Source organism: Pinus tabuliformis, chromosome 9 (genome assembly GCF_031772625.1).
Source record: "Pinus tabuliformis cultivar Carrire ecotype Pingquan chromosome 9, CPIR1, whole genome shotgun sequence".
NCBI classification, from domain to species: domain Eukaryota; kingdom Viridiplantae; phylum Streptophyta; class Pinopsida; order Pinales; family Pinaceae; genus Pinus; species Pinus tabuliformis.
In genome coordinates, this window is record NC_142307.1 from 1,872,010,203 (window position 1) to 1,872,082,291 (window position 72,089).

A 72,089-nucleotide genomic window follows, 5' to 3' on the forward strand; every position below is an offset into this window, starting at 1 on the left:
GTGGATGAAAAATTTTGGGTTCAAGGAATTGATACGACAATCTTCATTATCAACAAAAGTCTTCTCATAAATAATTGCAACAAGACCCCATATGAATTATGGAAAGGAAAACTGGCTAATTTAAAATATTTCAGAATCTTCAGAAGAAAATGTTATATCAAAAGAGAATATCAAAATTTGGGTAAGTTTGAATCACGTGTTGATGAAGGTATCTTTGTTGGTTACTGATGCAAAAGAAGCACTTATAAATGCTATAATCCAAGACGAAAATAGATAGTGGAGAGCATAAATGTTACATTTGACGAAGATGGTGTTTTAATAAATACTGATGAGGATCTAGAATCTTTGAAACTTGAGACAGATACTGAAAAAGGTACAGAGAAAATTCTACAACAAGAAGCAATTGTCAACCAGGAAGAAGTAAATAATGATCAACAACATATACATGAACAACAATAAGAAGCTCCTCCAAAGAGAACAAAAGAATGGATTCAAGAAAACCATCCATCAAATCAAATCATTGGTGACATAAATGAAGGAATTGGAACAAGAAAATGTCGACATCTTTGTTCATAACAAAAAGCTCACATTGCTTTTCTAACAACCTTTGAGCCTAGTAGTTTTGAGGAAGCCAGCCAGAAGGAACATTGGGTAGCAGCTATGAATGAAGAATTGGATCAAATCGAGAAGAATAACACCTAGGAATTAGTTTGATGACCAAAATATAGAAATTTCATTGGGACTAAATGGGTGTTCAGGAACAAATTGAATGAAGATGGATAGGTGACTAGAAACAAAGCAAGATTGTTTAGATTATCTTCCGGATCCATCGCATAAGGATTCTTTCCCATCGACGTTTCGAACCAACAATGATGGTTCATCTTCAGGATGTGAACCATTGTTGCTGGTTCAAAATGTCGATGGAAAAGAATCCTTATATGATGGATCCGAAAGATAATCTAAACAATGATGAAACTCACAGAAACCTCAAAGATAAGAAAGCAAGATTGGTTTGCAAAGGATATGCACAAGGGGAAGGAATTGATTTTGACGAAACATTTGCACCAATTGCCATAATGGAAGCCATATGAATGTTTCTCACCTGTGCATGTTCAATAAAAACAAAAGTCTACCAAATGGATGTTAAGTCATCATTTCTGAATGGCAATTAGAAGAAGAAGTTTACATCGAACAACTTGAAGGTTTTCTACTATCAGAAAAAGAAGACTATTTTTTCAGGTTAAAGAAGGTTCTATATGGTCTCAAGTAGGCTCCCAGAGCATGGTATGCTCATCTTGATGGATACCTACATCAAGAAGGGTTGAAGAAAGGTACTATTGATAGCAATCTTTACGTAGAAATAGATAAAGATAATTAACAATCGTTGAGGTATATGTGGATGATATAATCTTTGGTAGCAATGATGATCGAATAAGTAAGAACTTTGCTATAGAGATGCAAAGTCAGTTCAGGAGGTCTTTACATAGTGAGTTGACATACTTCTTATGGCTTCAAAGATCTCAGAAAGAGAAAGGATTATTTATATGTCAGGCCAAGTACATCAAGGAAATGCTCAAGAAATTCAAAATGGAATATTGCAAACCTATCCTTACTCCAACGGTAATAGGTTGCAAATTGAGCATAGACAACTCATCTAAAGATGTGGATCAGAGGTTTTAAAAATCTATGATTGGTAGTCTTCTATATTTAACAACCTCCTGACCAATTGTTATGCAAGCAGTTTGAGTAGCAAGATTCCAAGCAGCAGCAAAAGAATCACATATTATTGTCGTCAAAATAATTCTTCAACATCTAAAGGGCTCAAAATAATAAGAGTACTAGTGGAGCAACATTCTATCTAGGTGGTTGTCTTGTATCATGGTTGAGCAAAAATAAAACCTCAATCTCTTTATCTATAGCGGAAGTAGAATACATTGTAGTGACAACTTGTTTTACTCAAGTCCTTTGGATGAAACAAACTTTGCAAGATCTTCAAGTACAATTTAGTGAGCCTATTCCCATCTTTTGTGATAACAACAGTGCCATCAAAATCTCTAAGAATCCTGTCATGCATTCAAAAACAAAGCACATTCCGATCAAATATCTTTTTTTTAGAGAAAAATTCGTTGAAAAGAATATCAAACTTGAATATGTTGGTACAAAAGAACAAATTGTTGATATCTTCACTAAACCTTTACCTCGTGAAGCATTTGAATATCTTCACCAGATGCTTGGGATTCTCCCAAGTTCTCATTATATTTTCCTTATTCAAAAAATAAAGGGGTAGTGGAAGTGTGTACAGGTCCACAGGATAATTTTGTGTCAGGGGAGTTACCCTTTTCCATTGATGTCAAAGGGGGAGAGAAGGTAGTAGGAAGAGGTTCCCTGATCGCAGGGGGAGTACTTGTGTTGCCATCAATGCCAAAGGGGGAGATTTTTGATCTAAATATGATTTGAGGCTGTCATTGATGTCAACCCAAGTAGCCCCAAGGATGACCCTGAACTTCCATGGCACATTAGGCATCATCATTCATGGCTTCTTTTCTCATAACCATTATAGGAATTGTCTACTCAAAAATATCTTTCTATCAGTATATAGCTCTCCTCGTAATTCCTCGTGGTTTGTAAGTTATTCAATATTGAAGTTAGTAACCCCAATTAGTGGGATAAAACCCCATGGGGTTGTGGCATAGAATTTATCATTGATTTTGGTCATTGAATGGTCAATAATTAATAATTTTTTAAGCTCCTAAAATCCCTCCAACATTCTCTATAGAATCCCCTCTCAACTCTATAAAAAGAAATCTCATATATCCTTCAATAGTAGTGATTGTGGAATTTTCGCTATAACTTTATTTCTACGAAGTTGTAGATGTCAAATTAAAACCCATTTGAGCTGAAATACTAATGAATGTCATGACCAAATTTCTGATCTTGGTTCACTATATTTTTAGATATATGATCTGTGGACGTTAGGGTGTTTGCGGGCTCCCGAATTTCATCTCAAAGAGGTGACCTTGGGAAAATTGTCATAACTCTCTCTCTGAGAAGCGATTGGAATTATGTAAAAAGTGGCAGATATTGAATAGACTATAGGTTTTGGTGTATAAATTTCAGAGCTGAAGGAGGAAACAATGACACATGGCACTCCGTACAAGTTCTCTCTACTGAACTAGTCCATAATCAGGTCATTGTGAGATATTGGGCATAACGTTTCCTTGAAGAATCCAAATCGGTTCAGACCTGTGGCACTGGAAAGAAGACTCAGAGGGATACTACAAGATCTAAGATCACATATTGGATATATGAAATTAGAGAGATACATCAGATTCAAGATCGTGCTCCTAGAAGGCAATAAAACAACTAGATCAAGTGTTGTCAAGGGGTGCAAAGGACCATACTTTCTAGGGCATCAAAGAGAAAGTTGCAGCAAAATGATGCAACAGAGGTAAGCTCGAGGTAAGTATCTTCTATATATGCATGTTCATTTCTTAATTGCATTAGGTTCTTTGTATTCTAATTTGTTTTTTTTTTAGCACTGACATATGCTCTACAAGATGAGGTAAGTTTTGCTATTTTCATGTCATGGGTATTTCGTTGAAGACTTTTTTCCAGTATTATATATTCATCAAGAGAAGACTCAATGCATAATATAATGTTATAAAGAGTGAGAAATGGTAGCATGACAAGAGAAGCAGTCAAGGTGTAGAACAAAAGCAAGAAGTTCACCACATGAAGTCTTCAAGTGGGAAGAACTGCATACAGGCAATGTAAAAGAATCATTGTGCAGAGTCATTGTAAAAGCATCATTGTAAAATTTGTACAAGTGTCTATCTACCAAGAGTTGAGGAGGCAGGGTCGGGAGGTCTGGGATCATCATTAGGTGGTTGTGTCATAGTTGGGGTTATGGTCTAGTGCGTCTTCTTCTTCTACATCATTCTACATCATTGTAAAGTGGATCATTTTCCATAGTATGGGAGTCCATTCCTATTTTATTCTTCTATAGGGTGGTAGGGTGGTGCTAGGCTGGTGCATGAAGTCACCAATAGGTTCAAGCCTATGAAAAATTCAGGGTGGTAGGGTGGTGCTAGGGTGAATTGTAGCTCATTGGGTGTTGGGGCATCTGTTCAGTTGACTACTGAAGAATCTCAGGCATTGGAGCATCCATCCAGTGGGAGCTAGAGAAGAATTCTTTTCTAGATTCTAGGAAGTTGGAGCTTTATTTTCAATTGGAGTTGAGGATTAAAGAATTATTAGAAAATCATTAAGATGGTTTTTGTCCTGGAGGGGGTTTCCACCTTAAAAATTGTGTGCATTTGTGTTCCTTTTGTTTACTGCTATAATTGTACAAACACTGATAATAATTGAAGATTAACTAATGCTCTAAAATATTAATAATAATACTAATTGAAAGGAATACTAATTCACCCCCCCACCCTCTCAATATTTTCCAACAGATTAAACCAACAACACATCTGCAACAAGATTCATACAATTGCATACAAAACAGTTCATACACAACTGCGTAAGTTAAACAACATACATTGCTACAATAACTAGAATAGTCCAACTACAATAACAACATATGCATGAAAATGTGCTCGCTTTGCTTTATTAAGAAGTGTAAGTTCCAATCATACAGTACATCCATGTAAACCCTCTAGCTCCAACAGTGGAACGTTACAGCCACATCCACCTGCTCCTCCAAAGAGATGTATGAGCTTTGTGTAGTGGAGAAGCCAAGGCGTGTTACAATATTGTCCAACCTCTCTCCAAGATAGTCTTATCGAAAGCTTGGCTGTTCAAAAGCTTTTACAATGAGTTATGAGGTTATATTTATAACAAAGGGTGGGGTGACCCTTGACATTCCCCTTTGTGACCATTCATCTATCCTCATGACTCTTCATCTACTCTATGACGGTTACATCCAACTATCGACTCTTGACTTACACTTGACATGACGTTACATTACAATGCACATGTTCTCATGTGATACAAAATGGCTTGATCAAGCCATGCAAGACATCACTGGCACTCGATCCATTGTGATGAGACCAGCTCTTTGACATGCTTGTGATGGTGAAGGTGGTGAGCTGATGCCAGGCATAGTTGTCCGTCATGGTGTGCATGCACCCCATGTTGACATCTTGTTGAAGTGAACTCTTTCCTCCATTGCAACTGATGCATTGGTTTGGTTCCTTCATGCAACTCATATGATAGCATGCGGATGATATTCTTAGGTGTGGCTGAAATAAAGAAACACTAATGCATAATGTCCATGTTTATCTTCAAGTGTGTGCTAGTGGTCATCCACATCAACTTGCAAAAGTACATGTTCAGCTCCAGTTGGACTTGTTTCCTATCTTCACCTTGGTGGGTGCGCTGAATGGGTTGGATCACATATGTGCACACAATGACATGCATGGTGTTGAATCCCTTTCATGCGATCAACAACAATGCTCACCATATCTACTCTGTGCGAGCTCCTGGGATGGATCTTTAACTTATACGGGTACAGTTTCATCTGTGAGTGCATGTTGTGCCCACTACTATTCCTCTTCCTGCTGTAACTTATTCTTCTAGATGTGCAACTTCATGTTCTTCCATGAGTTTCTACTTCAGCACATGCAACTACTTCCTTGTTCCATTCTCTATCTTTGCACGATCTTCATGTCGCACCATCAGCTCATAGCCTGAGTCTCCAAAGTTTCTTTCATCATCAATGGATTTGCTTGAGCTCACAACTTTGTTCTACCTCTATATTGTCAACAACCTTCCTCTTGCATTGATTGCATTTGATATGCTACCTTTAGCTCATGTTCATGATGCTGCTCATTGTGATTCTTGATTTCCTCATCTATGAAAAACTTGATGTCTTCGTGGGTAGGCAAGTCCATAGACACTTGATTGGCTGCATCCCCAAGTGTTCTCTGAATGGTGTCTTCAACTCTGCTCTCTTGAAACCATCGTACTTGCACTGCTGAGAGGTAGATGAAAACCTACAATACCTGGAGACATGGAAACGCTCATGGCAAGCAATCTACCAGTCAAAAAACAAAATGAGCTTGAGAACTAACTTGCAACATACTTGTGTGACTGATCATGAAGGTTGCGCAATTTTGGCCAAGAGGTCATGAGACTGTCTACCAAGATTGGGAAAGGCACAGTCTGAGCTATTGGGAGACTGAATAACCACTGGAACTGCGTAATGCACAGTCCAGTCTCATTGCTGACTACTGGAATTGCACAATGCGAAATCTCAGCTGGCAATGGTTGCAAGCTTAGTGATTGCATTGCACAATTTTATGGGACAACAGTCACTCTCTCAGAAATGCACAAAATAGTCCTCATGGATAGTGTCTAGGTAGAAATGTGCATCTATAGAGAGGAAGATAGAGCCTTCCTTCCCCGGATTGCACAATGCTATCTCAGTGAACGCAGAGTCTAGACCAAGATTGTCCCAACTCGCTAACGGGAAAATGAAAGCAAATATGACAGTGAATGCATGACAACACTTAGTGGAAGAAGAAGTGATTGATAGTGCATGCAAACATGGATGAAATATTCATTAAAATAGATCAACATGCATGTGGGTGAAGTGAGTCGCTGAATCAGTGACCGTTCATGCAAAACAGTTTCATGGATGTGACAATAGTGAGATAGCAACAAAAACTAAAATAGTGCTAGGACAAGGTAGTATACATGTAAACAACAGTAAGCATTCAAATAAACCAAGAAAAAAACACTCACGCAAGAAAATACAAAAAAGTGATAGAAATGTAACACAAGGCATGGAAGGCGGGATTTACCCAAAACAACTGAGCTGAATGTGCTAACTTCTCCTAGATGTGATGTGGGATGTCAAAGCTATAAGGATGATGTGAGGAATGTGCTTTGTAGTATGTGTTTGATGCTTTTTGAAAACATCGAAGTTGTGACACGCATTCCACAAATCTAGCGAAAACGACACTTGGTGGGAGGTTTCTAAAATGATCCTTGCATGTAACCTCCAACTACTAAAGATAGATCCTTGAAACGAGGGATGCATTTGATGCTGCCTTGGGAGAAGCAGTCCATGCATGTAATTCTGTTTTTCTCGGTCCTAGAGGGAAACAGTCAACTCAGCTGCACCTGTAAGAGACTGCTCGACAGCTGGAGAAAAATGTTCCTTTCTGGCTAGGAGCTGGGATGGTTTCTTGGGAGTTTTGTGCAATTTCTAGGCACAATAGTAGCCTTGCTAGAGAAAATTGCGTAATTTTCACTGTGAGTGTTAACTGCCAAAATTGCGCAATTCTAGAGCCCAGCAAGCTGTGAGTTACGATTGCTTAATTTCTGGAGGGAAGTCTAGTTTCCCTCCAGAATTGCACAATTTCTTGGGGAAGCTGCTCAGCCTGCAGCTGGACCAAGTATGGGTGATCAGCCTATGAGGGGACTGTATCGAGTTGTGATCGACAGGTTTCCTTTGTGTAAGGAAAACACTCAAGCTTGTGAACTTGATGAATAAGGCAAGCTACTGTGAAAAGTTGGTAGTGAGGCTCTAAAAGGAAGCTAAGGAAAAATTTTGGAGGGTAGCTGTAGCCGCTACAACACTTGGTGACACATTGGTAGAACTCTAGCTCTCTTAATGGACGTTGTTCATGAAAAGCAAATCTAACACCTCTAGAAGTATTGTTCAGTTCTCAGCTCATCTTGGTTTCACACTAGCTTGATTGTAAGATGTAGTATCTGCCAAGCTCCTAGTCGATTGACACACATTCCAAGCCAAAGAAACACAGTTGTTTCAATTAGGGTTGAGGGGTATATAGGTGCACAAGCAACATAGTCGTTAGAGTCTTAGTTTCATCTCTGGTGTTTCTCTGCTGCCAGCAAGCCTGGATAGTACCCCGACAGAGTCACATAGGAACACAAGCATGGCTCTACTGCTAGTGAGCCTGGTCAATACCCCGATGGAGTTACTTGCATCACCTCCCTACACAGGAATCCTTTCTCTTCTTTCGCCTTATTCATTTTTCATTTCATTTTTTTTTTTACTTTTTCATTTTTTTCATTTTTCATTTTTTCAACTATGCATAACACTTATTCATTTCATAGGCAGAAGCAGGATCCCAACTTATTGAGTGCAGAAGGGGTTTCTCTAACAGAGAATTAGTTTATTGTATCTCTGAAGTGCCTGTTAAGGTTTTTCCCCTCACCTTACTCTACTTGACTGAGATGACAAGGGTTAACCCAAAAAATAACTGACTAGAGAAGGTGACACTAGTTAGTGCATGAGCATTGTGTTTTCACCAAGGTTCACTTCAAATTGTACGTATTTTCCTTCGACGTATCACGGACTAAATGTAACAAGCTCTTCATACAAAGGCAAGATGATAGATAACCAAGTAATGATAGTTGTACAAGCCCTCTTGTACTTCACCCAGCTCGTTTCAAGAGCCATACATGGTTTCATGTGAAACTAACCTATGAACAAAATAAGCGAACTAACAAACAAAAAAGTAAAGAAAAAGCAGAAGTGAACGAAAGCAAGGAGAGTAAGCAAACAAGAAAGCAGACAAACAAGCAAACAAAGAATGTAAACAAATTGCATGCAAGAGAAAAACTGAAATCAAACACTACTCCTAATCCTACACTAACAGTGCATGGGCTTAATCACATGAAGTGATATTTCCAATGCAGCCATCAACCCATTGGTTGACCCATGTTGGTGAAGGCTTGGTCTGTGAGAAACCCAGTTGTGTGAACCAGCAAACAAGAAAAATATAACAATGAAGACAACCACACTTCATGTTTCAAAGTGCCCACAGGACATAAGTGAGTGCAAGTTCATGACGAGTAGTCCGTGGACTTATCATGGTGTTGTGTGACACTACGTGCAACATTGATGCATAAGCACACTCTTGACTGTGACATGCAAGAAAATGAAAGAAACAAAGATAACTTGTGTCATGAACAAGTGCTTGCAATGTAATATTCCTCTAATGCATGAGCGATGGGATCATGCAATTCGAGTGGAGGAAGTGTGATCTATGTGTGAGATGGATCTTCAGTGCATACATATGAGTAATGAGGAGCCTTGGGTGATTGAACAGTTTCATGATCAAAAGTGAGACTAACCCCAAGAGAGTGAGGAACTGACATATCCATCAGCTTGGGCTAAAGTTCCTTGATAGTCTTGAGTGTTTCAACTTCATCATCAGATAGATCATCATAGACCGATGGCTTCGAAAGATCAACTGTGATAGAGTTGTGATCGTGATAAAATATGGAAACAAATGGATCACGACCGCCACTATCAGAAACATAAATGATTTCATAGACATCCTCATGATCATATAAATCAAACAGAGGGGTAGATGAAAAGGGAAAAAACTCATCCTATATGTTTTTAGAAAAGACAGAGGAAAGATCAAGTGGATTTTCAACAAATAACTTATCCTCTCTGTTGTCAAATGATGGACCAACATCGAGCGAGTCTTGCGAGTGATCAAGAATGGGTGCATCCATGGATGAAGACACACATACGAAGGCATGGATGGTAGGCTTACCAAATATGTTATGAAAGAATAGAGGGGCTCATACAGAAGGGAGTCATCCTTCGCCGAGTGTTGATGCTCAAATTCCCACTCATACTCTTCATGAATGACAGCACATGTTGGTTGTGAAACACCAAATACATAAGTGGATTGTTCCTCGTTCACAACAAGTGAAGAGTCCAGAATGGATAGACACAATATAGTATCATCTAGAGGAACACCCAAGTGCGAAGATGGAGGTCGTAGTGTAGAATTCATATTGGAACTTGAATGACTCCTAACCAAATCTGCGCGAAAATTAAGTGAAGTGATGTTGGCAGAACGAGAAAAATAAACAAGTGTGTGAGCATGATCCTCAACATCACTCGGCAGTGGTGCAACTATTGAATGAGAGGAAGGAAGATAGTTAAGCGAGACAATGACTATATCCACATGAGATTGTGCAACTCCATTAGTGAAGAATGTTGAGTGAGGCTTGATCTCAAGATTCTTCTTGGGATGGGAAGATTTCTTAAGGCAATACTCGAAACCCTTCTCATCTTCACCTTGGTGTGCGTGCTAAATTTGTTGGATCGCATGCATGCGCACAATGACAGGCATGCTGTTGAATCCCTTGCATGTGATCAACAACACTGCTCACCATGTCTGCTCCGTGCTAGCTACTAGGATGGATCTTTAACTTGTACGAGTGCAGTTTCATCTGTGAGTGCTTGTTGTGCCCACTGTTGTTCCTCTTCCTACTACAACTCATTCATCTATCTGTGCAACTTCATGTTCTTACCTAAGTTTTTGCTTCAACACATGTAACTCCTTCTTTGTTCCATTCTCTATCTTCACGCGATCTTCATGTCACGTCGTCACCTCATAGCCCGAGTCTCCAAAGTTGATTTCATCATCAATGGATCTACTTGAGCTCGCAACTTTTTTCCGCCTCTATATTGTCAACAACCTTCCTCTTGCATTCGTTACATTCATTGCATTATTTGCATTCAGTATGCTGCCTTCAACTGCTATTCATGATGTTGCTCATTGTGATTCTTGATGTCCTCATCTATGAACAACTTGATGTCTTCGTGGGTAGGAAAGTCCATAGACACTCGATCGAATGTATCCCCAAGTGTGCTATGAATGGTTTATTTGACTTTGCTCTCTTGAAACCATGGTTCCTGCACTGTTGAGAGGTAGATGAACACCTACAATACCTAGAGACATGGCAACACTCATGGCAAGTAATCTGTCAGTCGAAAACCAAAATGAACTTGAGAACTGACTTGCAACATACCTGTGTGACAGATCATGAAGGTTGTGCAATTTTAGTTAGGAGGTCGGGAGAGTGTTTTCCAAGACTAAGCAAGGCACAGTTCGAGCTACTAGGAGACTGACTAACTACTGCAACTGCATGACTGCTAAAATTGCGCAATGCATAATCTTAGTTAGCAATGGCTACATGATCAGTGACTTCATTGCAAAATATTTTGCAACAACAATCACTGTCACTCAGAAATTCACAAAAATATCCTTAAGGATAGTGTCTAGGAAGAAATGTGCATTTATGGAGAGGAAGACAAAGCCTTCCCTCCCTGGATTGTGCAATGTTCTCTCAGTGAAGGCAGAGTCCAGACCAAGGTTGGCCTAACTTGCCGACGGGTAACTGAAAGAAAATATGGTAGTGAATACATGACGATGTTAGTGGAAGTAGAAGTGATTGACAGTGCATGCAAACATGGATGAAAGATTCAGTAAAATAGATCAACATGCATGTGGGTGAAGCGAGTCACCGAATCAACGACTATTCATGCAAAACAGTTTCATGCATGCAATAGAAGTGAGATATCAATGAAAACTGATGCAGTGCTAGGACAAGCTAGTATACATGTAAATGACAGCAAGCGTTCAAATAGATCAAGCATACAACACTCACGCAAGTGAATACACAAAAAGCAACAGAAATACAACACAAGGCATGGAAAGTAGGCTTTACCCAAAACAACTGAGTTAAATGTGTTGACTTCTCCTAGATGTGATGTGGGATGTTAGCTTTGTAAGGTTTATGGGAGAAATGTGCTCTATAGTGTCCGGTTGACACGTTTTGATAACATCGAGGTTGTGACGCACATGCCACAAATCTAGGGAAAGTGACACATGCTGGGAGGTTTCTAAAATGATCCTTGCATGTAACCTCCAACTGCTAAACATAGATCCCTGAAACAAGGGATGTCTTTGCATGCTACCTTGGGAGAAGTAGCCCATGCATGCAAGTCTGTTTTGCTCAGTCCCAAAGGGAAATGGTCAACTCAACTGCACCTACAAGAGACTGCTCAACAGCTGGAGAAAAATGTGCATTTCCATCTCGGAGCTGGGCTGGCTACCTAGGAGATTTGCACAATTTCTAGGCAGAGCAGCTGACTGCTTCCAAGATTTGCACAAATTTTGGGCTGAGCAGCCATGCTAGGGAAAATTTCACAATTTTCACTGTGAGTGTTGACTGCCAGAATTGTGCAATTGAAGAGCCCAACGAGCTGCAAGTCAAGATTTTGTAATTTCTAGAGGGAAGGCTGGTTGCCCTTTAGAATTGCACAATTCTTGGGGGACCTACTCAGCTTGTAGCTGGACCAAGTCCAGGTGATCAGCCTGTGAGGGGAATGTATTGAGATGTGATCGATAAGCTGCCTTTGTGCAAGAAAAAAACTGAAGCTTGTGAACTTGATGAAGCAAGGCAAGTTGCTGTGAAAAGTTGGTAGGGAGGCTCCAAAATGAAGTCAAGGGAAAATTTTGGAGGGTGGTTGTAGGCGCTACAACAAAGAGGTTTCCTGGGATATCATCCAACTTGTATCAATTTCTTGGTGTAATTGGTATTATTTAAGCATTAGTCCCTAATGTAGAAGTATGATATCAAGGGGAGAAGTGTTGTAGATGCTCAGGAGAATTTAGCATAGAGGATGAATCAATAGAAATAGTGAAGATAAAGATCAATGGATCACTTGTGGGTGGTATCTGCATTCAACAGCAGTACCATGAGCAATTTTAATTGGTACAAAAGATCCATTGGTAGAGAAATTATTTAGTTGATATCCATAAGGTGTCCAAAATTGGAGGTTTATTAAAAAGGAGGATGTTTAGGGTGATCATATCACATAGTTCTAATTTATAGAGAAGCAACAACTATTAATGCTTGAAGAGATTCTGCAGAGAAGAATGAACAACATAATCTAAACTCTTGGTCATTGAAATTCATTTATTGCATGGTGGAGAAGAATCAGCTTGTATCCCTTTTCCATTAATGTCAAAGGGGGAGATAAATTTATTGGAGAATAGGTTGTGATGGCCCAAGAAAAGGAAAGAAATCCATTGGTGGCTCATGCAAGGAGATGTGTGGAAGCAACATGAGGATTCGCCATCAATGTGGAGAAGTTAAGGGGTGTTTCCATCAATGTCGAAGGGGGAGATTGGGTGACAACTCGCATTATCTGTTTGGCTAGTGATAGTAAGTGTGTTTCCATTGATGTCAACAGTCATGTTGGGAGATAAATTTTGGCAGTTGGCATTGCATGGCAGTTAGAAAGTGTGATGACATTGATGACAACCAGATTAGCATGGATGTAAGTGCTAGCATTATGTTAATAAAGACAACATTGATTTCCAATAGGCTAGTTGTGATGGCATTAGATGATAAAATTGATGTGCTTGGTGTATCAAGCTCAGGGGGAGTTCCAAGGTTGCTGCAGTGCTCTGTAGAGAATCATCACAGTAGCATGCCTATTGGAGAAGCCATAAAATGATGACTATGGTGGTTGGGAGTCCCATTATTTGGAATATATTATTCCTAAATATATCAACTCATATACTCTTGGAGATAACACAATTGATTAGTGCTTAGAAAGAGATTTCCAATGGTATGTGGAAATCTACAAATGGCCTCCTAGATCAGGAGTTATAGTCAGTTGAAGTTGGCAGACATAAAATTTCATTCACTTGGGACTTGGGTAGTTTCTGGACTAAGGTAATGACTTAGGTGAGTGAGGCCTATTCGGAGGTTGAGCCTCATAGAAGATTTAGCAAGAGAACAAAGCTCTGACCCCTGCATCCTGACCTGTGTGGCACTAGCTCCTAGTTGGGCATGTTGATTAGTCGAAATTTGGCCAAGTCAGGAGAGACGCCTAGTCAGGACTAGTCATAGGTCAAATCGTTGCAAGAAAGTTTAGCAAGAGAAAAATCCCAAACTCCCAACCCCCAAACTGTGTGGGACCTAGTACAAAAAAGAAAATGGAAAAATGTGATTAGCTCATAGTGATTTGTCAGCAACAACGTGGCACATCACATCATCATGATGTAGAAATACAGAGGACATGTCATAGGTAGATTCAATATTTTTGGTGGCCTAATGGGCCAAATCCGGGTGACACATGTCACCATACAAAATATGCCACATGGCCCAAATGATTTCAGTATCAGACAAGTTGATGACGTGGCAAAGCCTAGAAGTTCAATCCAAGGGATTATTTTGTGAAGTGTTTCCCATGTATTTTATCTCCAGCATTCAATCGATAAAACAAGCCAAATGAAGTGGAAATATACTTTTTAGTCAAGCCTACAGGCAAGTCAACGTTGAGAAAAAAAGTAGGTATATAAGCAAACAAAGTGGGCTAACTCCCGACCTCCCGAACTACATTGGAAGTTGTTGCCAACATTAATGGTGACTGCGGAGAATGGAGGCACAAGGAAGCAAAGGCTATGATTGGATAGATGCTTTAATGGCGACTGTCGTAGGCAGGAGACAGAGACAAAGAGGAAAAAGATTTACAAACGTAGTAGTTGAATCCAAAAATACCATGCTTGATATTTCTTGCACACTACAAGGAATCAATCGAAAATATGGTTGGGTACATAAGAGCTTATTGATGAGACGACAGCTTGTGGGCACTATGTGGCATAGTTAGCAGATATGATAACTAGGATTTTTGTCATAAGTTGGGTATGCAGGCATGGATGAGTGCACAACTTTGAAGAGAAGTTCTCCAGATTTGGTAGCTATGCCATATTTTTCTACATCCATGGTCGTAGTGGGAATAAGAAAGGTTGGAGAAGCTAAGTAAATTTTCACACTAAGGTTGGTTTCGCTGGATTAATAGCAACTGCAAACATCATTGAGTCAAGGCATAAAGGATCAAGATTGTCCAAGATGATTTAAAGGAGTCTATCATGAGCTGAGATAAGTCATCCCTGATATTTCTCACGAACTGCAAGTAATTGAATGAATATCATAGCATCAAGGACAGGATATATTTTCACATAAAGAACAAGAGCCTTGTTGGAGTGTGCAAATTGACTAAGGATTTATGTCTCAGCATGGGAGCACTCAAGTTCCCATCTACATGTTTAATGCCAAAATAATGTGTGAGACAATGGAGCCCATTATCAGTGGTTAATGAAGTTATAGTGCCTATGTATTAGACTCAACAATAGGAAGGAGTGCCAAGTGAAGGAGTACACTCGGGCAGTGTGAATGGTAGAGTGATGGCTGACAAAGACAACATCGATCATTATGTCTTAGTGAAACAAAACCTAGGATTGTAGTTGAGCAATGTGGGGAAAGCAACATTGTTTCCAATGTGATGTGTGGAGAGCTTTGTGCTTGAGTGTGCTGCTGAGAAGAGGTCAAGTGTGCCTGTGTTGCAAAAATAGGTTGTGTGTGTTTATGTTGTAGATAAAATGGGCTAAGTGAGTCAGTGCTGATGTGTGAGGCTGAGAGACCATGTGGAACAGTAGAGGGACGAATGTGATGTTTTAATATGGACAGAGTTTTGTGTGGGTTGTGTGTTAGTGAATGTTGTTGAGAGAAACAGTGAGTCGTTGCATATTGAGAAGAGTACATAAAACGTTGTGTGGGCCAAGATCATAGGAGAAAAAAGGGTTGAAAAATAGGCAGAGAGGCCACCAATTACGATGAGTAGCAAGTTTTCCTTTTAGTGTGGGTTGGAGCCTGCATACAGGAAGTTGGTGCTTCCATCTCTAGTGGGTGTCCTACAAGGCTTAGGGGTTGGTGCCTCCTGCAAATTGGTGCTTGCATAAATCCAAGGAGCTACAACTTGGTGCTTTAGATGGTGCTTTTGGTAGGTTGATCAGGTGTCTACAAATGGAGGGAGTTGTTGCTTCCTACTAGTGGGTGCTATTAAACACTCAAAGGGAGTTGGTGCTTCTTGTGAGTGGTGGCTCACAAACATATTGATGTAATAGAGTAGGTTCTCTTATTTTACATCAATAACAAAAACAAGATTTTGTGGTTTTTCTCCTAGAAGGGTATCCACATTAAATCTATGTGTCTCATGTGTTTTCTAGTCATGATGTGTACACTTTTATTGGTCTGATATGGTTGTTGTTATGGTTTGTTAATGAATTATCTCATATAATCGATGCCAAGTTTGAATGAGTAAATATAAATTGTCATAAAAGTTTGAATTATTCTTAATTCATATTCACCCACCCTTAGTGTTATCATTGTTTCCAACAATTCATGTAAATAATGTGAAAATGCAAACATTGATTAGGTTGGAGGAGTGGACACAGACTCAGAGGTCTAAGGAGGAGGATTTTCTTTTAAACCCAAGCCATTGCATTTATTTATCACCTATCTCCCTAATTCATTTATGGCCCTGTTGGTGCAAGAATTGAAATGTGTATTAGAAACCTACAATAGAGTACAAAATTCCCATATATTCCATGTCCCTAGGGGATGTGTTTTGGAAGTCAACATGCAAGGAGAAGATGGAAAGAATAATATGGTATGCAAGTTAAGGGAGAGAGGCATATAGACAATGATGGTGGTATGAAAATATAGATAGAGAGAGTGGACACACTTGTAAGCATAGATATAAAACATTATATTAGACCGAGCAAACTCACTAGAGAAAGTGGCAAGAAATATTAGTGTATGCATAAGTATGGAACACATGCTGAGGAAAATGGCGTAAAGTGAAAATTGTGGTGTTGAGAAGGTAGATTCATGGCGGGCTCCAGACTCCTCTTTAATAAGTCGAGACATTGTGTACTCCGCAACTGTTTATGACGTTTAATAGGTGGATACCTTAAGTGTAGGCTATGGATTCTCATTAAGCCTAATAGGAGGATATATGGTGTGCTATGGATTCCTGTGGGGTAGCAGGTGGAGAAAACGTGGTCTTTGGATTACTATAGTTTGAAGTGGGTAGAAACACCAATGTTTTTGGATACTTGCAATGTATAATTGTTGGAGACACTATGTGTTATGTGTTGGAAATATTGAGAGGGGGGTGAATTAGCATTTCTTTTCAATTGTTACTTTTACCAGTTAGATCACTTATATTTATAACACAAAATGAAGAATAAGAATAAATGATTTTATTAATTTCTTCAATAAATCAAGTACAATATATGTAGGGCTCCAACCCTAGGTGAAGACATCAATCTTAAATCTCCCAGGCTCCAACCTGTATTTGCCAAGCACCGACTTAGACTTACAAGGCTCCAACCTTGTCAATGTTGAGGTATTAACCTCAAGGGCTCAAACCCTATAACTAGTTCAGGCTCTGACCTGGTTCCTTGAGGACTCCAATCCTCTAGGGCTCCAACCCTATATTATCCATGGCACCAACATTAACTTTAGGAGCACCAACTCCAAGGACACCAATCCTATATTTTCCAAGAACCAACTTGGACTTTCCATGGCACCAACCTTGTCAATTTTGAGGCACCAACCCTATAGCTTCACTTTGTCAAAGTATGTTTGGTTATACTTCATGACTCCCAATGTTTTCTTCAACAAGCCCTATCAATCTTTAGTTATGTCTTCACTTAGTCTCCATGTCACATCATCAATGACAACCTTGTTCTTCACATGAACGTGTCACCACTGCTCTTCATGTTACTGAAACAAAACTTCTTCAAGGTCACCTCATAATGGCTTCAATGCATCATGGTCTTCAATGATCTCCACAAATCTTCAATATGTTGCTTCACAAAATTCTCCAACCCTACCCTATTATGTTCTCAAGAGAAGACTTCAACAAGCTCTATTTGTCCAATCCTAATAAATCAACACTTCGACCACGGCAACTATAACAACTTTGACCATGGCAACTACGAAAACTTCAACCACGACAACTATGGCAACTTTGACCATGGAAACTATGACAGCTTCAACCATGGTAGCTTCGACCACAACAACTACTGCAACTTCAACCGCAGAAACTATGGCAGCTTCGACCACGACAACTATGGCAGCTTCAACCATAGCAACTACAACCGTTTTGACCACGGAAAATATGGCATCTTCGACCAAGATTTTAGGCCCAAATAGAATTATCCTCTTTTTCTCATCCTAAACAATAGTCTCCTTGTTCTTCTCGGCCTTTTGTCTTCTCTTGTACTTCGTATCTCTGAATTCTTGCCTGAATTGCTGATCAAAATCAAGTGTTTAGATGTATATTTATAGAGATTATGTTTATAATTGAAGGGACACGTTTATTTGAAGTGAGGCCAACTTGTATGATTGAGTGTAGGTTGGCTCACTGCTAGGAATAATTTCCTTAACTTAAAATTTCAATATCTCACAAACTATTGGGAGTTTTGGGGCAAATAAAGGCTCGTTAGAAAGAGGAAAAAACTCTCTTTAATATGGTCTAGGATCCAGTTTCAAAGGATGCCTCCAAGGTGTCCAAAATAATTTTTCTTTGTGATTGTCCTTAAATTTTATGCATAAAATGTTTGGGACATCGTGGCTTCTTCATTCTATGGCTTCTTCATTGTTATCAATGTCATCATAGGATCATAGAGTCACTATGTAGGAGTGCAAAATCCATGTAGCATGACACATGAACAATGTCATGATATACTAGTGGAGTCATAGTGCAACATCATTAGGATAACTCCAAAATAATCTTCCAACCATCAAATGATCTCCAACCATGTTATCAAGACCTCATCAAGTGCCATCATCAATTGTGGTAATTCATCAAGAATATGACATCATCAAATGTAGTCCTCCATATGTAATCAAGGGCTTCTAAATACTTGGCACTTGGCACTTCTTAAGACTTCTTCATTAGTGACATGACATATTAATTGATGACATTCTTATGAAACAACAGTTATGACATTATCATTTGGAACCAGGCATCTCAACAATATTTTCCATCTCAGCTAGTGCCATATTGACATCAATGACAACCTAGATTAACAATCTCCCCCTTTGTCATTAATAGCAATATTCTTTCCCTTTCAATATTTTCTCCCCCTTTGACATCAATGGAAAACGGGGTGCCCAAGTACTCCCCCTGTCAAGCTGCTTCTTTTATTTACGAATAGTAGTTCTTCATAGGTATGTTACTCCCCTTGTCATGGTACTCTTCTTTCTAGAAATGTGGTCCATGATAGATGTGCTTAAATTCCTTCATGTGATGAACCAAATCCCCCTCATTAAAGATTACCTGCTAATGATCAAGTGGAAGAGATCTTCAATAATAATCCATCAGATGAATAAGGATTATATTCTTCAAGGAGTGTTCCTGAGAGATGATCTATCAAAGAATGATTGTCCAATAGCTCATCAAGGATTTCATCAGACTCATTCACGAATGGCTTTTGTAAGAATTCATAATCATCATAAGCTCCCTCTAACTATATGCATGGTCTTCCTTTTGGTAGAGTTTCCCCATCAAATGATTATATTTTTGAAGATCAGGTCAACAACATGTGTTGTTAACTAGAGAGTTCAAGAGATTTTCATATTGTATTTGCTTCATTCTCCATACTTGTGTAAATTCCTTTTCTGGCATAGTTCTATCTTGAGTAGGTTCCCAAGTCAAGTTACAATTATGTGCCATATGTCCAATGTTATGAAACTTGAAGCATTCTATGTTTTTCATGAATAAGAATTCACGACTTCTTGCAAAATTTCTTCTCAGATATTGATGGGGAACATTATAATTATCCTTGTGATATGCCCTGCAATATTTTTCCATGTGCCCAAAGTTTGTACAAGAATAGTAACCAAGAAATATACTTTGGTACCTAGGAGAAGAAGGCTTCCTTGATGTACTTCTGAAGTCTTTTTGTTTTGGGATCCTTCGATGATAACCATTTCTTCTTGCATCCTTGACACCATCTACATTTCTTCTTGGAGGAAGGTTTCTTCCATAGTTGTCTTGACTCTTCTCCTTGCCTTTGCTAGAACTGGAAGCATCAACATTTCTTCCATGCTTCCTCACATCCTTGTTCTTTGAACAATTAGGGTTTGCATCATTCTTTCTTGAGGAGTCACCTGCATAGCCAAGACCTAATTTATCAAGGGTAGACCTTTGATGATTTAAGATGTCATCTAGGATTTGAGAGATTTTCAAGTTCTTATTCAGCAAGTCAACTTTCTTTTTAAGAAAGACAATTTCTCCTTTCAAATTTTAACAATCTTCATCTTTCATAACAAGTTGCTTCTTCATTTCTTCCATCATCTTGATTGCTTCACATGATTAGGCCTTAAGGGAAGTAATTTTTGATTTTAACTTGGTGATGTCATCATCCTTTTATTCTAGTTGGCATATCATGGTGTTTCTCTCCTTTTCTACTTCATCAACTTGTCCTTCTATGAATGTCAAATTTTCCATAACCTTCTCAGCTCCTTGTGCTTGTTTCATTGCTTCTTCTAGTTGAGATCTAAGGGAGGAGACCTCTTCCTTATATTGCCCAATCTCTGCTTCAATTTTGTTCAAGATTTTGTGCCATTATTCAAGGTGGCTTGACAAGGTATCTTCTCATTTATTTGACTTATCCAATTGATTTGTCATGGATATGACTTCTTCATGATGATTTCTCTTGTTTTGATGAAATTCTTCCTTAATCTTGTTGAGATCCTCATATCATTCTTGTACTTGAAGCTTAATAGGGTCAAATTCCTTCTTTGTCTTGTCTTCATCACCAACTTGCACTTTCTTCTTAAGTTACTCATTTTTGTTTTCCAAATTGTTAATCTCTTGTTGGGCACAGGATCCCCCAAGGGAAGTTTTGGGTCTTAGAGCCTAGATTTTGGTCAATTTTGTAATTCCAATGTAAAGACTCTGCACTTTGTGGGCATGGAGCACGTAGTTTGTTAAAGAGTCATAAGGTTATTCACCCTTATTTTGTTATTGTAATGTCGGTTGTAGAAGATCTACCCATGGTCTGTGGACCATGGGATTATATAAATATAGTGAGACCCTAAGTAGCTAAGCGAATCTAATCTAAGATGAAGAACATATGATGTGTGCAAGATAGATCTGAAGTGTAAAGTCTAGTTTTGGGTCATAGCGTAGAAAGAGGCTCTGCAGTTGAGTGCACAGAGGCCTAGTAGTCCGTAGCTGAGTGTGCAAACCCATGCAGCTAAGTGCGCAGGGCGAGTCAAGTCTGTAAATAGTTGGAAGTATTAATAAAGAGAAGTTTCCACCATTTCTATGTATTTATATCTTGTTTATGCATCTGTTATCTTGGGTATAAATTTCACTTCTAATGCTTATATGATGTGGGAATGTGTATAATTGTATTGATTAAGTGAACACAAGTAGGAAGATCTATTTATGCGAAGATAATTAAGATCTGTCACTAAGATAAGTAAAATACTTAGTCTAGTTTGGGAAATAGCGCAGTTCGCTGCCGTAGAAGCGTGAAAGGACCTAAGCCCTTGGTTAGGACTGTGTGAAAGTCAATTATAACAAATCATGAAGGGACTAAAGTGTAGAACATTGCGCGAAGTGACCTGCACGAAGGCAGGTCTAGTTAGACTAAACCGACATCACATACATCTCAAGGGTGTGGAAACTTGGTTCCAGCACCCCCCCATACTGCTTTAGGTGAGACTTTAGTCTGTGATCCACGGGCTAATGCCGAAAGAGCCAGTAGTGTAGGGATTTGTTTGGCTAAATAACTCTGAACTTGGGTTAGGCCCCCATAAACCAAAAAATGGTTCCATTGTCAAGACCAGAATCTGCATGAGATATGTATGATGTCGTATCATTGGAATCTAACTAAGAAAGAAATCGAAGGTTGGTTGGACAGAAGAATTCACGTGTTTGCGGTGAAGGAGAATAGAAACCCACGACTGTTAAAAGAAGACTGGCTAGACAACTACATGTATACAGAAATCCACGAAATGTTTTTTGTGTCCCTCTGTACTAAGCTATATGAGTAGATCATGAATCTATAAGATAGCCAAGGAAGGTGGAAACTTGATGGTCCTATTGTGTGGACCCTGGAGCTAGTGTGAAGGTTGGAAGTGTCGGAGGATAAGATTACGCGTGCCATTAATCATTGGCTCAATTGGATTATAGGAGGATTTGCTACTGAGTTCGCAGTCGACATAAAGTCTTTCTCAAAGGATCGCGAGTTAAGTACATAAAGTCTTTGAATACTTGGATTAAAATGTTATCGTGTGAAAAGAGGGTTATGCATTTACCTTGATTTTCGGGGCTATGCGAAGCAGAAAGGTTTACAAGAACAAAGGAAATAAGGGTCCATAAAATAGCCCCTTGATTTCACCTTTGCGAGGAGACAAGGAAGAGCTCGTGAAGGTCTCTCTACGGTGCTATTCAGCTGCTAAGACAAAGAATTCCTCAAATACCACCTCCACCCACACCACCACTAGCTTCACCGCCATCACCTCCATCTTCACCCATACCAACTCCACCACCACCACGATTCAGTATGGCAAACACAGTAAAGTTTCCTGTGTTCAAAGGTTCGGAAAATGAGGATCCGGACTAATTATGGTTTGTAGTAAGGGTTGTATGGGAAGCGCAAGGTGTTATAGATGACCATATAGAGAAAGAAACACTAGTTAGTGCTCTACAGGATCATGCGTTGATTTGTTATATTAATTATTCCAATGATAACCCAAATGCGAGGGTCACATATATTCAAATAGTGCTAAATAAAGAATTTTGTAGGCATAAGTTGGAAGCACAGTCGATCATAGGGTTTAAAGAGATCACAATGCTACCAGGTGAGACTCCTTGGGAGCTAGATCAAAGGTTGAAATGTATCATTCGTGAAGCCAATATGAAACTGATGGATGGACAAAATCACAAGTGGTTTGTAACTTCACTACTACCACATTTAAGGAGTGTGCTATCATAGCAAAATATAACAACTTAGGCAGAGGCTTTGGAGATTACCATGAGGCTTCATGAGACCCCAATGCAAGATCCTAACCTAGGAGTTCAACAGATACACATACAACTGCAGAATCTGTGCCTTGAGATGTAGAGTCTGAAACAGGACAGGACAGTTCAGCCAGAAGTGCGTGAAGAAGTATGGTGTGTAAAATGCAAGGGTCAAGGTCATGACAAAGACCATTGCCTAGTTTTTATGAATTACCTCGCAAGAGGAGGACCAATGCCTTTAAGGCTAGAAGCTCAAGCAAGACCTAGTGCAGAGCCTACTTTGTGGTGTGCGATCTGTCAAATAGCTTGAAAACATTCCACAGACAATTGTCGCTTGTTACAGAAGTATATGCAAACTTCACAACAATTGTTCTACAAATTTTGTAGCTCGGTGGGACATGACAACCGTACTTGCAAAATTTATGAGTTAATGATGGATAGAACACCCACCTATAGAGTTCAGGCCAAAACATGGCCCCTTGACCAGAATTCAGGAATGGCACAAATAGGATTTCAGGGGTGCGGACGAGGCAGAGGCGAAGGAGGACCTAGTAGAGGTCACAGACAATTGATTTTCTACAATTGCGGAGGGCTAGGACATTATGCCCACGATTGCACGAATCCAACACACACGTCATGGAAATACTGCACGATGTTTGATCATGAGACAGAAGATTGTCCTATGTTGATAGCTAGGATATGTGACAAAGGAGCGCTACCACCTCCCCTGACTCAGAACCTGCAGATGATGAGGTCTGAGCCACGCGAGGAAGACTTGAATGTAAACATTGTGCTCCGAAGTGGAATCGCGACGAGAGATGAAAAGGGAAAACAACAAGAAGATAGTTCTTGGGTTCGCAAAGCTCCAGCAAAGGAAGCTGAGTTTTAATTGGAACACGCTCGGGAAACCTTCATGGAAGCTAAGAAGAGCTTCGCTGATGCCTCCACTTCAGGAAGAAAAGATAAACCAGAGCCAGAAATAGACCCATCCATGCTGGAAACTTTCCTTGAAACATGTATGAAGTTACTGCGGGACATTAAAGCTGTGAAAGGGTTAGAGGAACTCATCAAGAGATGCACTGGGATCATGCTAGGAGAATCACACGTAGTCCGGAAGATTGGAAAACATAAAACAAGGATGGGACGAGAAATGAGACTAACCACGCAGATTGGAGAATATGAAATGAATCAAGTTAGTCTAGATTTGGGATCAGATGAGAACGTTCTATGAAAATAGACATGGAAGCGACTGGGGAGAATCGCGCTGCATTGGTCACCAATTCAGCTAAGGATGGCGAACCAGCAGAAAATAATACCCATGGGGTGACTGCAGGGAATAATTATGGATATTGAGGGTGTGAGAACGCTGGTAGATTTCGAAGTGATAGAGATTGTTGACGATAGCAATCCCTACCTTGCACTCTTAGGAATTGACTGGGCTACTGACATGAATAGGGTAATTAATCTGAATAAGCAGAAAATGATCTTTGAGATGAAGTCACTGTGTGTAATTGTACCCCTGGACCCTGCTAAAGGATCGCACTATACGGAACCAGTCCGCGACTATGAGAGCGATGATGATTTGAAATGCATCTATAAGATAACAGCGCGAGACCAAGACTGGGTAAATCCCATTATGGATGGATAGATTACATGGGAGTGCGAAAGCTCCTGCAATTCATATTCTGACAAAGAAATAGAGTGCTGGTACAATTGATTACATGAGGTAACTACGCTGAATTTCAATATGATGACTAGGTTGTTATCCTGTGTGTCGACAGAAGTAAGGTATTTTCCTACTTATAATGGTCTAAATGAGGTAGATACCTTCTTAGATGCATTTGAAAGATAGGTATTGGAAAAGCAATGCTTCTGGGCCTTGGAATGGGTACTGTGTGCTATGCTCGCGAGATGGTTGGGTACGTACAAAGGAAGCTTTGATGATTGGCACGAATATAAGAGAATGATACGCACATAATTTGGGAAGCCTAAGATGTGACTGGAAGAAAAATATGATGGATAGGATGACCTTCGTGCGCATCTAGCCAAGTCGACGCAGGCCTATGGAGAAAAGCCCCAACCTGCATAGAAACACATGTACTCCGTGCTAAAGCACATGGTCAATAAGCATGTGCCGTGGGGGAAAACTTGCAAATGGATCTTAATTTTTGGAAGATATTATGCAGGAAGAGCAACCACGCAGAAGCATTCAACAAGGTATGCAATACACTGAACAAGTTATGCAATGTGCAGCATAGTGATTGGGACCTATTAGTGCTGGTATCTTCATCTCTCCATCAGTGATAAAAATTCTCGTTTTGCATGCATTTTTAGGTGTCTCATCCGATCAAATGCATTCCATTAGGTCATGGATTATTTGATGGTAGTGGCATATTATCATATTTCCCTCATGATCTTTACTTGCTGGCCTATTTTCACAAGTTCAGGTCATTTACAGTCATCTTTTGTCTATACATTTGCAAAAGCCATTTTTAGGGTTTTAGGTCTCATTAGGTCTAGGGTTTGTCATCATAGTCTTGTAAAAGCTTAATAATGGTTAGCAGGCACATGAGGAGGTCTAATAAGGTCTCAGCATCAAAATTTCAATAATGATATACTCAGTAATTGATTTTTCCTCAAAACCTTGTTTTGAGGAAAAACAGAGTTTTATGTTCCATGTATAAAAATTTCATGTAATTTTAATTTTTCTATATGTAATAATTTTGGAAATGCAGCCTTGGGTCACCTTGGCAAACTCTTGCACTCCAGCTCTTGCAAAAGAGACAAGAAAATCCAAGCATTAGTCCATCAAATGTCAAAAAGAGAGCCATACTGCAAAATAGAGTTTCTAAAGAACAAAATGAAAAAGAAAACTTTAGAAAATGGGTTTTCTAAATGAAAAATTAAATTCACTTGTATATAAAGTGCTCTTTGTGTTGTATACTTCATTTGTGCTAAAGTGAGAGAACAAGGAGAAAATCATGATTTGAGGTGAAGAAAGGGAAATCGCAGCAAAAATTTGAAATTTTCCTTGGCCCGGTGCACCTGGGTATAGGTGCGGCGCACCTGCTCAGCGTGGCGCACCAGACACAAAATTTTCACATAGAGTTGAATTGGTGCGACGCACCTGGGTGTTGGCATGGTGCACCAGTCTGCCAAGCTAAATTTCCTTCAAACGACATTCTCAAGCTCCAAAATCTTGCAAATGTCATTCATCAAGTAAGTAAAACCTCCCATTTTTCCATTGCAAGATATTTAGTCCTCCTTGATCGTGTTTTAATAGGTGAAAAAACAAACCCTAGTTCGCTGCACAGCTGCATTACAAAACTGTCTAGGGTTTTGTAATTTTGTCATAGTTGATGTTTTACTCCCCTACATCACTTTCACACATTCCATTCCTATCCATTGAGTTTCCCTAATTTTGATTTCCCTTTCCCTCTCTCATTTACACTCATCCTACCCCCTATCCCCAAAACCCTAAAACCCTAGCACCTAATTCCCACTATTCCCCAAACCCTAATCTGCATTCCCAAACCCTATCACTCCCTAATAACCCTACATCCAACATCAAAATCCTCCATTCAATAGTCACCTATTCTTGAAATAAAATATTTTCATACTCATCATTTTACACCATACAGTGGCAAATATGGAAATAGATTCAGCTTATGAAAGGGATGAGGAAACTGTGAATGATTCCTCCCAAGAGATTCATGCACCAAGAAAACCACATAAGGGAGGAAAACACATTTGGGAGGAGCCCACTACACTCTCAGAGTTACTAGCTTTCCCTCTTGCAGTAACATGCTTTAAACATCAGTCTTACTACTAGTATTGTGAGATGGTGGAAAGGGTAAAATACCACCATGAGCTTGCTAGACTATTTGTCCCTCATATTCTCAATGGCCAGGTCAATTTAGCAGGGGTTACCTTCTCTTTGACACCTGAAACTATAGTTGAAGCAATAGGTATTCCTAATGTGGGTGAACAGTGGAACAAAGGATAGTTTGTGGGCAAAGAGCATTATGAGCCTTATATCAAGGCTAGTTATCAAAAGAAAATCAGTAGGGTCTTTCCTTTCAGATGCCTATAGGACACTTATGCTCCACTCATGAAGCTCATTATCAAATACTTCAGCTATGAAGGGAGATTTTATCGCTTGTACACTTATCATGTTAGATTATTGATGCATTTCACTAGAGTGAGGATGATGAACCTCCCCTATTTCATATGCAGAAATATTGAGAAAATGACCACATTGGTGCAAAGAAAACCTCCTAATCAATAGTACAACAGTATTTATCACTTTTCATTGATCAAGATTGTTGTTTTGCATTAGCTGTGTTTGTTGAATGTTTCATGGGATGCTTTCATTTCACATAAGGTTTTCAAAATCCCTCAAGTGACCTCATCAAAATTTCAAGAGGCAGGAGGGACTTCAAATTAGCAAGAGGTTGATGAGACTCAAACTACAGGTGTGCCAGTATTTGTCATTTATGAAAAAGGCATAAGGATGTTATTTGCAGCTACCAAACGAGTACTATCTCCACCTAGGGTGGAAGGGGTCTTGTTTCCTTCATCAGACCATAGGAAAATGCTATCTTCACCCAGGGTGAAAGGGGCTTTGCCTTATTTTTCAACAAAGCAGGTAAAGGATAAAGGGAAACAACCATTGCATGATGAAGGGACTTCTGAAGGTCAGGAGAGAGATTTCATTTTGATTCAGGATAAGGATACTAATTTGGGCTCCCAAAGCTCAAAACTTAAGGTGATCATCAAAGAACAAGAAGTTGAAATCCATGCCTTATCTCTTAACCTTGAAAGAGCTAAGTGGATCATAATTACCTTGAGCAATGGAACAAGTATTTGGAGGATAAGCAGACAATCATGGAGCTGCAAACCATAAGGGAAAACAAGCAAGCAGCAAAAAGGGGGAAAGTCAAATTGATACCACTTGAGCAAGAGATTGATGTTGATCAGGAATCTTGGCTATAGAGGGCAAATATGCACTTGGAGAAGCTTCTTGAGAAAGCCAACAAGGAGAAAAAGATGTTGCAGCACATGGCTTATCACTATTTGGCACAAGACAAGATTTGCAAAGCAAGGATAAGGAGCCTAAAAGCCAAGTTGAGGAAAACTTTGAGGAGAAAGAAAGAGCAAGATAAGCTCAAGATCTTGGTTGAAGCTTCATTGGCCCAACATAGTACTTGATGCAGATCACTCATGCACTTTTTGGCAATTTTGAATTTTTCAAGGAAAAAGCAGGTTTTTCCGGCAGGTGTGTAGTGCCACTCGGCACTCGCTTTTGAAAGGGACCTACTCTAGAGGAAAACTTTGTATTTTTGGATTCCTTGTGAAAAATTATGCATTCCAAAAATTACTATGAAGTTTTGACAAGTTTTGGGCCTCCAAAAGGGTCAAAAACACCTCAAAAATGCCCTCTCTGCCACTTTTTGGCCACACAGGAAGCAATGTTTGGAGTACTAATTTTTGGAGGGGAAAATGGACACAAAATTAAAAAATTACACTTGTAATAGAAAGTAGACAAATAGACCTTTCTAATAATCCCACTTGGAGCAAATTTGGTGAAGGGTAAGGCTTCCAAATTCAACTAGGAAAAAGTGCTACGCATAGAAAAAGTGGCGCTACACACAGGATGAAAAAGTGTCAATTTTGCTCAAAAACTCTGTTTTTCGCCTAGTTTTCTTCTAGTTTGACTTTTTCTCTATTATGGTCAAATCCATGAGTTTAAATGATGTAAATTGATGTACTATGATGTAAAAATGATGAAAATTTACTTGATAAGGTAGATACATTAGTTGTAGGTGGTTTAAAGTTGAATAAATTAGTTTCCTAAGTTTTAGTGGTAAGTTGTTCCACTACCTATTTTTCAGTTCTTAGTTTAGATCTTGTTGAAATAGCTCCTAAACTCATGAATTTGACCCCTAAAGGCTAGCATGGGTGGTTTATTGCCTATATCTAGTACTTTTTCAATCATTTATAAAGGCTGGACTCTTGTGAATGCTTTGAACATTATTGTACATTCATCTTTGTAGTTTGGCAAGGAAGTAGACCAGGGTTTGCAGCATTTTGTGGGATTCTTGTGGCAAGGTGATTTGGTATTGTTTTTCCTTCTGTGATTTAGTTTTACATGTGTTTATGTGTGCCATCATCTCTCTCTTTTTAGCTTAACTAAATGAATCAAGTATAAAGGTGGAATTCATTGATGTTGTAGTGCTCTACCTTAGGGTTTATTTAGTCATACATGTTTTCAACTATTTAAAGAGGATTCCTGATAGTTTCATGCCCTCTCCAACCCCTCATTAGTATAAAGACTCTCCATTTCACTTAATTCAAAGTACTAAAGCATTTTCCTACCTCGCCCCATAGAAACCTCTGCAAGACTGAGTCCATTCGCTGGACCCAAAACTGCCTTTCACATTTGATCCAACAAATCAACATAAAACTCAATCAAACTCCTCTGAGCATATACCTAACCTAAAATTAGTCTTTGCATCAGTCATCTCAAGCCTCATTTGCTATATTTTCATGAGATTGACAAGGAGAGAGCCCTCTCCCTGACCTGGTAGGGCTAGCTACTAGGTTAAGCATGGTCTGATGTTACCCTAGACCTGCCTTTCTCAGCCTGAGGTAGATTTAGGCCATAACAGGACCTATGCATACTAACAGTGTTATGGCCTTATCAGACAACATGCAAGAAACTAACAGGATAGACACCTTTTAGGCTTGTCTATGGAGTGGAAGCCGTAATGCCTATGGAATACATTATTCCTAGTTTGTGGATAGCAATGCTCATAGGTATGACGGATCGCGGAGCCCTGGAGGAGAGGCTTGTACAGTTGTATGAGCTCGAAGAAGAACAATTTTTGGCTGGATTTCACCAGTAGGTCTAGAAACAACGCGAAAATACATGGCACGATCGACATATTAAGGTGCACACATTCAAGGTGAATGATTTGGTGTTGTTGTATGATAGTAAGTTTGATAAATTTCAAGGGAAGCTTAGAATGCATTGGCTGGGACTGTATGTTATTAAGGAGATTACAGATGGTGGCACGGTACAATTGGTAAAGTTAAATGGAGAACCCTTCCCAGGAAAAGTGAATGGCAGTTGTTTGAAGCCATACACAAGTGGCCCGTCCATCTGACTAGCCGACAGAAGCACAGTCTTAGCATTCCAGTTAGTTGAAAGGAGGCACGGTAAAATAAACTACTCTGCCTAGGAACTACGCGATGTCAGGACTGCACACACAGCGTGAGGACAGAAGCACTGCCATGCAGGTCGGTTGGAAAGTGACCATTAAAGTCACTATTCACGATGTGATGCTTGGTTTGAGACCAAATAGAGCAGGCGGCATGCATTTAAGGCAAACATTATGGGCTAGATTCTTGAAAATTTTCTGCCAATCTAGCATTAATGGACCGAATTTGGGGCGAACGGTCGAATTCAAATTCAAAGGGCACTATAAATTACAAATGACTGTCCAGCAAACAACACTTGGGAATTTGAGAACTGAGTTGCTGTGCGCTCAGATGTTCATGAACCAAAACTTATTTGATCTTCTGAAAGAAAATTCGTTGCTTGAAAAATTACTGGAGACACTGAGAGAACTGTGGAATTGCATTATGGCAGCACCCGAAGAAGTCATCGATACTGGAGAAATGACCACCGAGGAAGCCGTGCACGCAATTGCGGAAGTAGAAGCCCCAGAGAGAGCCAGGATATTCGCTAAGATCCCTAAATCACCACACACACTGAGACCTAAGAAGGACAAGCATGCCATTGTACCAGTGTGCATCTTGCCTAGAAATCTGCTGAGGACCAAGATCACAATGGAGGAAAAGGTGAAGGCCATTAATTTGGAGGTCGATGAGGAGGAAGAGTATGAAGAGATCCTGGTGGAGGAGGAGGATGTAGAGATGGAAGTTGAAACCTAGAGTGTGGACACTCTCGCTAGGTTGCCTGCATATGTTCCTCCGTGGAAGGGTAAAGTAAAGGTGCCCAAGGATATAGATGAGAGAAAGAGATCTTTACAAAATCCGCTTGAGCCAGATGATATTGTGTTTGAAGGAGCGCACTTGGGACGGGTGCCTGTGCTAAAATTTAAAGATTGGGACCTCGCAAACCACGAGAAGTTCCCACATATCGTGAATACGTAGCTAATGCGCCAGAAAAAAGACATGCTAGTTGGAATAATAGAGTTGGAGCCACGCAAATGGCCTAGAGGTGTTGATAAAGCAGGGTTGCTAAACCTGCTCTAGTTGCCACATTACCATCACGCCCTAGTGACCATTTTCGTCATCAGGAAGTTGCTCTACTTGGTGCATGATGGGTGCTTGTAGTTGGAGGAGCTCAGCCCCATCACAGACCATTTGATTCATAGGATTACATGGCTCCCTTGCATAAGGAAGGACTTATCAAACATTTCAGAAGGAAAGAGTGACGATTTGGCCATCACGAAGGCCATGAAAAAGAGGTTTAAGTTGGAAAAGAAGAAGAGAGGGTACGCTATTTCCAACATCAACGACCCTACTATCAAGGTCACGACATAGATATTGGTAGGAAAGGCGATGCAGAAGTGTCGTGCAGATGAGGTGCTCATGCTAGTGGTTGCACTAGTAGCGCAATGCGCAGAAGGGGTCCAATTTAACTGGGAAAACTATCTACGTGGTGAGTTCCTTGAGAACTGCCGTGAGGCATAGGAGTAGGGTAAAACATTCCATTATGCATGGCTTGTATTGTCGATAGTACTGGTGGGATGGGAGTTTTGTGAAGATAGCCAGTTCCAATTGATTGTGCAGGACCTTCCAGAGGCAGCAAAGTACGCTCCGCTGTGGGCAACCAGGGACACATAGAGGATAAGGGAGAGAAAGATCTTTTGGGTGCTCATAGAGATGAACATTCGAATGGGGATTAATCACAAAATGCGGTTATTGCCCATGGTCTACAACAGTCTGAAGAGCTTCACGGAGTTCAAAGTAGACTTCTACCATGTCTTCATCAGAGCGCAGAAGGACCCCATGAAGACGTGCTATGAGTTACCCTACTTGGCGACTGATGATGTCATCTTCATGGTCCTTGAGTCTTGGCTGTTGAAGTGGAGCTCTAGCTGGCTCCTCGGTGGAAGCAGAGAAATTTTCCATTCAGTAGAAGAAGGAAGAGATGAAACTGCAGATGGCGCAGTTGGTGGAAAAATGCAAGAAGGAAGAAGCAGTGGCTAAGGCCTAGGCGGCGTGCGACAATGTGAAGTTGGCCGAGGAGCAGCAAAAGCCAGTAGAAGAAGAGTGTGAAGGATAAAATTCATCTTTTCTTGGGCCAAAGACTGATACAGAACAAGGTGGCGCGGACCCACAGACAATGTCCACCTAGCTAAAACGTCTATGCCCATGACAGCAAGTAGCACCGTGTAAGAAGACAAAGCCCTCAAAAACTTCATTCAACCCAATCACCCTCACTAATATGGATCTATGTGATATTGGTGAAACGGTGTGGGATGTCACCACGGAGGCCCTCCAATAGTTTGAAAAGTAACACCAGATGGTATTAGGGACTCTCCGGATGCAAACACAGGAGTTGCAGGTGCGCACTCAACAGGCTATCATAATGTCAACCAACCTCATAGTCGGCACATCAGTGGCTGAGGAAATGTTGCGTGCTAGGATGACCAACATAATAGTGTTGCCAGATGGAGCACTTGCTACAGAAAATGAGGCTGATAGGCCTATGGTCAGCATCTTGAAAGGGATCGGGTTAAGCATGGTTGTGCTCCCTCGGGAGACACTCTATATTTTGCAGGATGGAGTCACTGCAGAACTATGGGCCAGGGAGAGTCACGCGATATAGGTAATGAGCGAGTAGTGCATCAACATTGAGTAGTTGAGCCTGCAGCGCAACAAGGACATGGAGTAGAATAGAAAGAAAGTGAAGGTGGTGGAGGAATCCTACCAGATGGTTCTGGAGCTATCCATCCAAGCAGAGGAACCAGTGGAGGCACGCATTCGAAAGTTAGCAGCAAGGGTGCACGACACAAGATTTGAAATGGCTAGGGTTCAGCTAGAACTGAACCTTCAGATAGCAGAACTGTAGTTGAAGGTGTAGCCTTCAACTCTGCAAGAGGTTAAGGAAAAATGCACCATCGTGATCAGAACAACAATGGCAATGGTTAATAGTGCAGTGACAGTCTACATGAGGTTGTTCAAGTAGTCATTAGAGTCCTCACCAACCTGCAGGAGGACCAAAACATAGAGAGCCTAGAGACAGAGGCGTGTGAGCTACAACAAAAGTATGATGAGGTAAAAGGGACCACGCAGACAGTTTCCCTTACGCAGAGGCTCACAAGGATGCAACAGGCAAAGGCACTTAAGGATCAGGTGGATGCTGCTCAGCATAAGAAGTAGTTTTGAAGGCGTGCTTATAGCCGTGGATCGATGAGGATTATACCATTACAGCCTCTATTGAGGCAAAGATTGTGTAGTTGTAAGAAACTCAGGAAAGGATTCAGGGTAGCAGTTCAATGACAACGGTCATTGAACAGCACGTTGAGGAAGTTCAGTAGGCAGCGATCAGTGTGTTACCAAACTTGCAGCGATCCAATCAGAGTTGGGAGGTCATTGTGCAAAAATCTCCGCACCTGCAAAGTGACTTGAGGGCGAGTCACGATTTTTGTGTTGGGGGCCTGTTGAGTGCTGGATCCCCCAAGGGAAGATTTGGGGATTAGGGCCTAAATTTTGGTCAATTTTGTAATTCCAATGTAAAGACTCCTCATTTTGTGGGCGCAAAGTATGTAGTTTGTTGAAGAGTCATAGGGTTGTCTGCCCTTATTTTGTTATTGTAATGTTGGCTATAGAATATCTACCCATGGTCCGCGGATGATGGAATTATATAAATAGAGCGAGGCTCTAAGTAGCTAAGCGAATCTAATCTAAGATGAAGAACATATGATGTATGCAAGATAGGTCTGAAGTGTAAAGTATAGTTTTGGGTCATAGAGTAGGAAGAGGCTTTGCAGCTGAGTATGTAGAGGCCTAGTAGTCTGCCGCTGAGTGTGTGGACCCCTGCAGCTGAGTGCGTAGGGAAAGTCGAGTCTGTAAATAGTTGGAAGTATTAATAAAGAGAAGTTTCTACCATTTCTGTGTATTTATTTCCTGTTTATGCATCTGTTATCTTGGGTATAAATTTCACTTCTAATGCTTATATGATGTGCGAATGTGTATAATTGTATTGATTAAGTGAATGCAAGTAGGAAGATCTATTCATGTGAAGATAATTAAGATATGTCACTAAGATAAGTAAGATACTTATTCTAGTATGGGAAATAGTGCAGTTTGATGCCGTAGCAGCGCGAAAGGACTTAAGCCCCTGGTTAGGGCTATGCAAAAGTCGATTATAACAAATTGCAAAGGTACTGAAGGGTAGAACAGTGCACGAAGCAACCTGCATGAAGGCAGGTCTAGTTGGACTAAACCAAAATCACAAACATCTCAAGGGTGCGGAAACTTGGTTCCATCATCCCCCCATATTTCTTCGGGTGAGACTTTAGTCCTCGCTCCCTAGGCTGATGTTGAAAGGGCCAGTAGTGTAGGTATTTGTTTGGCTAAATAAATTTGAACATGGGTAAAGCCCCCTTAAGCCAACATCTCTTCCATGGTAGCCATAAGTTTAGTGAGGAGATCTTCTTCAAAATATTTTTCATTCTCTTCATCTTCTAGGTCTTCTTTAGCCTTGATGTTATCACTCTTATCTTCACCTTCCTTGATGGGCTCTGGATTTCCAATCATTGTCAATGCTCATTTTGAGTGAAGATCATGAATGTTATCCCATATGTCTTTTGCTAACGAACATTTTTCAAAATTGGCCTTCATAGAATTAGGTAGCCCTTTCAAGATTGCTTTCATTGCTCTTGTATTATGTTCCTTGGATTCTCCATCCATCATGATATCAACAATCACCAATTTCCAGACTTCAATGCCTTTAGTCTTTAATAAATTCCTCATTCTTGCCTCCCCCATATCAAAGTTTCCATTGAACAATGGAGCCTCCATAAAATGATTGACTTCAATTTTGGAGGTTGAGGGAGACACATCTTTAGGAGGATTGGAGACTTTATTCCTTGGCTTCGCCATTTTTGTTCTAATGATCAACCTTCAAGCTATTAGGCTTTGAGTGAAGGAACTGGCTCTAATGACAATTGTTGGAAATATTGAGAGGGGGGTTAATTAATATTTATTTTCAATTTTTATTTTTACCAGTTAGATCACTTATATTTATAACACAAAATGAACAATAAAAATAAATGCTTTTATTAATTTCTTCAATAAATCAAGTACAATATATGTAGGGCTCCAACCCTAGGTGAAGACATATATCTTCAATGTTCCAGGCTCCAACCTGTATTTTCCAAGCACCAACTTTGACTTCCAAGGCTCCAACCTTGTCAATTTTGAGGCACTAACCTCAAGGGCTCCAACCCTATATCTAGTTCAGGCTTCGACCTAGATTCTTGAGGACTCCGATCCTCTAGGGCTCTAACCCTATCTTATCCAAGGCACCAACCTTGAGTTTAGGAGCACCAAATCCAAGGACACTAATCCTATATTTGCCAACCATCAACTTGGACTTTCCAAGGCACCAACCTTGTCAAATTTGAGGCACCAACCCCAATGGCTCCAACTCTATAGCTTCATTTTGTCAAGGTATGTTTGGTTATACTTCATGAATCCCAATGTTTTCTTCAACAAGCCCTATAAATATTTAGCTACGCCTTCACTTATTCTCCATGTCACATCATCAATGACAACCTTGTTCTTCACATGACGGTGTCCCCACTGCTCTTCATGTTACCCAAACAAAACTTCTTCAAGGTCACCTCATAATGGCTTCAATGCATCATGGTCTTCAATGATCTCCACAAATATTCAATATGTTGCTTCAAAAAGTTCTCCAACTCTGCCCTATTATGTTCTCAAGAGAATACTTCAACAAGCTCTATTTGTCCAATCCCAATAAATCAACACTTCAACCATAACAACTATGACAACTTCGACCATGACATCTTCAACCACGACAACTACGACAACTTAAACCATGGAAATTATGGCAACTTCGACCACAACAACTATGATAGCTTCAACCACAGCAACTATGGCAGCTTCAACCATGGCAACTACGGCAGCTTCAACCACAGAAACTATGGCAACTTCGACCATGGAAACTATGGCAGCTTCGACCATAGCAACTATGGCAGTTTCGACCACAACAACTATGGCAACTTCGACCAATATTTTATGCCCAAATAGAGTTATCCTTTTTTTTTGTCCTAAACAATAGTCTCCTTGTTCTCCTTGGCCTTATGTCTTCTCTTTTACTTCGTATCTCTGAATTCTTGCTTGAATCGTTGATTAAAATGAAGTGTTTAGATGTCTATTTATAGCATTTCGTTTATAATTGAAGGGACATGTTTATTTGAAGTGAGGCTGACTTGCATGACTGAGTGTAGGTCGACTCACTGCTAGGAATAATTTCCTTAACTTAAAAATTCAATATCTCACAAACTATTGGGAGTTTTAGGGCAAATAAAGGCTCGTTAGAAAGAGGAAAAAATCCTCTTTAAGATGGTCTAGGATCCATTTTCAAAGGATGCCTCCATGGTGTCCAAAGTAATTTCTTTGTGAATATCCTTAAATTTTATACATAAGATCTTTAGGACAGCATGAGGAATTTTTGGGACAGCATGGCTTCTTCACGCCTTGGCTTATTCATTATTATAAATGTTATCATAGGATCATAGAGTCATTATGTAGGAGTGCAACATCCATGTAGCATGCCGCATGAAAAATGCCATGAAATACTAGTGCAGTCATAGTGCAACATCATTAGGATAACTCCAAAATAATCTTCCAACCATCAAATGATCTCCAACCATGTTATCAAGGCCTCATCAAGTGCCATCATCAATTGTGGTCATTCATCAACAATATGACATCATCAAATGTAGTCCTCCATATGTCATCAAGGGCTTCTAAATACTTGGCACTTGGCACTTCTTAAGACTTATTCATTAGTGACTTGACATATTAATTGATGACATTCTTATGAAACAAGAGATATGACATCATCATTTGGAATCAGGCATCTCAACAATATTTTCCATCTCAGCTAGTGCCATATTGACATCGATGACAACCTAGATTAACATTATGGATCCTTGCAAAGTTTTTTATGTGGAAAATTTTGTGCTCTAGATCTCTAAAGTGTTTAGCAGGTGGAAACATTATGTGTTTTGTACTCTTGGTTGTTAGGTGGAGACATTGTATGCTATGGATTCCTATGTGATATAGCTGACCTGTATTGGTGTGAATTCCCTTAAGCACTTAACTCCCCAGTCTTTGAATACGATTTGGGGGTGGTTAATTGCAAGAAATATTGTAGTGTAATTGGCCTATGGTTGGGTGGAGAGCTGAAGTACCTCCCTCAGTTTCCAGTCAATTATGTTAATCAAATAAGTATATTCACTTGTACATATGTTGCACTATAAATGGTAAATGATATTGTTATGTTTATGACAATGAATGTATCAACATTGATAATGGAGGAATGAGATATTATTTTTTGTCTCTAATGAGATTTTATCTATATGTACTCATGGTTATGAGGGACTTGCAAGCCCTTGTATTTGTTGATGCTTCATTGGTTGTAGATACTTCATGGGTCATATATTTGTTTACATGGTTATGTATGATTGCTTGATATATTTAGTTGATTGTAATTGTGTGTGATTTTAATTATTGGGTGTTATGAATATCATGGACCTTTGTAGCTCAAAAAATGTTGAAAGTCTATGGATGATGTTGCAATGTATGATATATCAATAGATATGATGCAGTCGTTCTAGGATCCATTACGTGATTTATTATGAGGTTGTTGTATATGAATGTATAGAGTAGTGTTATCCATGGTTAAGATTTATTTTGTGCTTGGAATTAGGCATCTTAATATATCCATTTACCATATCATGACACAATGTAATGTCTATAGTGTGATCACAAAAATGAGGGTTTTATTCCTGTAGAAGTTAGTGTTATGAGTGATGCTTTACTTCATTAAAGGGTTAGGAAATTTCCCTGGGAAATTCCTTAGAATTTTGGAGTCTGGATACTATAAATATCATATTTGTATGTAGGTATAAATAAGTATTTGGAAGGATTTACATATGGGTTATATGTACCTTAATATTGATAGATGTATTTGGGAGTTTGGGCATCTATCTAATTTACGCTTGTGAACTCCTTTTAAAGCATCATATTTGGAAATATTTTGGATATGTTATAGAGGAGGCACGTAAAGGTGATATCTGGATTGAGGCCCATTTGGGTGCCCAATGGCTTGGAACCAAATTTACTTGCATGCTAGATTTCATATGAAATCTAGGGTGGGGCCATTTGGTGAATATTTTGCATGAGGTTGGATCACCTCGCAAGTGAAGGATGTATATAAGATTTGGGACATCCGTGGATGAGGAGACATTGAAAACTTGTGGATCCTCAGATGTGGGTAAGGACCAGATGTGGACCAAGTTAGAATGAATTTGTGAAGATGTGGAAATTTGGGAATCTTGGGGTCTAGGGTTCTATGGAGTTTTCCACGATGCAAGTTTCGTGCACACCCATATAACCCTTATAGTTGTATATAAAGTAATTATTCACATTGCGTGAAAGGTTCATTTTTTGTGGGACCCGCAAGTATGGTTGAGGTAGCAAGTGCCACGAATGTATGACCATGACCACGTGGAAGCCATTTAGGTGTCATATACGACATTGTGGGAGAACTTGGGTCACACATGGATGCCACATGGAAACATATTGCTAATGTGGCAAGGGTTAATTGGGTAACATTTAAAGGGGAAGAACTCTCAATCTGAGAGTAAAATTGAGGTAAATTGTATATCATTAAAACTCTATTGGCGAGTTGAATTCAATGGTTTTATCTAAATTTAATTGTGCAAGCTTTGGAAAAGAAAAATTTTGTATCCCCATATCGATAGTGAGACCATAGATGTTGATTTAGTTGAAAGTAACACCTACCATTAGCTTGGGAAGTCTAACATGGTGGAATGGAGCATAATAAGGTGGTATTAGAGTGAAGGTTATACACTAGACCTTTGGAGATAAAAATTGGAATTATATTACAGAGTGTGGTATTTTATAGTGACCGTTTGTTGTGTGAAACAAATATGATTTATAATATTAGATTCCTATGCTAAGCTCCTCCTCAGATTAGAAACAAAATTCTTTCCTTGTGCTTAAGTATTCATGATTTTTTTGAAAGTGAAATGATGAGCTTTTATGTTAATGTTATGAGCAATTTAACATAAGTAAGATACTAAAGAACATCATAAACATATAATAACATCATCAAAAAAACACATTACAATAGGAACATGATAAAGGAGTTCACCCCTCATGGGCTATGTCTCCTTGGTCCAACTTCCAATGGCTTGGGCCTCTCTATTATGCTCAAAAGTGTAAAAAGATGTGTTTACAATGCTCAAATACTTCTGAAACTTGCTCCAATGAGTTCAGAAAGTCCAAAAATGGTACCCCTACCTCTTTTTCCTCCTCATTTGTTTGAGAAATTCCTTAGTTATGACTTCTTCTTGTCTTTCCACAATTTCCTCCTGCAAATCTAGCTAACTTCCAGTTAAATCCATTATCTGGAGTTAATTCTGGTAGTTCCACCAAAATTAGCAGTCCTACCAACTTCCCCGCCAATGAAACTATGTATCTCATGGTTAAGGCTGAGTGGTCACATGCAAGGTGGTTAGATTTGGTGGTTAAGGTGACGGTTCTGGCTCGTGGTGGTCACGGTGAATGTGATGTGGGCGATATGAGATTGTGATAAGTAGCAGACCCGACAGAACTATCAACTATAGTATCATATATATCACATCTGGAACATATCACAATGGGTGGAGTCAAAGGTAATATATATATATATATATATATATATATATATATATATATATAGATATATATATATATAGACATACAGGATTCTACAATGTGTGATCTATGATTGTGATATCAAATCGCAACCTAGCACACTGGGGGCCGATTCTATAGTACTTCCCTTCTATGAAGTGTGATTGTGATTATCACATCGTACCTTGGCTAGTTTTGGGATCGATTCTTTAACATCGACCCACCTACGATATATGATTTGTGAAATGTGAGGCCAATGGTGGCCTACCACTTGGCACTTCCCCATTCGCTGAAGAGTCCTGCCACGTCATCTTCTTCTGTCATCCATCCAAGTCAAACCTAAATGTTGACTTTCTCTAACTTCTTCATATGAGCTCAAATTAGAGTGTCATTCACACCATTGGAATCAAGATGATGAGCACTTCACTCTGAAGCTAAGTTTATTGAGATGTTTCCACTTTGAATTTTGAGCCTAATTTTGAGCACCTGATCACTCCTCCCCACTAGAAGCCTTTTGGACCCCAAAAGATCACTTTGAATTGTCCAACAGGTGAGGGTACAGTTCCCTCACTTTTCCAACCTCTAACCATTTTCCTTTTAAAGGATTTGTACCCTTGAGCCCCACTCGAAGATAATCGATACTTCCCCTTTCTAATGTCCTTGTTCTTTTGTCAAGTATAGTGTCTTGTTGAAGCTCATCAAGTAATTATGGAGAGAATTCTTCAATAGATGGAATTTGAATATTCTCTCCTTTACCTTCAATCAAAGGAGGCTCATACAACCTTAAATTCTCAAAATTAACAACAACATAAATTTGCATATATGAAGGAAAATCCAACTTGAAGGCATTGTTACCAATATTTTGCAAAATTCAGAATGGACCATATCTAATTGGTTTTATCTTTTTAACTTCTCCTTGTAGCCTCTATTTATTAATGTAAGCCAAAATTCATCACCAAATTGGAACTTATGATCTTGATGATGCTTGTCATGCCTTGCTTTTGCCTTGGCCTTTCTCCAGTTGTTCTTGAACCTTTTGGTGTACTAATTGGATTTGTTCAATGAAATTTCTTTCTTTGTCTATGTCGCTATGACCTTCACTAGAAACATCTTTTCCAACAATAAAATCCAAAGGAGATTTAGGAAATTATCCCAAGAATGCCTCAAATGGCGAAGTTTGAGTTGAAGAGTGCTTAGCTTGATTATAAGCATGTTGAATATAGTGCAAATGTTCATCCCACAACTTAGGATTCGTTCTACAATACCCACAAAGAAGATGTATGTTGGGTCCCTTTAATACTAGTGATTACCCCATTACTATTGTAGTTATACCCCTTATTAATATTGTTGTGCCCCTATTTCCCCCATATTGTTATTACTGTGCCCCATAGAATCCCTTTATTGTTATTTTTGTGGCTTTATATTATTATTGTTAGGTTGGCTGGGTTATATTGTGACTCCTTAGACTCCTATATATAGAAAGGAGGTTTTGTCATTTGAATCATCCAAGAATTATTCATTTATGTAATGCAAAGGTTGCCCCCTCGAAGAGGCTGAATTCTAAGGCGTTGATCTATCTTTTCTACCTCTTCTTGAGCTGGTTTCATAACATTTGGTATCAGAGCTTTGGATTCTAGGGTTTTGCTGCTCCAAATAGGTCATCGTGGAATTTTCACTATAACCTTTTTTCTGCGACGTTTCAGAAGATTAAAAAAAAACCCATTTGAGAAGCCATCGTGCTGAATCTCACGTCCAAATTTCAGAGATTTTTGCACTATATTTGCGGAGATATGATCTGAGGAAGTGAGTATTTTTGCAGACTCCTGAATTACATTCCAAACAGGTGACCTGGGGAAAATCATCATAAATTTTTCCCTAAGCATTGGATTGAAATTTCATAAGAAGTTGTAGAAAGATGACAGACTGTAGTTTCTTGTATATATATTTTTAGAGCCAAAGGACGAAACAGTGACTCATGGCAAGTCGTACAAGGTCACTCTACTGAATTAGTCTATAATCAGGTCATTGTGGGAGATTTCGCATAACTCTTCCTTGGAGAATCCAAATTGGATCAGACTGGTGGCATTGGAAAGAGGACATAGAGGGCTACCATAGGATGCAAATTCAGAACTGGATGATCTGAAAGTACAAAGATACATCAGAGGCAATATCGAGCTCCAACAAAGTGAAAAAAGGTGTGTAGATTCTTTTAAATTTTTTCTTAAGAGTGGTTTGCAAATTTATTTTGAAGGATTTCAAAGGGCTAGTAGAGCATTATTATCGGTAATTGATGCCCCAAGGAAGGAAAATGCAAACACCTAGTAAGGAACTTGAAAGCTCTAGCATGACTCATGAAGAAGAAGAAGAAATGCTATATGATATATCAAAATTACAAGAACAAGTACAACAAGTGTCACTTGCACAAAAAGCAACAGAATCTAAGATGGATGGTTTAAGGAAAGATGTAGAAGCTAAGATGGATGGTTTAAAGAAAGGTGTAGAAGCTAAGATGGATTGTTTAAAGAAAGGTGTAGAAGCTAAGATGGATGGCATGGAAGCTAAGGTGAATGACATGGACGCTAAAATTGATGGCATGGATGATAAGATGGAAGAATTGAAGATAAATATGAATAAGTTGCTACACGAAATGGTCACTAATGGTGAAAGGGTACTAAAGGAAACTCATGATGAGAACAAAAGAAATGTTAATCATGATTCCATAGACTCTAATGTTGGATCGAAGACTCACCATATTCCAAAAATCGATATGAGGAAGTTTGATGGCAAGGAACCTGCCACATGGATATTACTGATGGAGCAATTCTTCGATCTCAATAATGTGCAAAACACACAAAAGGTACGTATGGAAACTTTATATTTGGAACCAAATCAGTTTGTATGGTATCAATGGCTCTGCTCTCGTAAACAATTTCTCACTTGGGCAATTTTTACGGAAGAATTGATAGCACATTATGAGGATACAAAAAGCAACACTTTTTTTAGTCAATTGATAAGTCTCCAACAAAAGGGTTCAATAATGGAGCACATTGAGGAGTTCCAAAAATTGAACATAAGGGTAAAAGATATTCCAGAGGAGCATAGGATTGATGTGTTCATAGGGTCTTTAAAGGATAATATCCAACGTGATGTTCGCCTTTGGGAACCTGATTCATTAGAGAAGGCATTCAGGTTAGCAAGAAAAATGGAAAGAAAAATTATGGCAACCAGGAAGCATACCACTCACAACTATAAAGACGGAAGTGTTGTTGCACCTAGTCTTCCACAACCTATAAGGTTGACAGCACAACAATTGGAAGAAAAAAGAGTAAAAGGGCTTTGTTACAGTTGTGATAGCAAATACACTAAAGGTCATAAGTGTGCTGAGAAGAAATTATTCTACATAGATTGTGAAGAGGAAGAAGAAAAGGAGGAAGAAAGGTCAAAAGAAGAGGATATACTCCAGGAACAAAGCCTAGATGAAGAAAAATTAAATCCGACCATACCTTGTAATGCATTGGTGGGAATTACCACTCCTCAAACCATCAAGATAGAAGGACAAATCAAGAAGAAAAAGGTAATAGTGTTGGTTGATTCAGGAAGCACCCACAATTTTATTCATTGTAAGGTAGCAAAAGAATTGAATTGATTCCTATATCCAGCACCAGAGTGTCAAGTGATGATTACAAATGGAGGAACAATAAATTGCTCTGGAAAGTGCCATAATATCAAGCTATCCATGGGAGAATATGTATTGACTAGCCCAATGCTTTCCATTCCAATGGGAGGTGCTGATGTTGTACTAGGAGTCCAATGGCTACAATCCTTGGGTACAATAGCTTTTAATTTTCAAGAACTTTTCATCAAATTTTCTACGGAAGGAAAGGAAGTTGAATTAAGGGGTATTGCAGGGAAACCAGGAAAGATAATCAACTCTAATGGTATGACAATCATTCCAAGGTATTTGAGACTCCCAAAGGTCTCCCACCTATGCGTGATCATGATCATGCTATTCATCTAATTCCAGGAAGTGTTCCTCCAAACATAAGGCCGTACAGATATCCCTATGTCCAAAAGAGTGAAATTGAACGTATGGTTGCAGAAATGCTAGAGGCTAGTATAATTCAACCTGGTCAAAGTTCTTTCTCTGCTCCAGTAGTATTGGTGCACAAGAAGGATGGATCATGGCGCATGTGTCCGGATTATAGGGAGCTCAACAAGCTCACTATTCAAGATAAGTTCCCCATTCCTATCATTGATGAATTACTGGATGAATTGCATGGATCAATTTACTTCACCAAGTTGGATCTTTTTTCAGGATATCATCAAATCAGAATGAATACTAAAGACATTTCGAAAACAACATTTAGAACTCATGAGGGTCATTATGAATTTTTGGTCATTCCTTTTGGCCTTACCAATGCACCTTCAACATTTCAAGGTTTGATGAATTCAATTTTCAAACCATTCCTTAGAAAATTTGTGTTAGTATTTTTTGATGATATACTAATCTACAACAAGTCTTGGAAGGATCATGTTGAACATGTTGACAGGGTGCTGCAACTATTGGAGGAGAAACGATTATTTGCAAAAAGATCCAAATGTTTCTTTGGAGTCCAGGAGGTGGAATATCTAGGTCATATTGTATCTCATGAAGGAGTTAAGGTAGACCCTAGCAAAATTAAATCCATTAAGGAATGGAAAATCCCCACATCCATAAAGCATCTACGAGGATTTCTCTGGTTGACAGGGTATTATCACAAGTTTGTTAAGAATTATGGGAGAATAGCAACACCTCTAACAACATTATTGAAGAAAGATGCATTTTCATGGACTCCGGAAGCAACAAAGGCCTTTGAACATCTTAAAGAGGCAATGTGCCAAGCACCGGTCTTAGCTACACCAGACTTCACAAAAACCTTTACTGTGGAATGTGATGCTTCAGGAAATGGAATTGGTGCTGTTCTAATGCAAGATGAAATCCCCATTTCTTTTGAAAGTCGTCCAATCAAGGGAAAGTTTTTAAGCAAAGCTATTTATGAGAAGGAAATGTTGGCAATACTCCATGCACTTAAGAAATGGCAACCCTACCTAATGGGAAGACACTTCAAGGTAAAAACGAATCATGATAGTCTTAAATACCTTTTAGAACAAAGATTATCCTCTGAAGAGCAACAAAAGTGGGTCACAAAGATGTTGGGTTATGACTTTGAAATCATCTACAAAAAGGGGAAGCAAAATGTGGTGGCAGATGCACTCCCAAGAAAGGATGAGGATGTCGAAGCATTGATGTGCGCCATTTCTATTATCCAACCAGATTGGATAAACGAAGCAAGGGAGGAATGGAAGAATGACGAAGAAGTGTGGTAACTTATTCGAAAGTTACAACAAGATTCTAGTACGTCTAATACATTTAGCTAGCAAAATGATTCATTATGGTACAAAGATCGCTTATACCTCTGTAAGAATTCGTAGCTAAAACAAAAGCTTCTTATGGAATTGCACACTTCTCCCTTAGGAGGGCACTCAGGATTTTTAAAAACTTACCACAAGGTTAAGAAGGAATTTTTTTGGGATGGCCTTAAATCAGATATTCAAAAGTTTGTGGCGGAATGTTTGGTTTGCCAACAAAATAAAGTTGAAACAATTAAGACACCGGGTCTATTACAACCTTTATCCATTCCAAGCCAACATTGGGAGGAGGTTTCAATGGATTTTATCACAAGTTTACCCAAGTCCGAGGGAAAGAGTGTCATCATGGTGGTAGTTGATAGACTTACCAAGTATGCACACTTTTGTGCATTATCACATCCATTTAAATCCAGTATAGTTTCTACTGCATTTATGGAAATAATTCAAAAGCTACATGGAAACCCAAAGATTATTGTAAGTGACAGAGAACCCATTTTCACTGGAAATTTTTAGACAGAATTATTTTCTTGTCTTGGTACTCAATTAGCTCATATCTAATCTTATCATCCTCAATATGATGGGCAAACTGAGATAGTAAACAAATGTTTGGAAGGATATCTTCGTTGCTTTGTATATGATAAACAGACACAATGGGTCAAATGGTTGCCTCTAACTGAATGGTGGTATAACACTTCCTTCCATACAACAACAAAAATGACCCCATTTATGGCACTTTATGGGTATCAACCACCATCCATCACATCATATTTAAGAGAAAATTCTAAGGTTCAGGCAGTGGAACATCACATCGAACATCAACAACAAGTCCTCCAACTCTTAAAGGATAACCTCGTGTTGGCATAGAATAGAATGAAACTACAGGCAGATCAACATCGCAGTGAAAGAAGTTTTGATGTAGGTGATTGGGTATTCCTACGGCTACAACCATATAAGCAAATGTCCCTAAAGCAAGCTAAGAAGGATAATAAATTATCACCAAAGTATTATGGTACGTACAAGGTGTTGCAAAAGATTGGTACTATGGCATACAAATTGGAGCTTCTTGCAGCTTCTCGATTGCACCTAGTTTTCCATGTTTCATGTTTAAAGAAGGTTATAGGCGACAAGCTCCCAGTTCAAACAATATTGCCAGAACTTGACGAGGAAGGAAAAATTATATTGGAACTGGAAGCAGTCATAGAAACAAGAACTCGACAGCTACAAAATTGATCAATTTCAGAGTATGTTATCAAGTGGAAGAACTTATCCGCTGAAGATTCCACATGGGAGGATGAGAATTTTATATAGAAGTATCCAGAACTACTCAAGCGTTGAGGACAACACTTTTTTGAAGGAGAGGGGCATGTTGGGTCCCTATAATACTAGTGATTACCCCATTACTATTGTAGTTATACCCCTTATTAATATTGTTGTGCCCCTATTGCCCCCATATTGTTATTACTGTGCCCCATAGAATCCCTCTATTGTTATTTTTGTGGCTTTATATTATTATTATTAGGTCGGCTGGGTTATATTATGACTCCTTAGACTCCTATATATAGAAAGGAGGTTTTGTCATTTGAATCATCCAATAATTGTTCATTTATGTAATGTAAAGGAGGTTGCCCCCCCCCCGAAGAGGCTAAATTCTAAGGCGTTGATCTATCTTTTCTACCTTTTCTTAAGCTGGTTTCATAACAATGTATCACTGTTTTATTCACCACTTCTGTTTGACCATCTATTTATGGATGAAAAGTTATACTCTTTTTCAGTTTGGTGTCCATGAATCCCCACAAGCTTGGCCAAAAATTCCCAACAAAGCAAGAATATTGATCACTAACAATGGATGTGGGCAATCCAAGATGCACCCAAACACTCTGAAAGAATAACTAAGCAGTTTGTTCAGGTGTGAATTTCTTTTTACATGGCATCAAAATACAAATTTTGGTGAACCTATCCACAACTACATACAAATAATCATGACCTTTTTTTGACAGTGGAAGACCTCCTACAAAATCCATTTAAACACTATCCCACGATCATGAAGGAACCGTAAGTGGTGTGTAAAATCCTAACTTCCTATTGCTAGGCTTACTGATTGCACATAATTAACATCCCTTAATAAAATGAGACACACTTTCAATCATATGAGGCCAATAACAATACCTTTGTAGATGTGCCACCATCTTCCTTACACCGAAATGACCAGAAAATAAGAGAAGTATGTGCCTCTCTTATGATGTTAACTCTTTCTCCCTATGGAATACAAAGCTTTCCAAGATGGTACAATAAGTTATCGTGCAAATGATAATCCAATTCCTCTACTTGGTTACCTTGACTCAAGCTTGCATAATCATCTTGAAAGTCGTTATCTAAAGCATATTGCTCAATATAACTTTCATGTAAAATAGAATTATGCTTGAGTAAAGTAGCTTCTCTAACAATAGGCCTAGAAATCATATCAATAGCTTTATTTTAGATGCCTTTCTTATACCTAATTACCAAGTAGAATTGTTGAAGAAAACCCATCCATCAGAAGTGCCTTGTTTGTTGCAACTTTGATTGTGACTACAAGTATTGCAATGGTTGATGATCAATGTGAATGACTGTTTCCTTACCCATCAAGTAGTGTTTCCATTTTTTCACACTTTGCACCAATGCATACAATTCCTTGTCATATGTAGGATAATTAATCACTAGACCATTAAACGTTAATGAATGAAAACAGATAGGCTTACCATGTTACATGAGGATTGCACCCATATCATAGTCACTAGGATTAGTCTGAATCTCAAATGATTGTCTCAAGTCTGGAAGTGAAAGTACTGGAGTGTTACTGATCTTTTCCTTCAACTTATCAAAGGCATTTTATTGCTTTCCTCCCCACTGAAAAACCCTTTTCACACTTGTCAATGCATGCAAAGGAGCGGCTATAAGAGAAAAATTAGCAATGAATTTCCTCCAATATTGGGTTGTTTGCAGAAAACTTTTTATCTTAGTAACTGTCTTGGGCATTGGCCAATTCACCTCCTCCAACAATATGACCCAAGTAAACTAAAGAAGTATTCCCAAACTCACACTTTGATATCTTAAGATACAATTGTTCTTTTTTCAAGACATCAAGTACTTTTATTACATGCATGATATGTTCATCATGAAATTTAATGAAAATTAAGATGTCGTCTAAGTAGACTATGAAAAACTCGTCAAGAAATGGCCTCAACACATCATTCATCACATGCATGAATGTCACAGGAGAATTACATAAACCAAAAGGCATAACCAGCCATTCAAAGAATCCTTTTTTTGTTTTTAATGTTGTCTTCCAATTCTCTCCTTCAACTATTCTAATTTTATGGTAGCCACTTCTTAAGTCCAACTTAGTAAAATACTTTGCATCTTTCAATTGATCAAGTAAATCATATATTCTAGGCAATGGGTAATGGTTTTTTACCGTAATTTTGTTTAATGCATGAAAGTCCGCACACATACACCATGTTCCATCCTCCTTTGGCACCAAGACAATACGTGAAAGACATGGCAAGGAAGATGGTTTAATGATCCCTTTATTCAACAACTCTTGAATTTTCTTCTTAATTTATGCACTTTCCATCATTGACATCATGCACATGCCAATGTTAGGAAGAGGACAATCTTGTTGCAACTGTATCTCATGTTGGATTCCTATCTTGGGAGGTAATCCCTTTGGTTCGTGAAAAATATCATTATATTTTTTAACTACATCAACCAATTTAGATTTCGAATTTGAATCACAACCTTTAAAAGCTTCATTATCAACATCATTCTTGGGTTTGATCATTATAAGCACAAAATTCTTTCTCAAATTCAATAGTCTTTTCATCTGCCTTGTGCTAACAAGTGAAAGATTTATTTTCTTCCTATGAGCTCTCACAATATATTCTACTCCATCATTGAATAAATCATATTTATTTTCATGTCTATGGAAGATAGCTTCTCTGTCATAAAAGTATGAGCTACCCAAAACTATTGCACAAATATCTAACGGCACAACATCAAGCTCCACTTCATCTATGAAATTTTCCGTAATGGAAAATTTAAGTTTACACTTTTTAGTAACCTGTAATTGCGCATTGTCACACACCCATCCAAGTGGATATGGTTTATGATGTGGGATGGTTTCCAATTTTAAACTTTTGACAATGTTTTTAGAGATAAGATTGGCTTGAGAGCCACTATTGAAAAGCGTATCAATATTGTTGTATTTTGAGATCACCCTTATGTGAAAAAGTTCTATTCTCCTCTTTTCGTTTGGAGTTTCATTTTGTGAGTTTGAAGAACTAGTGCTAGAAATGGATTCTTGTCCTTTTAACCCCAGGCTATGATTTTAGTTTCATCACTCGAATCGGATCCCAAATCCTATTGAGTGGTTGTAGTTGTATTTTGTTTTCCCTTGTTGTTGTTTCTTTTTGGTATCATTTTGGGATGAAGATTCCAATAATGAGCTTCATCGTGACCCTCCCTGGAAAAATGTTTACATGTAACTTTCTCTCCTTCTTTTTTCATACACGACTTTTTCTTTTCCATTGCTTTACTATTAAATGGATTTTTACGACCTTCTTCTGGGGTGTTTTTCCCTCTTGCCTCAAGAGGAGTGTCTTGCATACACACACATCATCTAGATTATTGGTATTAAACATTAATATAGTATCCCTAAGATAACTATGTAAACACCCCATGTACTTCAACAATGTGTTCTGTGATTGCAAATATACACCTAACATCAAAGACCTTTTTCTGAATTATTGGGTGTAATCTTGCACATTTTGACCTTTAAGCTGTCTAAAGTTCTACCAATTCATGATGGATTTCTATATATAAGCTAGAGGGTAGAATTGTGTTTTGATTGCAGCAATGAAATCATTTCAAGAAATTGAGATCTTACCATTTTTTTAATCTCCTCTCGGGCCTTTTATTCCCACCATACTAGTGGTGTACCCTCCATTCTCAAGGAAGATAACTGAACGTTTTGAATCCTGCAATAGACCTCCAACTGAAGAATATAATTATCAAGCTTCTATACATTCACTTCACCATTATACATGGGTAGCTCAAATATAAAATCAAGTTTTAAATTTTAAAGGTCATATACCAGTTCCTTTTGAAGTATGATGATGCGCATGAGTAAGGGTTGTGTTAGTGGAAGAGGGTGAACATGCTTGTGAAGAAGAAGATGAAGAAAATGGTGGAGAGGGTGGAGGTTTGGAACTTTCCCCTCGCAACCTAGTATTCCTCTCTTCATAGAGGACCTTTACCATCTCTGTCATATAAAAGAAAGCCTTTTTCAAGGTCTTCTCATCTTCTGTCATGTTTGTAGGTTCTCTTTCATGAGACATGATCTCTAGAGTCTCAAATGCAACTTGAGGCTGAACTGGTGTTGGAGATTGTGGAAACCTTGCTCTCCTACCCCTTGACCCAACTTCATGGCTTCCAACCAGCTTCCCTTTTTGAGTTTTAACCTTGTAAGCATGACATAAACTTGCAAATAGTTAAATCCTCCTTTCATAAAGAAAACCTAGAGCTCTGACACCAAATTGATCTAATTTAGAATATTAGATTATTGTGCTAAGATCCTCCTCAGATTAGAAACAAAATGCTTTCCTTGTTCTTAAGGATTCATGAATTTTTTACAAGTGAAATGATGAGTTTTTATGTTAATGTTTGTAGAAATTTAACATAAATAAGAGACTAAGTGGTAACATCAAAATATATAGAACATCATAAAAAACACATTACAACATGAACATGATAAAGGAGTTCACCCCTCCTAGGCTATGTCTCCTTAGTCCAGCTTCCAATGGCTTGAGCCTCTCTATTATGCTCAAAAGTGTAAAAAGATGTGTTTACAACGCTCAAATTCTTCTAAAACCTACTCCAATGAGTTCAGAATGTCCAAAAATGATACCCCATCCTCTTCTTCCTCCTCACTTGGTCAAAAAAATGCGTTAATTATGACTTCTGCCAATATTTCCACAATTTCCTCCTCTAAATCACGTTAACTTCCAATTAAATTCATTATCTGGAGTTAATTCTAGCAGTTCCACCAAAACTTCTATTCTTGCCAATGAACCTGTCTATCTTACAGTTAAGGTCGAGTGGTCACATGCAAGGTGGTTAGGCCTGGTGGTTAAGGTGATGGTTCCGGCTTGTGGTGGTCACGGTGAATGCGACGTGGGTGATATGCGATTGTGATAAGTGGAAAACCCTACGGAAATATCAACTACAATATAATCTATATCTCATCTAGAACATATCGCAATCGGTAGATTCAAAGGTTACATACATACATACATACATACATACATACATACATACATACATACATACATATATATATATATATATATATATATATATATATAGATAGATAGATACGGGACTCTGTAATGTGCGATCTGCGATTACGATATCGCATCGCAACTCAGTATGCTGGGGGCCGATTTTGTAGTACTTCCCTTCTGCGATGTACGATTGTGATTATCACAACACACCCTGGCTAGTTCTGGGGCCAATTCTTTAACACCGACCAACCTGCGATATGTGATTTGTGAAATGCGGGACCAATGGTGGTCTGCCACTTGGTGCTTCCCCATTCGCTAAAGAGTCCTGCCACATCATCTTCTTCTACCATGTGCCTAAGTCAAACTTGGACTTTGAATTGCTCTAACTTCATCATATGATCTCAGATTCGAGTTTCCTTCACACCATTGTAATAATGATGATGAGCACTTTGCTATGAAGCTCAGTTTATTAATATTAGGCCACTTTGAGTTTTGAGCCTACTTTTGAGCACCCGGTTAGCAAATATGTTCTAGTTGTAGCACTTTGACTGATGATTGTGTGTTGTATGAAATTCTTGATATCATAATTTCTTGATAGGAATGATATATTTTGATGTGTTGGATGTTTTCTAACTTGCATACTAACTTGATATTTGGTGTTTCAGATAGCCTCACATAAACATGCTTATTGCATATAAGCCAAGATGATGGGTAAATGTGATATTTGTATTTTTCATTCGTTAATAGTCATGTGCATGTAACAACACATAGGAAGACACCAAGGAATAACAAGAGAATAAAGGGATGAGCAGTAGGATGGTGTAGTACAGTGTTGATAGATCCCAACATGGTTAAGAAGAAGATTCAGTTGGAAAGAGGAGAGAGGAAGACTCCCCTAACGAGATGGATACTTTTAGAAGTTGGAGGGATGGATTAAGAAGCTATAAGGTTGAGAATGAGAAGATTATCAGAGCTTAGGAAAAGAAGGTATAAGTAAATGTAATTATACTATAGATCCTATCATATTTTCAAAGGCAGAAGTAGCATGAGCTAAGTGCTAGATACCTAGGAAAGTATAAGTATAGGGAGAGTCCATCAGGACATGGAAATCACAAATTGAGGGTTGATGGTGTAGAAGGTGACAGATCTAGGAAAAGGCATAGATAGGCAAGTGAAGATACAGTGAGAGGTGGGACTCTATTAAGTACTCCAAAGAGGAAGACAAGAAGTCACGAGCAACCATCTAGTGCTACAACCAAGTGGCATTATCAATAGAAGAGGAAAAATAAATATTTGATGCCATAATAATTTAAGATGAAAAAACCTCCCATTTGATGAACAAGGATGAGGAAGTAGAGTCGTGGTTACTAGTAATGAAGAAGTACTTCAAAGTACATGATTACTCTAAGAATATGAAGGCAAGATTAACGATATTCAGCTTGAAGGGGAAAGCTAATATTTGGTGGGAAGACCCGAGGAATGTCAACAAAATTAGAGCAAAGGAGTTTTCCTGGAGGAGATTTAAGAGGTATTTATGGGAGAGTACCTATTATTAAAGAAAATGAGTTGTCTTGGAGGAGATTTAAGAGACATTTCAGAGAGAAGTACCTATATGAAATGTACTATTACAACAAGGTCAAGGAATTTTATAAGCATAAATTAGGGAAATTGACAATTGATTAATACACCAACATATTATTGGAGTTGTTGAGGTGCGTGCCTTACATAAAGGATGAGAAGGTAAATATCAAGAAGTAACTTGTTGGGTTTCCATAGGAATTCAGTGACAAAATAGAATTTGATGAGCCAAAAACATTGGAGGACACCATCTGAAAAATGAGGTACTACTATGTATAGTCCAAGAATAAGACACAGCCTCGAAATGATTGGAAAGAAAAATGAAATACCAAACTTAGAGGTAAAGGGAAGAGAGTTACAGACATTAGCTAGGAGGAAGGAATGTGAATTTTTCCACCCCTATCAAGGGAGAGTCTCTAAAAAATTCCAATACTGCTCACAGAGGCTAGTTCTCTAAGCCTATAAGAGAGGAAACCGAGGGGTTCAGTAGATAACCTATACAATGTTGAACTTGTGGAGAAAACCACAAGAAGAAAGACTATCCACAATGACAAAAGAACATTACAAGGTTGTACAATGTTCAAGAAGCAGAGACAGTGAATGATGTGGCTCAAAATGTGCCATGAATTTATGCCGTGTTGGACAATTGATAGGAATACTACCACACATCAGTGTTTGAGATGGAAGGTATGACCTGTTGGGTCCCTATAATACTAGTAATTACCCCATTACTATTGTAGTTATAACCCTTATTTATATTGTTGTTCCCCTATTACCCCCATGTTGTTATTTCTGTGCCCCATAGAATCCCTCTATTGTTATTTTTGTGGCTTTATATTATTATTGTTAGGTCGGCTGGATTATATTGTGACTCCTTAGACTCCTATATATAGAAAGGAGGTTTTGTCATTTGTATCATCAAAGAATTGTTCATTTATGTAATGTAAAGGAGGTTTCCCCCTCTAAGAGGCTGAATTCTAAGGCGTTGATCTATATTTTCTATCTTTTCTTGAGCTGGTTTCATAACATTTGGTATCAGAGCTTTGGATTCTAGGGTTTCGCTGCTCCAAATAGGTCATCGTGGAATTTTCGCTATAACTTTTTTTCTGTGACGTTTCAGAAGTCGCAAAAAAAACCCATTTGAGAAGAAACCGCGTTGAACCTTGGGTCCAAATTTCAGAGCTTTTCGTGCGATATTTGCAGAGATATGATCTGAGGAAGTTGGTCTTTTTGCAGACTCCTGAATTACATTCAAAACAGGTGACCTGGGGAAAATCATCATAACTTTCTCTCTGGGGATCGGATTGAAATTTAGTAAGAAGGTACAGAAAGAGAATGGACGTTAGTTTCTTATATGCGTGTTTCAGATTCAAAGGTTGAAACAGTGACTCGTGGCACGTCGTACAAGTTCGCTCTACTGAACTAGTCTAAAAGAAAGTCACTGTGGGAGATTTCACATAACTCTTCCTTGGAGAATCCAATTTGGGGCAGACTTTAGGCATTGGAAAGAGGACGTAGAAGGCTACTGTAGGTCACAATTTCAGAACTGAATGATCCGAAATTACAGAGATACATCAGATTCAATATCAGGCTTCTATAAAGTGAAAAAAGGTGTGTAGTTTTTTTTAAATTTTTGTGTAAGCTTGGTTTAACGGAATTCAAAGGGCATAGTAAAGCATTATTATCGGTAACTGATGCCCCGAGGAAAGAAAATGCAAACACCTAGTAAGGAACCTGAAAGCTCTAGCATGACTCATGAAGAAGAGGAAGAAATGCTACATGATATATCAAAATTACAAGAACAAGTGCAACAAATGTCACGCTCACAAAAGCTAACAGAAGCTAAGATAAGTGGCGTGGAATCTAAGATAAATGGCATGGAATCTAAGATAAATGGTGTGGAATCTAAGATAAAGGGCATGGAAGCTAAGATGGATGATTCGAAGACAGATTTGAAGAGAGACATGGTAGATTTGAAGACAGATTTGAAGACAGACATGGCAGATTTGAAGACAGATTTGACAAATTTTCTGTAAGAAATACTTACTAATGGTGAAAAGGTTGTAAAGGAAACTCATGATGTGAACAAAAGTAATGTTAATCATGATTCCATAGATGCTAATGTTGGATCGAAGACCCACCATATTCCAAAAATCGATATGAGGAAGTTTGATGGCAAGGATCCCGCCACATGGATATTACAGATGGAGCAATTCTTCGATCTCAATAATGTGCAAAACACACAAAAGGTACGTATGGAAACTGTATATTTGGAACCAAATCAGTTTGTATGGTATCAATGGCTTTGCTCTCGTAAAAATTTATCACTTGGGCAATTTTTACGGAAGAATTGATAGCACATTATGAAGATACAAAAAGCAACACTTTTTTTAGCCAATTGATAAGTCTCAAACAAAAGGGTTCAGTAATGGAGCACATTGAGGAGTTCCAAAAATTGAACATAAGGGTAAAAGATATTCCAGAGGAGCATAGGATTGATGTGTTCATAGGGTCTTTAAAGGATAATATCCAACATGATGTTCGCCTTTGGGAACCTGATTCATTAGAGAAGGCATTCAGGTTAGCAAGAAAAATGGAAAGCAAAATTATGGCAACCAGGAAGCATACCACTCACAACTATAAAGACGGAAGTGTTTTGCCCCTAGTCTTCCACAACCTATAAGGTTGACACCACAACAATTGGAAGAAAAAAGAGCAAAAGGGCTTTGTTACAGTTGTGATAGCAAATACACTAAAGGTCATAAGTGTGCTGAGAAGAAATTATTCTACATAGATTGTGAAGAGGAAGAAGAAAAGGAGCAAGAAAGGTCAAAAGAAGAAGATATACTCCAGGAACAAAGCCTAGATGAAGAACAAATAAATCCGACCATATCTTGTAATGCATTGGCGGGAATTACCACTCCTCAAACCATCAAGATAGAAGGACAAATCAAGAAGAAAAAGGTAATAGTGTTGATTGATTCAGGAAGCACCCACAATTTTATTCATTGTAGGGTAGCAAAAGAATTGAATTGCTTCCTATATCCAGCACCAGAGTGTCAAGTGATGATTGCAAATGGAGGAACAATAAATTGCTCTGGAAAGTGCCATAATATCAAGCTATCCATGGGAGAATATGTATTGACTAGCCCAATGCTTTCCATTCCAATGGGAGGTGTTGATGTTGTACTAGGAGTCCAATGGCTACAATCCTTGGGTACAATAGCTTTTAATTTTCAAGAACTTTTCATCAAATTTTCTACGGAAGGAAAGGAAGTTGAATTAAGGGGTATTGCAGGGAAACCAGGAAAGATAATCAGCTCTAATGGTATGACAAAGCTTCTAAAAAAGGAGCAAAGAGGTGTAATTGCACAATTATGTTCGCTAGATGTTTCCACATTGGAATCATCTATTTCTCCAGATCTCCAAAAAGTCCTGGACAATCATTCCAAGGTATTTGAGACTCCCAAAGGTCTCCCACCTATGCGTGATCATGATCATGCTATTCATCTGATTCCAGGAAGTGTTCCTCCAAACATCAGGCCGTACAGATATCCCTATGTCCAAAAAAGTGAAATTGAACGTATGGTTGCAGAAATGCTAGAGGCTGGTATAATTCAACCGAGTCAAAGTTCTTTCTCTGCTCCAGTAGTATTGGTGCACAAGAAGGATGGATCATGGCGCATGTGTCCGGATTATAGGGAGCTCAACAAGCTCACTATTAAAGATAAGTTCCCCATTCCTGTCATTGATGAATTACTGGATGAATTGCATGGATCAATTTACTTCACCAAGTTGGATCTTCGTTCGGGATATCATCAAATCAGAATGAAGATTGAAGACATTCCGAAAACGACATTTAGAACTCATGAGGGTCATTATGAATTTTTGGTCATGCCTTTTGGCCTTACCAATGCACCTTCAACATTTCAAGGTTTGATGAATTCAATTTTCAAACCATTCCTTAGAAAATTTGTGTTAGTATTTTTTGATGATATACTAATCTACAGCAAGTCTTGGAAGGATCATGTTGAACATGTTGACAGGGTGCTACAACTATTGGAGGAGAAACAATTATATGCAAAAAGATCCAAATGTTTCTTTGGAGTCCAGGAGGTGGAATATTTGGGTCATATTGTATCTCATGAAGGAGTTAAGGTAGACCCTAGCAAAATTAAAGCCATTAAGGAATGGAAAATCCCCACATCCATAAAGCATCTGCGAGGATTTCTTGGGTTGACAGGGTATTATCGCAAGTTTGTTAAGAATTATGGGAGAATAGCAGCACCTCTAACAACATTATTGAAGAAAGATGCATTTTCATGGACTCCGGAAGCAACAAAGGCCTTTGAACATCTTAAAGAGGCAATGTGCCAAGCACCGGTCTTAGCTACACCGGACTTCACAAAAACCTTTATTGTGGAATGTGATGCTTCAGGAAATGGAATTGGTGCTGTTCTAATGCAAGATGAAAGACCCATTGCTTTTGAAAGTCGTCCAATCAAGGGAAAGTTTTTAAGCAAAGCTATTTATGAGAAGGAAATGTTGGCAATACTCCATGCACTTAAGAAATGGCGACCCTACCTAATGGGAAGACACTTCAAGGTAAAAACGGATCATGATAGCCTTAAATACTTTTTAGAACAAAGATTATCCTCTGAAGAGCAACAAAAGTGGGTCACAAAGATGTTGGGTTATGACTTTGAAATCATCTACAAAAAAGGGAAGCAAAATGTGGTGGCAGATGCACTCTCAAGAAAGGATGAGGATGTGGAAGCATTGTTGTGTGCCATTTCTATTATCCAACCAGATTGGATAAACGAAGCAAGGGAGGAATGGAAGAATGACGAAGAAGTGTGGGCACTTATTCGAAAGCTACAACAAGATTCCAGTACTTCTGATACATTTAGCTGGCAAAATGATTCGTTATGGTACAAAGATCGCTTATACCTCTGTAAGAATTCCCAGCTAAAACAAAAGATTCTTATGGAATTGCACACTTCTCCCTTAGGAGGGCACTCAGGATTTTTAAAAACTTACCACAGGGTTAAGAAGGAATTTTTTTGGGATGGCCTTAAATCAGATATTCAAAAGTTTGTGGCGGAATGTTTGGTTTGCCAACAAAATAAAGTTGAAACAATTAAGACACCGGGTCTATTACAACCTTTATCCATTCCAAGCCAACGTTGGGAGGAGGTTTCAATGGATTTTATCACAGGTTTACCCAAGTCTGAGGGAAAGAGTGTCATCATGGTGGTAGTTGACAGACTTACCAAGTATGCACACTTTTGTGCATTATCACATCCATTTAAAGCCAGTACAGTTTCTACTGCATTTATGGAAACAATTCAAAAGCTACATGGAAACCCAAAGATTATTGTAAGTGACAGAGATCCCATTTTCACTGGAAATTTTTGGACAGAATTATTTTCTTGTCTTGGTACTCAGTTAGCTCATAGCTCATCTTATCATCCTCAATCTGATGGGCAAACTGAGATAGTAAACAAATGTTTGGAAGGATATCTTCGTTGCTTTGTATCTGATAAACAGACACAATGGGTCAAATGGTTGCCTCTGGCTGAATGGTGGTATAACACTTCCTTCCATACAGCAACAAAAATGACCCCATTTATGGCACTTTATGGGTATCAACCACCATCCATCACATCATATTTAAGAGAAAATTCTAAGGTTCAGGCAGTGGAACATCACATCGAACATCAACAACAAGTCCTCCAACTCTTAAAGGATAACCTCGTGTTGGCACAAAATAGAATGAAACAACAGGCAGATCAACATCGCAGTGAAAGAAGTTTTGATGTAGGTGATTGGGTATTCCTACGGCTACAACCATATAAGAAAATGTCCCTAAAGCAAGCTAAGAAGGATAATAAATTATCACCAAAGTATTATGGTCCGTACAAGGTGTTGCAAAAGATTGGTACTATGGCATACAAATTGGAGCTTCCTGCAGCTTCTCGATTGCACCCAGTTTTCCATGTTTCATGTTTAAAGAAGGTTATAGGCGACAAGCTCCCAGTTCAAACAATATTGCCAGAACTTGACGAGGAAGGAAAAATTATATTGGAACCAGAAGCAGTCACAGAAACAAGAACTCGACAGCTACGAAATCGATCAATTTCAGAGTATCTTATCAAGTGGAAGAACTTATCCGCTGAAGATTCCACATGGGAGGATGAGAATTTTATGCAGAAGTATCCAGAACTACTCAAGCGTTGAGGACAACACTTTTTTGAAGGAGAGGGGCATGTTGGGTCCCTATAATACTAGTGATTACCCCATTACTATTGTAGTTATAACCCTTATTTATATTGTTGTGCCCCTATTACCCCCATATTGTTATTTCTGTGCCCCATAGAATCCCTCTATTGTTATTTTTGTGGCTTTATATTATTATTGTTAGGTCGGCTGGATTATATTGTGACTCCTTAGACTCCTATATATAGAAAGGAGGTTTTGTCATTTGTATCATCAAAGAATTGTTCATTTATGTAATGTAAAGGAGGTTGCCCCCTCGAAGAGGCTGAATTCTAAGGCGTTGATCTATCTTTTCTATCTTTTCTTGAGCTGGTTTCATAACATGGCCAGTGATCAACTTGTTTCAATTTTGATTGAACCATGTTTTAATTTAGCCTATGTTAGTCCAGGAATTCTAAAAAAGTATGTGTTGCAAGAAGGACGGGTGGTTTGCTACAAATCGAGGAAGTTGAATGAGCATGAGAGAAATTATGTCACTCATGACTTGGAGTTAGTAGTGATAGTGCATGCATTGAAAATATGGAGCCACTATTTGTTGGGAAGGAAGTTTTTTTAATGTTAGACCATGGAAAATTAAGGTATTTATTTAACCAACCCAAATTAACCCTAAGATAGGAAAGGTGGCTAGCCTTGAGCAATGAATTTTGTTTTGATATAAAATATATCAAAGGTAAGAAAAATAAAGTGGCAAATGCTCTTAGCAGGGAGTTGGAAGTTGTTCATGTGGAAGCTATCAGTACTTGTGAGGTTGATATTAAAGAAAGGATCAAATATGTAGTGTATTTGGATGAGCACTACTAGAAAGTGAAGAAATGCTTTAAATAGGAGCTAGAAGGACCATTAAGTAATAATTTCTCACTCATGGATGATGGTATTTTGAAACTTAAAGGTAGGTGGTATATACCTTGCATGGGTGACTTAAAGAAACTCATCTCTAACAATTTTCATAAAAGACCTTATTGAGGTCATCCTAGTTATTATAAAATGATATGAGATATGAAAGATATGTACTATTGGTTGAGCATGAAAAAGGATGTTGCTGAGTATATTGCTACATACTTGGAGTGTCAGCAAGTGAAAGTGAAGTGTAGACATTAGCAGGAATTTTACAACCAAACCCTATTCCTAAGTGGAAGTGGGAAGTCATCTCCATGGACTTCGTCATAGGGTTACAAAGGACATAATTACAACATGATTCCATAATGGTAGTGGTGGAAAAGTTGAGTAAGGCAGCTCATTTTATAGCTGTAATTATACCCACAAGGAAATTGGCATTTCTTAAATGTTCATGAAAGATATATAATATCAAATGTGGATGCCAATTTTACCTCAAATGTTTGGAAAGTGTTGCTTGTTGGATTTGGGACAGAGTTAACATTTAGTACATGTATCATTCTCAAACAGATGGATAGTATAAAAGAGTAAGCAGGCTATTGGAAGACATGCTGAGAATGTATTCCATGCATCATCCCAAGAGGTCGAAATAGTTTCTACAATTGGTATAATTTCCTTACAATGATGGGTACCAAGAACCATTGAAAATGATTCCATTCGAGGATCTATATGGTAGGAAATATAGTACGCCCATCAACTAGAATGAACCAGTGAATAGGTCATTTCTTGGACCTTATATGATAAAGAAAATGGAACAATAAGTGTTTTATGTCAATAAAAAATTGAAAATAATCAAGATAGACAAAGAGTTATACAAATCAATAGAGAATGCACAAGGAATTTCAAGTGGGGGAACATGTTTACCGCTACATAAAACCAAGGAAGATTTCACTGAGAATTAGATCTTGTGCTAAGTTGACACCAAACATTTTTGGACCATTTCAAATCTTAAAAAGAGTGGGGCTAGTGGCTTACAGACTAACCTTGCCACTAATAGTGAAAGAACATGATGGTTTCCATATGTTTTTTCTTAAAAAGAATGTGAATGATTTTAATGATGTAGCTTATTGGTCTATGATACATTTACAATCTGAGGAAAATTTCCAACCAAAACTACAATGCATTTTGGATCAGAGGAAAATCATGTTTAAAAATCGAGTAATCGATCAGGTCAAGGTGTAGTGGAGGCACTTTGCACTAGATAAGGCCACTTGGGAAATGGCCGATCAGATGAGGGTATCTTACTTATTTTGTTTTATTGTGTGAGGAAATGTGAAAATAGATATGTATATAAAGCTCAATGTGAATTTTGTGTTCAGGTATAGAACATTGAGGACAATGTTCCTTTAAGGGGGTGAGGTCTATGAAAACCCTTTTGGCTACCCCTATTGTAAATGTCACTATGAATTTTAATTCATGTTAATAATGTGAAAATGTAAACATTGATTGGGTTGGAGGAGTGGGCATGGATTCAAAGATCTGAGAGGAGGAGTTTCTTCTAAACCCAAGCCACTACATTTATTTTATCACCTATCTCCCTAATGAATTTGTGGCCCTATTGGTGCAAGAATTGAAGGGTGTACGGGAAACCTATAGTAAAGAACAAAATGCCCATAAAGCACCTATAATCCCTGAGGTATGTGTCTTGGAATTCAACATGCAAGGGGAAAATAGGAAGAAGAAGACAATATGAAAGGTATGTGATAAAGGAATATAGATAGTGGTGGTGGTATGTAGATACTAACAGAGAGAGTGGACACACTCAAAAGTGTAGAAATACATCTTGATATCAGAGTGAGTAAACTCGCTAGAAAAAAAGTTAAGAAATCTCAGTGCATGCATAGGAATGGAAGCACGTTGAGGAGCATGGTGTAAAAGGAAAATTATAGTGTTGAGAAGGTAAAACCATGGTGAGATATGGAATCCTATTTAATAAGTGGAGACATTGTTTACCATGGAACGTCTTATAGTGTCTAACAAGTGGAGACCCTAACTATGGGCTCTGGATTCCCGTGTAGCCTAACAGATACAAAAATGGTGTTCTCTAGATTCTTGTGGGTTAGCAGGTGGAGACATCATGGGCTCTGGAATCCTATAGTGTGAATCACATGGAGACACCATGGGCTCTAGATACTTGGAGTGATTAATTGGTGGAGACATTATGTGTTCAAGATCCCTGTAGGGTTTTCCAAGTCGAACATTAAGTGCTTCGGATCCCTGAAGTGTTTAGAAAGTGGAGACATTGTGTGCCCTAGACACATGATTGTTAGGTGGAGGCATTATGTGATCTAGATTCTTGTGTGATAAGGTTGACTTGTGTTGTTGTGAATTTCCTTAAGCACTTTACTCCTAAGAATATGAATATGGCTCAAGGGTAGTCCGCTGCAAGAAATATTGTAGTTTAGTTGGCCTATGGTTGGGTGGAGAGTTAAAGTCCCCCTCTTAGATTTTAGAAATTTAAGTTAATTAGTTAATTATATTCACTTGTACATATGTTTCAATATAAATGGTAAATGATATTGTCATATTTATGACAATGAATGTATCAACATTGATAACGGAAGAATGTGATATTCCTGGTTATCTCCAATGTGATTTTATCTATATGTACTCATGGTTATGATGGACTTGTAGTCCCTTGTATTAGTTGGCACTTATGTTTGAAATAATACTGAGAGGGGGGGTGTTATAGACATTTTTGGGCACTGAAACCCCAATCAAACATGTCCATAAACCAAGGGCTCCTATGTCCCTAAAAGTGTTGTTCCATCCCCTAAAAGAACAAGGTAAGCTGATTACATCATCTCCCAGAAGTTCTCCATGAAAAATTACTTAGAACTGGTCAAAAATGGACCATCTCACCTGCTCCATGGTCAAAGTGTGATGCATCCCACCTAAATGCACACGGGAGGTGCGATGCATACTGAAAATTCCTTCTATGGGGTGTGATGGGCGAGAGTGGACAAATGGCAGAGACAGTTTGCGAGGTGGATGATCATGGAATCTTCCAGAAACTTCTCCTGTGACAATTTCCTCTCTGAATTTGCCCAGGGATGAGTAAGAGATCATCAATCTCCAAGTGGAATCAAGAACTATCATAGAGAGGACACTAATCAAATCCCAGAAGCTGACTCACCCCCCTGCAATCATCTATATATGGATCCCTCATCCCAGAGATCTATAGGCTGGAATTTTGTATCTTGTAAGGAAGTGCTGTTGGTTTCTTGTTGGAATATCATAGTGTTGGGTGATCTAAGATTTTCATGAGGTGAAATAAGGGCTTTCATGCTGGAGAATGACGCTGGGTCAGAACAATTGGTTGTAATCCTCTTTGCTATTCTTGATTATTAATAAAGCTATTCAAGTTTTCCTCCACATTCTTGTATGTTTGATGATATATGAATTTGTGTGGTCAATATACATCTGGTCCTATATTGTTTATGATTGTAGATCTCTGTTCTTCGATAGTATTATGCTGCTTTGATTCCACAGGTGCTCTTTGAAGCTGGGTAGACAAAGGAGAAGCGGCAAGGATCTGTCAGAAAGGAGAGGAATCAAGCAAGGAACCAAGCGCAAGACTGAGGTTGGTGTCCTTCATTCCACTCTTATCTACTTCTCATAAAGGAAAACGAAAGTGGTTTTAGTTTGTTTGTTTCTAAGATAGCTACCAGTCTTAGTGGGACTAGCAGATCCGAGTGGACACTAGATTTCCCGATAACAAAATGGCGATTCCACTGGGGAACGAATAGATTGTTTTTTTGTCTATATTTGTTTGTTTTATAAACTTACAGACGGAGCCTGAAGTCAAGCCAGCTAGCCTTCGATCTGCATTTGCTATGCAAGTGCAAAGTAGATCAACGCTGCTTCAGTCTATCTCAGGGTTTTGTTTATAAACTGAACAATTGATTTTCAAACCTTCTAATTTCCCTAGTGGTGGCTCTAGTAACCTCATTAGATCAACCCCTGTGATTTCTATTTACTGTACATCATTTGCTTGGCCTAAATCCATGAATTAGGTTGCAAACTGTGACCAAGAGCTATGTAAAGTCTCGTCCTGGTACCATCGCACCCTCTCTTCAAGGAAATCTGGATGCATCGCACTTCCTGTGTGCAGTAGGTGGGATGCATCCCTGTTTCCCTGTGTTACAGGTGCGATGATCAGAAAAGGCTAATTTTGCCTCCAGGTCTTGGTTTTTCTTCACTCTTTTCAGCTCTATTATGGAATTTTACTGTCTGTGATCAGTATATCACTGTGGAAACCCCCTTCCTTTCCGTCATTTTTCCTCCATTGTGCAAAGAACTGTGAATTTTTTCATGTATTTTCCGCCATTTTCAGTTCTCTTTTACAAAGTAGTAGCATAGTCGAACTGTTGTCTTTTGATTTGGAAGTGTCGCAAGTGTCGTTTTCAGTCAAAGAAAATACTTCCATTGTTATTAATGGTAGATTATACAGTTACTATTGTATTTGATTTGAATTATTAGTTTTTCAAGTGTCGAAAGCAGTTTTCAATTCGAAATAGTAAAGTGTCGTCATTATCTTCCTTTCGTTTTTGAAGAGAAATCTGTTAGTACTGTCGCTTAGAAAAGATAATTCAGATTTGTACTTAGCATTCTTCTTGTCATTCACACATTAAGAAAGATGAAAACAAATACATGCATGTGCATTTGCATTTAGACTGCTTGTTGGCTTGATTTAGGACAATGCATCTAGTGCGTGCTCTCTGCTCTATGTTGAAAGAATACCGTCTCTCTTTCTTTAGTAGCTAGGATTTTCATTGCAAAAAGAAGATTAAACGATTGTTTATCATCTTAGATTTCATTTTAGGAATTGTACATCTACATCACACGTGAACCTGAAAGGAAAATTTCTTAAGAAAGATCAACTGTAAAATAAATTTAATGAACCTAAAAATGATTTGGAACCTAACGCACAACATCTAGAAGTCTAGGCTAGAGACGTATTCCGACGTCATAAAACCTGGTAACTATCGCTTTCACTGTTGGTTGGGTGATTCCTCCTCTTTGAGATGACAATTGCCAGTATAGACTTGTGCTCCCACGTACCGTCGAGTATATATTGGGAGAACACAATAGGCTATATCCTTTATCCATAGGAAGCCATGTTTACTGCCCTATCGATCGCAATGCATTGAACACAGTGTTAGTCTCCTATACCAATAGGTTTCATTTTTCATGATTGACAACGGAAGTGCCAAAAATGTTCATCTTTGATGCTACAAAGGTTCCATATTTTGTGAAAGGAACAGAGAGTTAAAAAATGTAAAGAGGGTATCCCTTAAAAGAATAATCAAAAGGCAAGAAAATGAATTGGTCAGAAAAAATAATTGAAATGAACCCCAAAGAAAGACCATGAAAGGGGCTGACCAAAGTGCCATTGCTATCTTGATGGATGGTCCAACAGTTCAAAATAGACCATGCCATGTTTTAAATTGCTTGTTCTAGACTAGAGAATGAATACCTGTCCAAACAGTTCAAGCTTGGCAGACGAGTAGCTAGATAGAGAAAGGAAGGAGCCCAACTGCTTAATCTGGGCCCTTGGAAGACATAAGGGTAGATTTATATAGGAGGGAAGCCAAAAGAAAAGAGGATTATCAGGGTTTGCAAGGCTAAGTGCACCCATCCAAAAGAAGGAAAAAATGTTAGGTCTATTAGGAAGGGTAGGCAGTTGGAGGTTGCAGAAGAAAGCTATGACCACCTGATATATTGAAAATCATATCTTATCTCATCAATAAGAGAAGGGTAAGAACAATGGTCTATATGGAAAAACTATCAAAGCATGTCTAACTTTCCTCATTCCCCTCAAAAGGTTTCTTACTAATATCCCCTTGAGGACTTTAGGATCTGCCTAAACAGTCCTACTTACATTTCCCCCTTGAGAAAATCATGTCAAGTTGTGACCTTCTTCTTCAAAAAAGAAGCCACATTTCTTGTGTAAAACCCTCATTTCATACTTCATCCATTTCTTGTTTCTAAGTTTCAGTTCTCAAGCTTAATCTCTCCCTCACACTTCACCTCACATGCCCATATTAACTCCTAACCCTATTATATAGCTTCCTAGTTACATCCCCACCCCTATTTTCCACAAAAAACTATATAAAATTCCCAAAAACACATTAACTATCCCACCCCCTAGCATTATAGCTAAGTAACATAGTTATGGGAGATATTAGTCCATTTGGGGCTATAATCAACCCTTCCGCGTACTGACCCCAGAATTAATCTAACCTCTGGTTAAGATTAATAACCTACACCTAAACCCCCACACACCTAAACCCTTGCAATATACTCCCGCAGTCAAACCCCAATGTTTAAATGTTTTTAATTAAACATTGCATCACATTAACCCACATTAATCCTACCCGCATGTTATAGACATTTTTGTGCCTTGCATCACTGAGCATGAAATGTCAATAATATAAGGGGTCCAAAGTCCCTAAACATGTTGTTCCTACCCCTAGAGGAACAAGGCCAACAAACCACAGCAATTCACTGAAGTTCTCCACCTGAAAACACTCAAAAACAAGCCAATTCTGGATCATGTCAACTGCTCCACTGAGCATCTGCGCTGAATGTCAACTGCTCCACTGTCTACCTACATTGAATTTCAACTGCAACAAAGGCTACCTACGCTGAGCGTAACTGGACAAGTGGCAGGCTCATTTCTCAATGTGTCAATGCCCAGGAAGCTTCCAAAATGACACTTGCATCAAGGAATTCGACTGGTGATGAGTAAGAGGTTCCAAATCTCCAAGTGGAAGCAAGAACCTCCAAGTGGACTCAAGAACTGAGAGAGGGAGAGGACACTAGTCAGTTTCATACCAGCCTCAAGCTGACTCATCCTCTCTCCAAAAGATCTATATATAGATCTCTCCTCCATGGGAAGAGGAGGCTGGAATTTTGTTATTGCAAAGAATTGCTGTTGGTTTGAGACTGGAATCATTGGGTGCTTAATGCTTTGAAGGGAGGTGAAGATAGGAATTCCATTCTGCTGGGAAGGAGATGCTGGATTAGAGCCCTCTAGGTTGTATCTCTTCCTGAACCTTGTTATTTATCAATAAATCTATCTTGGTTTTCTCCTATATACTGATGTATCTTTGATGTATGATTGCATTAGTGTATTTGATTTATTTCTAATCCTGAATCATTTATGAATATGAATATCTGCCTTTGTGTTGTGTTCTTCTCTTGTCTCAAGTAGCTGTTCTCTTGTCGCAAGTAGCTGTTCTCTTGTGATCTTGCAGGAAGGCAAGTAGCTGTTCTCTTGTGGTTTTGCGAGGAGGCAAGTAGCTGTGAACATCCAAAGGAGAAGAGGATCTAGATCGAGGGACAAACGGAAGACACCGGTAAGTCCATTGATCTCTCTTCTTTCCCATTTCATAAAGGAAGAAACCAGAATAGCTATCTCTGTTTGTTGCTAAGGCACTGTCACACCTTAGGTGGATAGGATCGTCCTGCATAGGCATTTTTCCCCACAACACCGCAAAAAACCCACCTGAGCCAAAGTTTGGACCCACCGCTGTGAAATATTATTTAAATGCGGGAGGGGCTCGCTTCGAAGTTGCATGCCGCGCCAAAAGCCGCACCAGCCGTCCATCTCCCACCACGCCAGATCCAATGATGGGTGGGTGTTTTCAGCCCACAACGCACTGGGGGTTAACGTCCGGGGGATGGGTGGTTTTGCCACTGTACCCTCGCCACGTGTCGACCACCCGGGGTGTTCGGAGGCCTCCCCCCCAAAACCACCTCTGCTCAAAGGTGGTGCGGGGAAACTAGAAACCGCCGTCCAAAAATCGCCGCCTGTTCCACCACGTCAGCAATCCCATCACCATGACGTCACACCCGGTCTCCGCTGCTGCCCCATGTCGCTCACCACGTTGTCCGCCTGCGCCCACATTGTGCCACTGTGTCCCGCCACATCATCATCCGAGTCATCGTCCATGTCACCCGGCCGTACCCGGGACCCGCTATTGACGTCACACTGACGTCATCGCGGGAAAGCGCCAAAAGCACGTATGCGCCAAATTTTTTGTTAAAAACACGGAAAGTGACCGTTTTCGGTCATTTTCATTGGAAAGTTTCGACTGTGCCGTTCTGCTGTTCACACCAAATTGCCTCCAGTTTTCAAATTTGAACAATTCAGGCACCGCCACCTCCAAGTTCGACGTCAATCCTTGCCCTTCAATCAACTCGACCACCCTCGGCGCTAGCTAATCCAGGTATTTGCCGAATTCCACCTGTTTGCCCGTGTTCTTCGCATTCTCTCGAATTTTTTCACTAAATTGCCTACAATCTCCTAAATTTAATGGTGCTGTCCTTTAAATTTTGGCCTAAATTCTCTAATGCACCCCCTGTTTAAGAGAACCACGGTCTGTTCACAATTTCACCGTGCTAGAATCCATTTTCGAGCTTGAATTTCCAATATAATTTTACACCTGCCCGGATGCCGTGTTTCACTTCAAAATCTCAGTACATTAAGCAGTATAATCCCTTTCTCCTCTACATTTGACCCTCACTGTCTCTAAATTCAGAGAGTTTGCTAAAAATAAACCAAATCTCAAAATCAAACTCTGCAAAGTTTGTTCTTTTCACCACAACCACAAATATTGAAGACTTTGGGTTCAGCTGAACTCATTCTGCCACTCCTCTTCAAGTCCTCACAAGCTAACATCCTCAGTCTGTTTCTGCTCAAAATTTCACTCTAAAGATAACATCTGAAAATTCCTGTAATGGCTACTCCATCAGCTCTTAGTGTCACTCCTATGAATCCACCAAACAAAGAACTTGAATCCATTCCTCTTGCTAATAGAGATTACCTTATCCAAGATCTTGTTGGTGACGGAAACCACTTGCAAACCTTCTGCCAGTTGAGAAACAGCTATCAAAACAACTGTGACATGTATGGTATATGGGAGTCCAATTTGCCTTATTACTTCCTCCCATCTATTAATATTTTTCCAGAGATCATCCGCTTATGTGCTGAGAACTATGAGCCAACTCAGAGAGCTGTTAAGTCTCCATCTGGGAGCATACTTTTCCACATTACTCCTGACTCCATCAACCAAATGCTCAACTTCAAGCAGACTCAGCTGTTGTTTCCCTTCTCCATGAACTATTTGCTGGATGCAGGCTCCAAACTCTCCAGTGCTGACATTGAAAAAATCACCAAGACATTCATGAGGGCGGACCGCCAGCCAACAGGCCCACCTCCTTTCTTATATGTCCATTTCAATGAGGTGGGCAAGCTTCTAGTTGATATGATCTCTTATGTGCTGGGCTTCAAAACTAGTGAGCACATTGATGAAACAGTGTTGGTATTATTAGCTGCATATAGTCCAGGCCAGCCCCCTGCTTACAAGTATAACTTTGCCAAGTTCATAGCCAATAAAATACATGACCAGCTATTGAAAGTGGATAGGGAGGGAGTATTCAAATATTCATCATATATCTACCACTTATTCATGTATTACCAGTCTGAAAGCTTCCAATGCCCCATCAAGAAATTGGATTCTAGGGGTGAAAAGAGGTCTATCATCTTTTGGTCATCAATTTTCCATGAAGTTCAAAACTCTCCATTTTCTTACTGTGAGTTTATTGACCAATTTGTATACCCAGTCTCTTGCCTCCTAATGAGATCCCCTCCTCCCAGATTGTCATTTGAGATACAGAAGACCTTGCAGTTGTCCAAGAGCTACAAAATAGGTGATTGAAAACCACACTGTCATTAGAATCTATGGCTGTGAGCTCTGTCCTTATAGGCTTCCAAGGTATGTACCAATGAGACTGTTTGCCTTGGAATACTATAGGCAACTCATTAGTTCTGATCTTACCTATTTTCATAGTGCCAAAAAGAAAGCTCACCTCAAATTCAAAGACCATCTAGGCCCCTTCATTATGAACAAGAAAGAAGGTTGGCAAGATGCTGATAAAATTCTCAGGGACAAATATAAGCTAAAGAGGAGCTTCTGGTGGGTCCCTTATGACCCGGAAGGTTTTATTAGTGCCAGAAGAGTTAAATACAGGATGCTAGGTTATGACCACTGTAAATATCCACAAATTGAACAATATGCCAACCAAGATGAGTGGTTGCAAGGCACATTAGTTGAGGAATTGACTCAAGAGGAAATAATGGAGAAAAATGTCAAGGATTTAGAAAAAACTCTTGACTTGGATTCTGTGCAGTAGGTAACATTCAAGTTGCCACATCAAATTGGAGAAGGTACATCCACTGCTGCAGCCACACAAGCCGCCCAGGGACCATCTACATCAGCAACAGGTACAACAAAAGGGAAGGAGATAATGGATGCAGAAAAAGAAGTGGTCACAGAACAGCCTGCCTCTTCAATGGAGCAACCTCAAGTACAGGCTCCTCTACAACAAACAGAAGCACCAACAGTGCCTGCCTTGCAGACTCCTGCCCATGAGGAAAGAGGTAGAAAATGAGACTGAGATGACTCCACACCTGCTAGTGGGTCCACTCAGCAACCCGAAGCCAAAAGGCAAAAGGTTGATTCTCCAATTGTGGAGGAAATCAGTGAAGAAATCCTTGGAAGCCCAAGGAAAGATAGAGAAGACAGCCAACAAATAGCTACAAGATCTTTTCAACAAGAGCAGGAAACACAACATGGCATGGAGGTGTCCTCCTCCACACAGCAAAGCAAGAGGCCAGCTAGCATCAAGGCCACCTTTAAAGAAATTAAGGCACAAAATGAACTGCTAAGAGTGCAGTTATATGACCAATTTCTCAAGGCAACACCTGCCAAGCAAGAAAGGTTGATGGCGGCGTATGACATCAAAGAGGAAAAAATGATCCTCAGCCATTTTAAACCCAAGGTTCAGCAGCCTCAGTCAGCTGCAGATTATGTCAGAACGAAGTTGGAGGTTATGGCAAAAGACATTCACCCCATGGATCAAATAGAACTACATAAGAAAACAGGGGAAATGGTCTATGCCACATTGGTAGACAAGGCCACAATGGCCCATGAGTTAAAAGAATCCCTGAGGAACACTAATACTCAGCTTGATTTAGAAAGAATGTCCTCCACAGCCAAAGACAACGGAATCAAAACATTGGAGGAAATTATTGTAGACCTGGGGCATGATCCTAAGAATCCCAAGGCTATCAAGGCCCTAATGAAAAAAAAGGAGGATGATATTGCTGCTCTAAAAAAGCAAATGAGGGTCTCCTCAAAATATGACAAGTCCAAAATGACAGTGGCTGAACAGACCAGAGAAATTAAAGCCCTGAAAGATAGAATAAAGGCCTTGGAGAAGGAACTGAATTTAGAAAAGACTCTGGCTGAAATAAAGAAAATTTTGTGGACCAGGATTGACCACTCTATCACCAAATAGTGGAAATCAATCAAAACAGTGCATGAGCAGATTGAGTTAATAGGCCAAGCTCAAATTGAAAGCCAAAAGGCCAGAGCAGCACTAGGAAATATGCTTGAGCAGGCTAGCATGATGATACATTTCCTGAACACTCACACAAAGGAGGAGTTGGCAGCCTTAGACATCAGCAGCAGAACATATACTATTTTAACAGCCAAAAAGGTGCTGACCCTTAGAAATTTTGTGCAAAATTTGGAGAGAAAATGTCAGGAAATGCAGGCTGAGGTAGATGATTACAAGCTAAGAATGGGTGCATTGCAAGGCAAAGGATTGCCTAGCCTACTGACCGGTGTTGGAAGACTGCTCACCCGTGAGCAGTATGCCACCATGATGACCAATTTCATTTCAAATCAGATCACAGCATCCACAAGTACTTCAGAAGAAGCAGGACCTCCATCAGGGCAAAGCCTCTATGATGAGCTGGAATTTTTTTTTTACATTGAGCATGAAATTAATCACTTGTTTGAGGTCCCACCCAATTTTTACAGGTGCATAGAGGCAGATGAAAC